The following is a 72,089-nucleotide window of genomic DNA, read 5'->3' on the forward strand; positions in this document are numbered from 1 at the left end:
GGTTTGGGTTGGAAGGGGCCTTAAAGATCATCTGGTTCCAACCCCCCTGCCATGGGCTGGACACCTTCCACCAGACCAGGTTGCTCAAAGCCCCATCCAGCCTGGCCTGGAACACTCCCAGGGATGGGGCATCCACAGCTTCTCTGGGCAGCCTGTTCCAGTGCCTCACCACCCTCACAATAAAGAATTTCTTCCTTGTGTCTAAATCTACCCACCCTCTTTTAATTTAAAGCCACTACCCCTTGTCCTATCAGTACAGACCTACTACAAAGTCTGTCCCCATTTTTCCTATAAGCCCCCTTTAAGCACTGAAGCTGCCTTAAGGTCTCCCCAGAGCCTTCTCTTCTCCAGGCTGAACAATGCCAATCCTTTCAGCCTGTCTTCATAGGACATTACATAGGTTACCTGGTTATTTACACATTGTAATTAAGTGGGACTGTTTTGATGCTCTGAAATTGTTATTTGTTAGCACTTACACCCACTTACAAAGGTATAAACATCTATAAAATATGTGTTAAGAATTAAATTTACTGAGGTCAAACTAACGTTTTGTTGAAAGTTTTCAATTTCCTGTCTCTAATCCAAAGGGGGTTTATATACACTAAATGCAAAATGGGTTTGTATTTAAAAGGCTGACAAAAACCAGCTTACCAGATTTTCTGTATATATTAGTCCTAACATTTCTCAGGCTTAGTGCATAATCACAATGACAGCAGCGAAAAAGGCTTGTGCTATCTCCCAGTCTCAAATTCAAACTACGCCAAATAAAGGGAAAGGGATCTCTACACAAGCACTACCTTTTGCTGCTATTTTAATCACGTACCACCTTATCTGCCCTGCTAAGTGGTGCGGCATTTCTCAAGGAGGCTGATGCTCACCTCTTGTGGAGCGAGAAACCTTCCCATGAATGGTCCTGCAGCAGACTAAGCGCTGTAGCCAGCTGCAAGCTCACGGTACACTACAGCGTCATAAGGGGGTTTTTAAGTGGCTCTGCTAATACTATAGTCTGTATCACCCTCTTCAGAAGGTATTTTCTTTTTAAATGTAACTGACTTACCTCAGCTGATCAGACGCACTTGGTTCTTTAAGACGTATTAGGATTAATTGGGCGTGGAGGAGGTTGCAGCTTTGCCTTTAACGGAATTTTGTCAAGTGTCATCAAAGCAAAAATGCCCATGGGTTGAAACACAAATCATGGAAAAGCTTATAATCCACCAGTAATAAGCGTTAAGTAGTGAAGGAGAAGAAAATGTACTTCCCAGCTGAAATCCTGGAAGGGACAACAGTTGCAAAAGTTACTTTAAGGTGTGGCTGTATCAAGTTTAAAGACAGTGCCCCAGAAAATGGATGAGGTTGAAGCAGGATGAAATTACCGAAGCCTGCTCTTGCAGTGTGGCTGTGGGATATTTCCGCTGCTAAACCACTGCCGTCTGCCCAGGTGGTGGATTAACAGCAGTTAACAAAGATTAACTGGAAGTCAGAAATCTCAGGAGAGAGAATACATTAAAAACCTGTGAGAGATGAATTTTTGTCTGGTATTTCTCACCCATACACACACAAATACTAAACACTAAACTAAACATAATGAACTGAAGCGTAACACTATGTTTTCATACTTAGTAGACTGATTATGTATAGGCCGGCAAGCTGAGCCTCTCACAGCAGGCAGGATTTGGTGTTACTATGGTGTCTGTACGTTTATGTCACATGCTGATCTAGGGGGACAGGCTGTTACACAAGCAGCCGTAAGGTTTAGCTGTACATCACATTACAGGCCACAGCGGCCGTTCAAACAACTCATTTCATCTGCTGCCTAAGCAATATTCGTATTTACAAGGTTTCTTACCCATTTCAAATGACAGGTAGAATCATCAGTGCTGCCTACAAATAGGGTTGCCTCATGTTTTCAGTAACTTAAAACTGCAGACACTAACTGTTCATACTGAAATTTTCCAAGCCTGAAGCAGATTAATTTGAAAAAAGTCCAAGTAATATGGTCTAGCTGTTTCTGAGAATACGATTTCATGAATATGTTATTTTGCATGTATTAAACCAAAATTCTAGTAACTATTTTATAGAGAATGTCCAAGATTGTCAGATTCTAAACTAGGGCTTGGAAATTTGGCTGAGACTGCATCAAGCGGTGCCTCTTTTGTCATTCTCGTAACTTTACCTAAATCAGACCAAGTTACAGTATTTCAAAAGCAGCATCAGTTTGCTGGTGCCCAGTGGAGACGTGCCGGTAGGTGAATTCAGGCAGCCCCCTCTGCACTGGCTGGTCTCTATCAGCAAGTGTCTCACAAGGACTTACTCCACAGCTGACTCTTGGGTTTGTAGCACCAGCGCCAGACCTAAGAATAGTTAAACAGCATCAAGGAAGGAGACTGAGCTGGTAAGGGAGACTGGAGCAAGGAGCTGAGGTGGGAAAAGAGGTGCATGGAGACAGGAGAGCAGGCAGAGAGGCTCGTGCGGGCTATAGATGATGTCCTTGCAGTACCTGGTCTTGATTCCATGTTTTCAGCCTCGCTGCTCTTCTGCAAGCTCTGTTGCAAAGTGCGTCCCTCCTTCCATCCTGATGGCTGGAGAAGAACCGAGGCTGCGTGCTGTTGCTCACAGGTCTGGCAGCTCAAGGACTAGGGGTGTTTCCCACACACCTAAAAGCTCAAATACTGCTTGGCCCATTTGACAACATTTTGTTCTTCATTATGCTTTCTTGACTTAGAAACTGACACGTTCAAAATTGATCCTACATTAAAGGAACACGAACATTGCAAGATCTAGCTCTTGCAAGCAAGAACAACAGAATATTGTCCACATACATGTAATTAATCTTCTGTGCGCCTAGATGCAATGGTATAAAATAATTTTTTTCCAGTTGACTCAAAGTCCTCAGAACTAAAACTGATTGCAATGACAGTGAGATTTGATTATAAACATGTACACCAATGCTTCTGGCCCTATTTCATATTTCCCATGCAAGATCGGTATATTTTTTAATCTTAAATAAGCCTTTCCCCCTCCCCACGCCAAGTAGGAATTACACTCTACTACCATGTCTGGAAAGTGATGAATAGATACAGAAAAGCTGATGAGAAATTTTCGTATTTACAGTTTAACAGTGTCAAGGCACAGGGCTACGCACTGAATCACAAGGAGGAAACAACTGACTACAGCCTCGCTAGGTACAAGAATGATCTAAATTGTGTCATGAACTCTTATTTCCAAACTTTTCCCTTCTTGAATTTGCTGTTATTGCTGATTTTTAACAGTTATTAGTTACAATTTTTACATGATCTCACATAGGTTACCCAGTTTCTTGGCCATGTATGCATTAATACACCAGTGATGCAATTCAGTTTCTAAGAGAGTGAGAACAAGGGTTATGTAGTGTTACCTAATATTAAAAGATGAAAATATGAAACTCCTTAACATATTGAACTCCTTTATAGAATGACATGGGAGGAAAAATCTCAGGACAAAGCAAAAACACCTGATTGTAAACTTTCCAGAGATGAGGAAGATCACCTGGAGAAAGTCACAATTGCACCCGAGAACAATGATTCCAAGCATATTTCGCTTTTTTTGCTCTGCATGTCAACAAACAATATATCCATACCACTTACTTTATCACAAAAAACCCCAAACCACAAAGCCCCTGGCTTTGCTGGGCTTCGATAGCCCACAAAGACTGACAATGAAGCACTTTTGGCTCAGAGACAGAAACTAATTTCAAAGTTGACCAAGACTCCTGAATATTCCGAGACACACGGGTAGATTATTCAAATGAATTCCTTATGGATAATCGCACTCCTACATCATATCATCATTTTGCTAATACTAACAGTCCTAGTATGTACAAGTAAATAATTCTTTAATAAAAGCATTACCAATTTCCAAGATAAAAATTCCACGTGGCAAGGAGACATGGAAGACATTTATTGTGCATGACAACTACGGAAATAGGTCAGATCTGTGCTTTCTGCGGTTAGTTGATGGCTCTCATGGTGTGACAACTGCAGGAACAGTTGCAGTAGAGCTTCTCCTTCTATTTCTTGGCCAGCTACTCAAATGGATTCCTCCTACAAAAACAGTAAGGATGAACAGGAAATTCTAGATTCTTTTGCCACAGTAATCTAGGCAGATTACAGCAAAAAAGAGAAGATTTTCTCAGATAAACCAGGCAATGATGAGACTAACAAGACTGATACTTACGAATGGATTCACAAAGCATATTCCAAGCCCTTCCGGAGAAAGAATAGACTTTTATGACTGGGAAGCAATAAAGTTTCTGAAGTTCACTGGAGTGATTGTTCAGCAGTTACCTGTTTGGTGGAAAGAATCCCCAGCAAAATGACAGATGGCACTGAGGAAGAAGAGAGAAAACATTCTGAAAACACCACACACAGTCCATCAGCCTGGACAGCCAAAAGTGCTGCTGCTTTACTGCACATTGCTAATATAGGTATGTATGTTCCACACCAGGATTTTCTTGTATTTTTTTCCCTCTAGCCAATGAAGAGAAAGAATAAGCTAATCTAGAGATTTGTTGGCAGTAGGCGTCTGGAGATAATAAGAAGCAATTGCTTTAACTTGACAACATGAAGGAGACATGATAAATTCCCTTGCAACCGATACTGGTATCAGACAATAGCATTACATTTACTAGATAAGTAGCCTCGGTACGGTATTTGAATTAAAGCAGTAAAGTCAATATACCAATGTGAAAGACACAGTTAGGAACCATTCCATAATACACAAGTGACCTCTGTAAGAGTAGTAAGCCCCCACCCCCCTTTTTTTTCCTTTTTTAAATCAAGAGGTTTAAGGTGTCATCATTTTAGGGCAGGCAATTGCAAATCTTCTGATTTTAGATCTGGTAAATCCCTTGTGTCAATGAAACGCACACCTAAGAGATTTTTATTCATTTGTTTCATTGGGACTAAGTGCCACCACATTTAGCTACCAGCAAACTGAAAACGTGATCGATGAAGATCATCTAAATTATTTATCTCCGAAATCAGAATTGGTTGCTGTTTACTGTTGTTCCGGAAGATCAATTCAGACCCGTTTACTTATGAAGTAGATCCCAGCATACCCAACACTACAATACTTCTCTATCACTTTCCCTAGCATTAGTAAGGAGTTTGCTAACACTGCAGCTTTCCATCAACGTGGGTACTCCGCCCTCCTCAGATGAGTGTATTCAAAAAACCTGTAAGACTCCTTCATTCATATTTCTTCATATGAAATTTGACTGAAATTAATCAAGAGGGTCAAACATCAGTAGGGGAAGGAAAAACCATTTGAGAGGCTTCATTTTTGTCAGGAGGCAAGAAAAAAAACTACCATATTCCACATTTGAAAAACCTGATCAGATTAAAAACAATAATGTACTAACAGTGAATAAGTAACTGCGGTCTGTCCACTACTCCCCCTCCTCTCCTCTGTTTTCTCAATGCTTGTTGCTATAGCCATACTTTCTCTAACAAGCATTTTTGCAGTTAACTTTACTGTTACAGGTATCAAAACTGGTAGTTTAGTGCTAGCTCAGCTGTCCTTTCAGGAGATGCAGTCCACCTTTAATGGAACACAGTATTAACTCACATAAAGGTTGTAATATTTTCAGACGTATTTGTTTTCACCTTATTGCTGAAGAAACCCATTTTTATGACAATGAGCTTGAGGTAAGATGAAACTAAGAAAATTTGGTAGAGAATTCACCCAACCTAAGTTTTCTGGTTCTAGTTACCTGCCTCCATCCTTTCCTCCCAGGTGAGATTTTATGCTGTCTGCAATTAAAGGTACTGTAAACTCAAGCTCTGCTAATGAGTTAAGGCCTGAAGCTGATCAGAGATACTGTAAGCCTTTTATGATTAAAGTCCACATTTTTGAACCGCTGCTAAATACATTTATTTAATCTAATACACTTAATTTTCCACCAAACGTATCACAAAAAAAAATATTTGCACAACATCAAGCTTCATTTTCCCCCCAGGAATGTGTTCTCATAGAAGCAGACATGTTCCTTCAGCACCAGGTAAGCAACTGAAGAGGATGGTCAGGTAAGCGGAGCAGGAGATGGTGGCGCTGGCCAGCTCTGTCTTCTTCATTTAGTCCCACATTGATAGGTCAGCTAGTTTTTGTTGATTGTTTTGCCCTGTCCCTGGTTTGCAGACAACAGACTTGCATCCAGAAGTGACTGGATTTTACTATTTCTTGCAGTCAAATTGTTCCACATGAATTATATTATGCCCTTTGTTAGGTTTACAGCTGGTGGTCTTACTCCGATGGTTCAAAGGAAATTTTAGACAATCTTCTAGCTCTCCACGGAAATCAGAGGAAGGAGGAGGGAGCAAGCACAAGGAAGCATTCACACAGCATAACTTAAGGCATCTACATTCCATAATCAATTTTTAAAAAAGTGTGTCCTTGTTTGATATTCTGAATCACATTCTAGAGAGATCTGCCTTCACACAGACTACACTTCGCTGTCTCCTACGCCAGACAATGCCAATACTTCCCAAGAAATACAACTACCGTATAAGCAGTGCCTACTCATAAACACTTTTCAGAGATCTGTGCCCTAGTCTAGCCAGATGATATTAAAAATACTATAAATGAACATACTGCAGCCAGCTTACTGTCTGGAAAGCTACCATCCCGCCTAAGTTCCTTCTGTAAGAATGCCAACACATGGGAGCAGACCAATAACCTCCTCTAACACAAAAAAACTGGTCTTCTCCCAGCATAGCCACAGAGGATCTCAAACAACCCATCCCTGTTTCAGAGCTGCTTTCCTTTAGGCTCTGCATTAAAGTCTGACAAAACTAGTCACCTGCAGTGTTGCAATTTCTAACACTTTTCATTCTCACCCTGCAGATTTCAGATGTGTTGAGGGAAAGGTAAAGTACCTATTCCTACCAAAGGAAAGAAGTTAGTCCTTGACTTCTCATGAGGACTGTGAGAACTCTTGCTCCCTTGGGTCCCTTAACAGCGGAAGAGATTTAAGGCATCATGTTAGTAAACTGTAAATCCTACACGATGTTCAAATTACTTTCAGGTACTAGAAATTTGATACTGCTAAAAACAGTCTGAACCTAAAACTTCTTTATGAGTTCATTCAGCCATAGTATTTTGAAAGCACACCTTTTTTCCCTAGGAGAATGTGTCTCGGGAAAACTACACACTCTTGCTTAAAAACCAGTCAAGGTGCAACGTTTCTATCAGACTGCACCTTAAGCTGAATGAAATGTCACTTAAGACTCCTCATAAGAGTCTAGTTGCAGTCAGAATAATATAGTTCTGAAAGTCTTCTGAATAATGGGAGGGAAAAAAAACACAGAAAACTTTGCTGTAAAATAGAACCAGATTCACTGATGCACATATTATTGCCTGTGACAGTAGACAATTGAGCTACGACCCCAGTTTTTGCCCCAGTCCTTAGCAAGAGGCCATTAATGCAACAGCAGTATCTTAAAAAAAATCAGTATGCTGTAATTCAAAATATTACCTTCTTCTAATTTTAGTAATGCACATGCAGTCTTAAGTAAAAACAGAAACAGTCATGGCTTCTCAAAAGAGCACAGCACTTCTAATGTAAGCAAGAGAAAAATCAGACTTCAGAATGCTGGAGACATCAGCACTAGTAAACCAGACTGGTTAGTAGAGGGGCACCCTGAGAACTGCAAGGGATCTTGGACATCGGAGATCCACTGCTGAAAAGATCCGTTACACCTGTACCTCATACTGTACCTGTTCCCATCAATGACACTTGCCAGTTTCTTTTTTAGCTTCTCATGGGCTTTGGGAGGTTTTGGATTACAATGAAGTACTTGCATTAACTCTAACAACAATCACTCGTTATTTTAGAATGTATGAATGTGCCCAACAAAACAGGACTTCTCCGTCTAAGTGTCAGTATTTGACGCCCCTCACTGAAGACAACTTAAATGACCCAAAGGCTATTAATGATCGGCAAGATAGAATAGAGACACTGTATTCCAGTAAAGACATTTTTCTGGCTGACTTGAAAGGCAACCTGAAACAAAATAAGCCAAAATGTTCTAGGAGGAACTATTTGCAAAGTGAAGATGGAGTTCCTAAGGAAACCGATGGCCACAAAAATCAAGCTGATCCATAACTGTCTCTTTTCAGTAACAACGAAGTAAACAGAGAGAGAAACACAGTCCAATTCTAGCAGACAAGGTGGCTCTGAAGAAGTGAAACAGCTTGAGGACAGAAAAGTATCTATGCAACAATTTTCAGCCATGGTCACAGACTGCAGAGCAAGAAGAAAGAGACACTGACACTTTCTGTGTGAGGTCCAAGTCGCACCCATAAACAGCTGTAAGAGAATGTACTGGCAATAGGGTCTGAACACATGAGACAGCCCCAAAGGATCCCGGAGCACGCCTTTCCGATTAGGACTCACGTCAGTAACTGGCAGAAAAAATGGACTCCAAGATATTTTGTGACAAACCTGCAAGTTACACTGGTCAAGAACTGCTAAAGATTGGATCCCCAGTGAATTCTAAACCACCACTACAGGTCGAGGAGGACACAAAAATGTACCCGGCCAACTGCGAATCACGAACTGCAGGAGAGGCAGGGTCACTCCGGGGCCCTCTACAACAACAGCGCAAGCTACATTAGTGAACACCTGGAAAAGACTGCATTACCTGCAGGTTCAAGAGACAATATTACTATTTGGTTATACTCCTGAACAGATGCAGTAAGAAACCCTATTACCTCAACATTTAAAAGTTTATCATAGGATAACCGGAGTGACATAGCATATATAGTACAAGCTTATTTTTAGCTGTATCATGAATTTACTTGTAATCACCTTAAATGCTGACCCATACAGTAAATCAGACATCTTGTCTGGGACTCTGCAAATGCAATAAAACCTTTTGGAACTCTCAATAAGAAACAGTAATCAAAAAATCTTCTTTTTCTTTTTTTTAAACCACTTTATTCAAACCTGAGCACCTCAATATAAAACTAAACACTGGTGAACTGTCATTTCCCTTGCTAAACCCAGATTACTGCAAATTTAAAATCTGCACAAGTTTCTGCTATCAGTTCAACATTTAAATAGACTAATTCATCTCTTCTGACACACCTGGTAGATTTCATATAATGAAAATAACTAAAAGAATTAGTGCAATATACTGGACAGATCAAAGTAAAACGTACTTTGGAAAACAAAGTTGCAAAGTTCATTACTGACAGACAGCAGTACTTATGTTACAGATACAGGAGCATCATTTATTACTGTTCTAACCATTAAGGAAGAACTTAGAACCCCCTTTGATTAGAGAGGAAAAAAGTTAGCTTTAAGTAACTGTACATTCTGTATACCTTTAAGCAACTCTTAAATATTACAGAAAGTATTAAACAAATGTAGACTACAATGCAGAGTACCTATTTACAGTACATTAATATCCAAATTTAAAATCAAGTTGGATGTACATAATCGTTAGTGCACTATTTTTTTCCTTAGGGGAAAAACAAACTGTAATGGCCAGCAATGATCAAAAACAAGAAGTCACAGACATTGAGTTTGATGTAGTTTTACTTGAAGAGCTCTTACAGTTTGTAGAGAAAAAACCAAAACCATCCTAAGTCATAAAGTTAAGTTTACTGGTCTGTACCCTCTGACCAGATAGAAATAAAAGTTAAATTTGATTTATCACTAATTCCCTTAGATAACTAACTTGGTTGATATAATTTACATACAGTGTACCAACTAAAACTCCACTTTTCTGCAAGCACAAGGTTTTAAAATTGTTAATGCAAGTATTGTTTTTAATCAAATTATTAAACTATGGAATGTATAACTAAACAGTGGATACCTGCAGAAACAACTGGTTGCGTCAATACTGTGAATAAGTTTAAGTATTTTTTAGATCCTGTTTCTAGAAAGGTTTTAAAGCACAATTGAGGATTATGAGAAGTCCCAATTCTATTTATTGTAACAGTGATCAGTATTGAGGCTACAGGAACTGGCCAATTAGGTCCACGGAAAGCAGTTCTTCTACACCCCTAGTAGTAAGTGATTTTTAGAACCTTTCAACTGAAGGAAGTTTATTCCGCTTCCATTTCTCCTCTACTGCTGAAACATTACAGCCAGCGGCAGATACATGCATGTTAAAATTTTAGGTCAAGAGAAAACTCGGTATCATGAAATTGATAATTATCGTAAAGTCTCTTCGTTGTTTGGAAGCTGTACTGGGCCAGGTTAAGCACTCCGATTCCATGGTTATTAACAGTTAGGAAGCAGAAGAATATTCAGAACAGTTTAAAGCAACTGATGTTTTAGTTACTACAGCATTGACTCTTGGGTGGTTGTGTGGGTTCAGTAAGGTCTACTCCTCTTCCTCTGGCAGAGTTGGCTCCTGCATTCTGCGGTTCATTCTTGGGCAATTTTTTTGCTATAAAATCAACAAAAAGAGTTAAAACTGAGATTGTATTGTGATTAAATCACCTGAGTGCAAAACCAGTCAACACTATTACTCCATAAGCTTATCAATATAATCACTATAAAATCCGATTTGATTCAGTGCGTTGGTAATAAAAGAAGTTAAGACACTTCTTCATGATTAACTACCTTATTTATGATTTTCAAGACTGAAATGCATTAGTAATTTCAACAGTAAAATATATCTGCAAAGGTGTGCTATGCTGGTAAACGTTGGCTCTTGTAGAAATCCACTTACACAGAACAGGCTTTTTTGTGCTAAAAATATGCAGAAAAAAATTAAAAGGCACAAAACACAGACATAAATGGGTCAAACTACTCCTGGCTATCTAGCCAGAATAAGCATTTGCATACAACATGTAAAATGACCCTCAGCACTAGATCCAGACTCTCATCTCTCTTTTTTTAAGCTGTCTCTTCTCTCCAGCTCTTTTAAGTCAACTGACTACGATAATTTCTTTGTTGTCCTTATAGCTCCAGGGTACATTTCTTTGGTCTTGACATGAAAAATAAGGGTGACAAATGTTACCCTTCTGAGCAGTAGCTCATCCTGTTAATTTTCTGAAGGAGAGAAAGCAGAGTTCTGGGGCTCTCTTGCCCATGCTACCAGGACCCAACAACCCTCCCTGTTCTACAGTTTGGCTGCATGCTTTGACTGCAAAGTAATTACTTTGCCCAGGTTTTTAAAGAACTTTTCCTAAAAGGAATGAAATGCAAGTGTAACAGCCAGAAAAACAGCAGAGTACACATTAACAAGATGTTCGGTGGTGCTAAATAATCTCATCTAAGATCCCTTTCCACAAAAGGCTAGACCAGGTGATCTTTTGAGGTCCCTTCCAGCTTGGGCTGTTCTACAATTCTGTGTCAGAAGCCAGGAGTTCACATGGTACTAAACTGCTGAGACAGTACAAAGGGACAAACCACCAGTAAAAAAAAATGCCTTCCGAGCATTGTTGTTCTGGTTTCTACATCCATTCTAGAACTGTAAATTAACATGTCTGTTTTCTTTAACTGGAATTTCTGAATTAGTTCTAAAGCATTCTGCAAGCAGCTGTAGCCGCATCCCTCAAATCTGTCCACGTTTTTGTGTTTCATTTTCTTTCATTTCTGAAGATCATATTTACATATGGTCCCGAGAATTGCATCCAAGTTGTGCAAAAAGCCATTCGAAGTTTCATGCAATATTTATATCCCTGCCAAGATTTCCTTTCAGGGTCCATTGCTGTACAGATTTTGTTCTGTTCTGATGCGCTGACAAAGCTGAATTTCACCCATCAATGTGAAAGAATACTCACATGGACAACCAACCTTGCAGACAAAATACCCAAGTACTAATCGGGCATTGTTTTCTCAAATTTACTTTTGTATATTTCATTATCATACAGAGAGGTAAGAATTATTGTGGATATAACAGATTTTAAAAAATTATCAGATTTAGGGGATTTTTTTCTAAACAAACTGCAAACTGCACCTTTAAGCAAATTCATTTTAAAATTTCACCAGAACAGTGTAACTGAGCATTTCTGTATCATTAAACACAGGCCTATCTTGAGCATTTATGAGAAAAATACGCTTTCCACTCATACAGTTATGTGTTCCCCCACCCCCAAGTATTTATAGTTAATATGAAGCAAGTACTTTAGTTATAAAGTGTTGCTATAGTGATCATTTCATTTTCATCTGATAGAAGTTTGAACCACACCACAAATTACCTTCTGCTTTACTGACTTGGAAAGCAGAAGAGCTCTTTAGAAACATTTAATTTCAATAGCAATCCTGTTTTTCACAAAAAGCAGTGGGATAGAGAGGTCACTGTAGTGCAAAATACAAAACATATTTAATAAGGTTAATTGACACTACACATTACTATTCCCCAGTAGCAGAGCCACTACTGTGATTAAGGTTACTATTAAATAAGTTAGCCACCAGCCTAAAAGCTCATGCTTTCTTTTTCCTCCACTTACAAAATTTTATTACCAATTACATACAATTTTGTGTCTATCAATGCAATTTCTTAGTCATTTATACTTACCACTACATGTTAGTATCGTTACAGAAATCCCTAAGATTACGTTAGGGCTAAAAATATATTAGTAAATATACTTTTTACAATCAGTGCCCTTTACTTGTACTCGGACACTGAATTTAAGCACACATCACCATCTTTGGCACAACTTTTGGATATCTGATAGCTGCATTTAGAATTCAAATAAAATTTTAAACACAGAAATGTATTTAGCAAGTGTTTTGTTTACCCTAAATTGAATATTTGACTTTTTTTAAGCAAGTTATCATTCTCTCATTCTGAAGTGTTTCCAGCTTCAATTACCGCTGTCTCATAAAAAGTACATTATTCCAGGTTCTGCACTTATCCAAGGCAGCGTAGAATCTGCTGCAAACAACATACCAAAGGGCACACATTCATACACTTTCACTTACATTCTTACACTAAGTTGATAAACAAAAGCCAAGTAAATCTTGCAACTAAGAAAAGCTGTGTAAAACTCTTAAATTACCTATACCAGGGGAAAGGTGGGTGGCTTTTTTTTATATAACAACTAAAGCTTAATTTTGCTTGAGCTTGATGCAGTACAATATTTCAGCATGGAATCAAGACAGGTACACAAAACTTGCTGATAGAATTCAAAAGTAACCTCTAGCTTAGCTATTTTAAATCCAAATGTTTTGGTGCTTGACAGAAACTTGAAGCACAGTTGCACAGGTGTTATCTGACCTCTGAACATCAAAACCAGTATGAAAACTCTTAAGGAAGCTTCAGTGCCAGAATCAATTTTTGTGAAATCCAAAGATCTTTGGTTAGAAAGATTGTGATGGTATGAACCTCACAAAAAGGATTCCCTTAAATTTTCAGTTTGTTTGTAGACTCACCAATTGCCATGAATATTTCATTTACGTTCATAGATGTTTTGGCAGATGTCTCCATGAACAATAAGCTGTTATCATCTGCATAAGCCTGTGCTTCCTGAAAGTTAAAGTAAGAATCATTACTTCATTAAAAATAAATAAATATCACACAATCATTACACATAATTTTATTGCTACTAAGGGACAATTTTTATACCATTTGGAAAGAAATAATGTTTGTTGAAACACGTGTGACAATGTGTTAATCAGCTATGAAGTTACAGTTCTATCAAGCAGATAAACATCTAGAAAAGCAAACTTAAAAATCCCTACTCATCTTAAAAAGATCCAGATGGAAAAATCTCAGACAAGACTAAATAATAAATAAAAATACTTATTAAAAAGACAACCCTGATCCAGAACACTAGCTGTAACAGCAAAACCTAATAAGCTCCAGAAAGTGCCAAAGCCGATTATTACCCTGGAAAGAAGGCAGTTTGTGAACAATCCTGAAACTTTCAACCATCAAGGCAGATGGATCAGAAAAGTTTCATTATCCTGACAAATTCACAATTATAAAGTAAACGTGCAGTATTAAATATCTCACCACATTATCTCCCTTTTCAGTCTGAATTTTGATCTGAAATACACTGTTTATAAAAAGTTCCCTATTTTTGCCATTTCTCCTTAGCCAATTCAGCTGGGAATCCCCAGCTTCTTAGAATTACGTAACTGTCTTTGCATTCAATAGGAAATCTGCAAAAAGCCAAACCACAGAATACCTATGATGAAAAAAATAATCTACAGTACTCTATATTCATTAGGTTAATATCTGCTAAGCTATGTGTAACTATATCTGAAATCACACGCTAGCAAATACTCAGAAATCTAAAACGTGCTTTGCAATGAGGAAGGATTGTCAAGTCTGCAAGGAACCCATAAATCCACATTAACAAAGACCCAAACATCTCAAAAACAGTAAGATTGTGATTGTACAAAAAATAGTAGTTTGGTAATAATCTCATTAAGTTTTTCACTGCACACACGTATGAAATTTTTGTTAAATATCACAATTTTTCACAAAACACATATCTTTATATTACAATTAACATGGAAGTATATGGAAGTAGAACATTAGAAAACAGTTGTTGAATTCTTGCAGACAAATACCTAAACCACTGCTAACCTTCATAGTTCAGCTCCTATAGTTACAAAAGGATTCATTACTATACACAGCAGTATCTTACACAGTGACATCAAACACAGATTAAAACAGTAAAAGAATTAATGACTAATAGATGTTATCTCAATTAAAATTCAATCAATCATGAATGGACCAGAACCACTAAGTTTTATTTGCTTTGGAAGCTCTTTTCCGATGACTTGGTTAAACTTCCTAGAAGATAAAATATAGCAGTGAGAGCACAGATACATCCGCTAAATCAGAAAGAATGCCATGAAACGCACAATTAAAACTTGAACACTGCTTCAACAGTATAGCCTAACCAAGTTAAGCCCATCAATCAGCTTTGTATCATACCATAATCAAAATCTCCTGCTGACAAGTCAGAGAGAATGGTTTGCACAGTTACTGCTACCTCACCCATTGAAACTAGTTACTGGTAATTTGGGGCAGAAGACCGGAAGAAGTTACATCAAAGAACAGAAATTCAATTAGCCGTAAAGATATGCAAATGAATTAGTTATTACTCAAAGTCTAACTTAATTATTCAAAAAAGGCTATTGCTACATATCACTTGTACAAAGATTTTTTTCAGTAACATGTATAATTCAGTATCAATTGGCATATATATTTAACTGCGTGACCTCTATAACAACTAGAGAAGTTCCTCCTAGGTTTATTTACTTTCTATTCCAACAAAAATGCTATTTCTATACACAGAAGTTATGTACATACCTGAAAATCCACAGCTCTCTTGTTAGCTAGATCAGCTTTGTTTCCTGCTAAAGCTATTACAATGTTAGGACTTGCTTGTCGCTGAAGTTCTTTGACCCAGTTTTTCGCTCTGGCAAAGGACTCCTGTTAATGATTGCAAAATGATGCAACTGAGTTTTATTATCCTTTTGTACTCACCTATTATCCTAATCTCTGTTACCTACACTTCAAGCAAAAAGCCAATGCAATGCTGTCGTCTTTGTCCAAAGGCACACTTTTAACTTGCCAACTGAGCTTTTAAAATTAAACATTCCTACCTTAGTTCTCAAATGTGCTTAGTTGGGATAATGCTGAAAAAGTAAGTAAAGATAGGAAGATCTTTATGTAGACAGAGTAAGGAAAGAGAAATGGTAAAGAGAGAAAATGGGAATTTTATAGGAGAAATCAAGTTATGAACAGCTATACTGAGACTGTCTCAAAACACTTCCTAATTACTGAGCACTGTGTATTATGGTACAGGGTTTCTCAGTTTTTTAAGGGTTCAGATTTTTAAGTCTTACTTCACCAAACACAAGTGAAGTTTATCTGAGCTAAGTTCAAATAAAAAGAAAAAAAAATAACCTTAGGTTTTGGTCTCAATAGCTTGTGCTACTTTTCTAATCCCTACCCTTTTAACTTGCAATAATACGATATTAAAATAATCACAGAATGGGTTGGGTTGGAAGGGACCTCAAAGATCATCTAGCTCCCACCCCCCTGCCATAGGCAGGGATGCCTCCCACTACACCAGGTTGCTCAAAGCCCCACCCAGCGGGCCTTGAACACTTAAGAGATGGGGCATCCACAGCTTCTCTGGGCAACCTGTTCCAGTGTCTCACCACCCTCACAATAAATAATTTCTTCTTTATATCTAATCCAAATCTACCCTCATTCAGTTTAAAGCCATCCCCCATTGTCCTATCACTACATGCCTTTATAAAAAGTCCCTCTCCAGCTTTCTTGCATGCCCCGTTTAGGTACTGGCAGCTGCTATAAGGTCTCCCTGGAGCCTTCTCTTCTCCAGGCTGAACAACCCCAACTCTCTCAGTCTGTCTCCATAGGTGACGTGCTCCAGCCCTCCCTCTGAGCATCTTTGTGGCCCTTATCTGGACTTGCTCCAACAGGTCCATGTCCTTCTAATGTTGGGGGCCCCTGAGCTGAACACTACCAAAAATAAACTATCACCAGGAACGTGGTGAGAGTAACAGCTCAATTCTGGTGAACTGATTTAGAGGTATGTTTGAAACACTTCTGCAATGCAATTTGCTTGGTTGCTTGCTTTCTCTCTTTTTTTAAATACAATAAACCCCCCTAGAAATGGTCTTTTAGCAAAAAAGGTGTACAGACACAATTTAACATTACATAGTCCAATATGAAATGAGCAACCTGAGTGAAATATGTCCCTGTCCATGGCAAAGGCGTTGGATTAGATGACATTTAAAAGGTCCCTTCCAACCCAAATGATTCCAAAATGAAGAACTGATTCATTCAAGTCAGTGAGAAAGATTAAGGAGAGATTGATTCAAGACTGCTATCTTCCAAATCCCCCTTGTGCCTCCCTAATACAGTACTTACCTCATTTGTAATGTCGTATACCACTATAGCTGCTTGTGCTCCTCTGTAGTACATGGGTGCTAAACTGTGGTACCGCTCTTGCCCAGCTGTATCCCAAATTTCAAATTTTACTGTTGTATCGTCAAGACACACAGTCTGGGTTAGAAAAGCAGCTACAAAAAAGACAGAGGAGCTGAAACCAGAAGTCTGCTTATATCTCTATGTTCATATAAATTATATTCACGGAGACGCAAGTATGATTTCCTTAAAAAACTCAAGGCTATTAAAATACAGCAGGTTTGAAGCAATCATTAGCTGATAGACTGTAACTCTGATCAACACAGAACAATTACTTAAACAACCAGTCTTCCCTCAAATTGAAGACATAAGAAAAAATTGGGAAGAATTCTCATTTTTCTTTTTGTAATAGTGAATCTGAGCAACCACAAGCCTTCTCTAGTCTTTTAAGTACATTTCACTCTGCTTCACCAGATTATACAGAGTACCTGTAACAGCACCCCATCCAACAGTTCAGTTATTTAAATTCTACACATTTACATTACTTGAATAGTATCTAAAAGCCTTGATTTTCAGCTCCTGAAAAGTCCACCTTAGCTAACAGGTATGGAAGAAAGAATCACTTCTCAAAAGTTCTTGTTCTTAAAGCAGCCATATTGTCAATTCTGCAAGTGATCTCAAGAATTAATATCAGCATAATTTTGATAGCCTGCAGTTTCAGGGAAACTTGCATCCATTGGCACTATAGCTGAATGCATTACCATAAATAATGGTCTTCTAATTACAGAAAACAGTAACTTATTCCAAGTCTTCAAACAGTTAGTCCCAGCAAAGATTTTCCATTCAGATCAAGATACACAATAGAAACATGGAGGTGAGTACCCACAGAATATAGAAAATTATAAAAATCAAGCTAAAATCTCAAGAATTTATTGGGGAAAAAAATTCTGGAAAGCAGGATTTCCTTCTACTGAGTTCTCTTAGCCCTTTGAGTTTTAACTCAGCTTGTTCTACCTTAGTTTTTGAAGTTTACAAATAAAGCATGCAACTATTACAGTGGTCTGACAGGCTGTCTTGATTACCTGCTTTACTGTCACATTGTTTGCCCAGTTATAGTACATACACAGCAGAAAATGCAACAATTTCAAGAAATTACATGAAAGTCTGAGCAATCCAGCATAAATGTTTGTAGTTCTTCTTCCAGTCCTGACAGCCATTTAGTGAAAGACTGGACTGGTCTGCCCTTGCTCTTTTCACAAAGAAACAACCAGAAAAATTTAAGACCTTCTGCTTGCTGAAACATTAAGGGAAGCCCCCTACTTGGCTGAACTGCGAGGAGGCTCTCATCCCTAAGCATACTGACAGACTGTGGCCAATTTAAATCTAATGTCTGAAGAGGCACTGACCCATAACCCTTGCATACCTGGGATGTTACCTTGTCCCACATACTCCAAGACATCACAGCCTATGAATCATTCCAAAACTGCTGCAACTTTCAAGTCATTACAGTAAACCAAAAGCAAGTCAATCTTGCTTTGTAATCAAATCCCCCAGCTGCATTACATTGTAACTAACATACAGAAGCCGACTAGTTAAGTGGTCAGGTGTTCCTGCTTCAGGGGTATTAGCATCCGTCACTGATGAGCAGGGATGTTGGAGAAGGTAAAGGCTTTGATGTTCCAATGTTAAATCACCGTGAATCTCTAAATGGTAAATATCCAAGCACTGGTAAAACAGGCTCCTCTTGGTAGCTCCCTAAGCAGCCCAGAACTAAAATAAAGAGGAAATAAACATGCATCCTGCATCAGACTAAAGGGCATCCTCCTCAGAACAAACTCAACATTGTATTTCTCCAAAGCAACAGTAAGGTGTTAAACAAGCAGAATCTGAAGTTCTTACAGACATTATTCTCTTCAACAGGAGAATGTACCTACACACCATAAATGAAGGGGTGTACTTGGGATGAGAATTTAAAAAAGGGGTTTATTCTATGACATCCTTTTGTTTTTGTTGAAAGGAACATTTCAACCCCCATAAAATGCCAGTTGATTTCTGAAAACAAGGTACCTTTCTTCTATCTGGCAAGGCCATAGCAAATTAAAAATCAGCTATGTTAATTATCTGAAAGCCTATCACCCATGACAGCCATAATTTTTTGTCTTAAGCAACTAACAAGTATTGCTACACTATCTGAAGTGGCAAAAACACACCACTACTATCCAGTATGTCTGTCTGTAACTGCACTCTTTCAGATGTTTTTATTTAGATTCACAATGCACATAAGCCTCTCTTTGTTAAAAGGCCCTTATGTATACAAAGAAAATTACGCCTTAGGCAACTACAAGCTACAGAGTCAGACAGTTTTCTCTACAGAACACTTTTTCTGAATCCCAACATTGCTGCATTTAATATCTCTCAGCTGCATTACATGGCATTTCCTTGTTTCTATTTCATATGGAAGAGGCACAACTTCATACAGAGATTACACTAACTGTATGTCTGAAATTGAACGTAAGGTCTTATTTAATCTTTGTATAGATTTTAAATAGTGTAACAGGGTTTGGGTTATCCCTAGTTCTACCCAGACACTAAACCAAGAAGAAACAAAAAGGAGGTTAGAAGAACTGGACACACTGAAATTGAACAATGAATTTAACTTGATTTTTTTTAAAATTAAAATTCACGTTGATATTGGGAAGTTAATTCACTATAGATCTTTGAGAATGCTCTCCATATTACCACATAGCTGTGTAAGATTAATACAGGAACCTTCCACACTGACACCCACCCTAAAGCCATTATACAACACACAAAGCCAAAAGTGTGCGTTAGTAAGACTGCTAAATGAGAGAAAAAAGTGGCTGCCCATTTATGCTGACAGATACACAAAACAAATACATGTAACAGCTGGAAATAGGGTAAAAAACATGATGCAATGAAATTCAGCTAGTATTTATTTTTGTGATCTTTGTAGATTTTTTTACATTTCCACAACTGTTCATGTGTAAAGACACATACGGACCACTGATATGGCTTCATATAAATATTACAATGAAACAGACTGATTCATGCAAGCAGCAACAACTAGACAATATTTATCAATCCATAAAATCCGTATTTTGCTTAAGTCTGTATGATTAAAGTTAAAATTTATCCAAGGAGGAATAGAGCTCAAAGCACAAACTTAATGTAACCGAAGAAATCTACTGGAGGGTTTGGGGGTGGGGCGTAAAATCTGTTCACAGTTAAACAGACTTTTTTTTTTTTTCTAGTAGCCAGCACCTGTTTTGTTCAGTCACAAAATGTAAAACCAGCACATTAAATTCTGTGGTTACTAACAGAGAAAGGTATATTCAGCAATGTAGCACGTTCTCCTGAATCAAAAGTAAAGCCAGGATGCATACATGACAATACAACCTTTTTGGAAGATGCAGCATTTCCCCCCCCCTATAGAAACCAAGTTCTTAATTCTTGCTAAGCAGTTAGTTCATGCATTAGGCATACAACACAATTAAAATAGCCACACATCCACCCACAAACAAAACGTAACATCAAGCCCAGTTCTCAGAACTATGCAGTTCAAGCACGCATTTGCTTTCTCCACCTTGTGCCAACTACAACTTTAATCTTAGCAAGTTACAGTTCTCAATTAGAGACATAGGACTCAGTTTTGATTCTTGCTGTCAATGACCCATTCTAGAAGTGCCATTACATTCCAGGTTGTCAAGGACAAGGACAATATAAACTCAATGTGAAAAAAATTAACAGGATAGTTTTCTCACCTCCAATCGTACTTTCTTGAAACTCATGAAATTGTCCTTTTACAAAACGAAGCACCAAACTTGATTTGCCAACTGCAGACTCTCCTAATAGTACTAGCTTGAACTGGCAAATTTTATTTCCAGCATTTGGCCCATTGGGTCTTGTTGCTCCTCGATTAGCCATGCCCAAATTAGAAAGAAGTCCTTTGTTTCAAGCTCTTGAAAGCAAGTTCCAGGGTTCAGATTTCAGTGGTGCTTCTGCCAGTAACAACCTGTTTATGAAAAGACAGTGGGTGATATTAGAATTACAAACCAAGTAAGAAAAAAAATCTAATTCATTAATGCTTACAAGTAACTTGTCCTAACATTTACCAAAGTCAATAGTCCAGAGCACAGTTACCATCGCTATTAAGATGTCAACTATAGAGAACATCTGTGACAAATGAACCAGTTATCTTCTTCAATACTTAGTCTTCCAATTAAAGCTTCAAATTAGGACATTAAAATCCAATTATGTTTCTTCTTGTAAACCTTCAGTCTCTTACTTCTTAACACATCAAGATGAAAGTATAACAATAGATTCAGGCTTTCACATTATTGATAAAATATCAAATGACAAGAAATACTAATTCCTTCCATAATTTTGCTATTGCTGAGCAATATTCTGAAGTCAGCACCGCTATGGGATGCTAAAAAATTGAGCAAATTGGGAAAACTCAATCGCCAGTTATTTGCAAGTATTCTTCTCAATTCACTTCTAACAGTCTATCAAATGCAATTTCCTTAAAAATACAATGATCTTGATATACAAATCAATACCTTCTCTAGTTAAGAATTGTACTTTGAAAAACAAAAAACCAAAGCCTTCTATATGTAGAAAAATGGATTGACTTGACCAGCTAGAATTCCAGATCACTTTGTGAAAGCCACCACAGAACTATATGACGATTAATTGTTGTTTCCAGTACCAACATGTCCTAGCAGATCAATATTCGCAAGAGATCTTTGTTAAGAACAAGTATGAACACAATGTATTCCCTTGTCTACCTACTCTTCTTTTAAACTCCTTAAAAAACCCAAAAGAAGTCACATTTATTCATATGGACAGAGAAGCCTTTAGACTCTGCCGGTATCACTTCTGAGCCTAAGATTTATGCTTTTTACACACTTAACAGATTCAATCTTTTTGCAGGTAGGCATTGCTGTACAAATGACTGGCATAATCACCTTCAGTATTCTCTTTCCTCCCAGTTGCCAAAACAAAATTCTAAGTGAGCCCACAGGAAACATACCTAAATGTTGTTCACTCAGCTCTCAGTGATAGAAACATCTGCTTCTAAATTTCTGCTAAATAAAAACCCCTAAAACACCAAACAAAAAATCACCCTATAGATTTATCCTACTCCAGTTGATTATTTACTTGAATTGTACACATTTTGTGGTAATACACCTTTTCTAGCATCTAGGATGCAAGCAAGTTAAAGTACATTAAAATGGATTTAATACTTATCTTGCAAAAAGGTAAGTAAAGCCAGTATTTTCAAGTGACTTCTTGTTCTCTCTTCAGTATAGTAAAGCAACTACATTTTTAACCAAGTGGCTGTCTTTAACCATCTCCTCATTTCAAACCACTAAGCACATGTGTCAGGCACTTGAGCATTCCAGTTTATGGCACACCTAGCTCAGACACTAAGCCTTCTTTCTCCTTCCTCACTCTCTTTGGTAAACACAACACGAGTCCTCAAGAATCTTCTTTTCTGGAGAGTGCTTCCAGCATTCCAGCAGAACTCCATTCTCCACTGGGATATGCCCTTACAAATTCATTTCCATGCAATAAGCAATGAATAAAATATTAGCATATTTATTCACTAACATAACAGTTGAAAAATGGTATTTTATGTCTCACTATAAACAGAACTTGAATACAGGTCTTAGGAAAAAAAATTTTTCAACATCTTAAAGACACTCCTATTTACTCATATTGCTCCTTTTCCCATACCTCAAAATAAGTTAGCTACTTCTAGGTAGGATATTCCAGTCCTGTAGTCATCCCTGTCTGTCCTGAGTTTATGTCCTGATTGGTATTATGATAACCTTAAATCAACAAATTCTTTTTTTTATTTTATTTGCACAGCATAATCTAATAAATATCAGGCTTTAGATGTATGTTCTTACAAACATGTGAAGGTGTACCACAGTTAAAGATTGTTTCTATGAAGCAAAAAAGCCCCTGCATATCCCATATTATTAAGTACCATAATAATGTATAATGTATAATAATACATACCAAAATTCTTACTCAATAAATTAATTTTTGTTTAGTATTCTAGAATACAAGAATGGAGCCAGTTATTTTTAAAAGTACCAGACCTTTCATGCTTACAGTACGAACAATTTATACACAGCTGGTATGTTGGTTCCCAGGCAAGACTCTTCCCCACCTCCACCCTACCCCCCATGCTGCTCAAATATACTCTGCAAGTTGTGGAGCAATTTGGATAAAGATGGATCCGTGACAACAGTTAATCCCTCCCTAGCTATATTACAAGACAGAAAGCAGCAAGGCATAGCCAAAATATAGGTAGCTCAGAATACTACTGGCCATCTGTTTTTCCTTTGGAGAAGTAATGAAGATAATTAAGTTATTTCTGTTTTGAAAATGAAATACATCTGTGTTTGCTGTGGCATTCTAGTGGTTTGGATAACCATGAAATAATTACACCCCTTTAATCTTAATTCATCCCATGCTTTTCTAGACTCTGCAGCATTAATAGAGACATAAAGACTACATCCAATAACCATGTGAGTTAGTACTCTTTGGAGCAAGTGACTTCTACATGACAGAGCAAGGAAATCAATCCACTACACCAGTTATTCACTATGACCACTTTTTACTCGCTGTTTCCCATATTGAGAGCAAAAGGAGGTCTGACTGAAAAACAGGCAAGACTGATTTAACTCGCCTAGTATCTATTGGTTTCAACTGGTTATTTACAGCTTCTAGTTATGCAGATTTTTATCACTTAGAAAACTGTAATTACTACCCCTTAAAAAACTCCTTCAGAACCCAAAGCTGAAACAGGTTGTCAAGAAAAATACCTAATTCAATTTTTATAGATGTCCAAGCTACAGAAGCTGTAGTTGTTAGAGAGCTTCAAAGTTTACATTCTTCCTTCCTCATCAGAAATCATTCCAGACGCTCATATACCACGTAAAAAAACCAACCGGCTGTCAAGCTGATCAAGATCACACTACCTGAGAGGAAGACCATGAAGTCCCAGAAACATAATGCAAACATCATTCATTCAATAGTCACATTGATATAGCTAATAATGATAAAACCTACTACAGTCATACCACCCACTTTTTAACAGCTCAGGATTACAAAAAAATAAACCCCACGAGACTGAAAACCTGATAGAGCACATCCAGATGATTTTGTTACATTAAAAAAAGTCACTAGCACCTTCTGTAAGTATATAGAAATCATCATCTTTTAAAGTTTCAGATGATACTGAAAATCTTCAGTAAGTTCACAACATGGCAACACACAAACATGAAAACCAAAAAATTATTTCCTTAATCTGAAGAAAAGCAGCACTGCAGTTTGACATAGCCGTTACAGAAGGGTTTTGATCTGTTCTTTTTGCATTTGTGTGATGAACATAGTGCCTCACAAGGATTTAGCAGTAGATTTCAATGCTACAGACCCCATGCATGCTCCAAGCCTCAGGTCACATTCATTCTCCAGTTCCTTAAGTCATCTGTAAAATACTAGCCTTGGGAACCGTAACAACACCATGCAAGAGAGGAATACTACATTCAGCACCCGGCGCACACTCCAAATTCAAGTCTTTTTTTGAGAAGTCACTCCCAAGATAACTCTGAACACTTACTTCAATGGCTTTCCAGCAATATCTATTTTTTACCCTTAGCTTTGGTGAAAATTTCCAGGAAAAGACCTACCAACATTTCACCCCCATTTTTGTATACTAAGTAAACTTTGAACCACGTGAAGAAAAAGAAACCTTGATGAGACATTTCCATTCATCTACACAAAAGCAAGTACACAACTGTTTGATTTGAACCAAGATCTTAAACTAACACGTATGGATGTAAGGAAATTATATAAAAGTGTGCTAAGGAAAATACTATGAAATCTCTTAGATGGATGGCTTCATATGGATAGAAACGAGGGAGATTTTCTTTTATGGAGTTTAAGGTGAGAACTCAGTACTTTATTAAAAGACAAGGCTCATTTTACAGTGTTGGGTACTGCCAATACATAGGTCCTTCTGGCAAGTAGCAACTTTCACTCTTCTCATGGATATCCCCCAAAGGCACAGCAGCTCCATGCTGAAATGCCAAAACAAAGTTTGGAGCATATTATTAGCAAAGTACTCCAGTTAATTTACCAAATGCTGGGTGTTCTCATCACTCTAAATGAGAAATTTACATACTGCTAGATAGTCTTTTTGTTAGTGAGTTTTATTTACGAAAGACTCATAAGTATTTTAATAGATAACCACACAAATTTTATTGTGCCTGAGTGTGTACAAAAAACTAACAGCCCCAGCCAATACCTACAAATAATTTAATGGCATAATTCAGTCATTTCAGTGTTCAGATGAGTGCCTATTTTAAACTACAAGAAAGCTATTACAGAAGTATCAAAATAACACCAGTGACAAAAGCCAGCCTACTGAAGAGATTAAGAGAGTTAACACTGTTCCTACAGTGAATGTGATTAAGTGCATTATCAAATGCAAAGAACACAACAACATTCATGTTAATTTTAAAACCAGACCATTCCACCATTTTTATATTTCAGAGCAAGTGACAAGAGTTTCTTACTGTGAACACACATACAACTGTAGTAATTTCTAATAAACTCTTTCATGCTTCTTGAACAGAGACAGATCACACAATGCTGATGTTGCAACCATTATCTACTTTAAATTTGTTTATACTGGACTATCTTCAAGGTTTTAAAAAGCAGCATCTCAAAAGCCTTGCTCATTAGGCACTCCTACTAACAAAGTTTTCTCTTATTCCCATCCATGTTTGGCAGAATTAGCATGACATTTTGCAGTGTTCAAGACAGTGATACATGTAACTATCAAAATGCTTGTCACATATAAGCCAGTTTATATTGAAACATGAGACAGTAAGTTAACACGTGAATCAATAGTCACTGCAAAAAAACACTGCCTTCCAATTAAACATAATAACCATCTCATGAGCTCATACGAACAATGTATAGTACCATTTGCTTTCAGATAAACTGGTTTATCATACAGGAAATGTAAGTAACGATGACTGTACTATCATTGTCTCCAGCCACCTCACTTCAACCAACATCTACCTTTTTCCTGACATTTCCTATTACAGAATAACAATACACACATGCAATCTAGCCTGCCTTCAACTCTGAAAATTCTCTACCAGATTGGAAAAAACAAAGATGCCATGCTTTTTACTTGTTCTGAACATTACGTGGAAGAAGCTGATTAATTTCAGCTGCTTAGTTAACTGTTCAGCCACTCTCTTCCACCTCCAGGCTCTGAAAGAGGTATAAAGTAAGACAAAAAAAAAACATTCCAAATGCCGAGAGACTAGCCTTCCATAGCCCTGTTTTTTGGAACGTTTTGATTGCTGTTAAAAGAATTCAGCTCTCCTCTAAGACGTACGAGGGCACAGGTTTGCTCCTCCACCATAGCTTTACGCCTAGTTCCCACGAGGTCTCACGTAGAGCCTACCCAATATACTAGACCGGTCGCGACCCCCCAGACGGCGACGTGCGGTCCGAGTACTCGACTTCCCACCGCACTCCCCGTTCCTCCTCCAGCCGCAAGTGAAAGGGAAGGCGAGGGACCCACCGCCCAGCCCCCCCTGCGTCCCCCACACGCCGCTCGCAAGGAGCCACCCTGCCCTTGCGGCCGGACCCAGCAGCGGGAGCTCGCGGCAGAAGGGCCCGCACGCAGCGCAGGATCCCAGCGCTCCCCTCAGCGCCGCGGTGCCTCCAGCCTCCGCCGCCACCTCCCCTCCCCCGCGGCTCCCTTCCAGGCACAGGAATAAGGGGAAGTGGGAGAATCGGGGGCGCCATTTTGAGACGGGAAAGGAGAGACCAGCCCCCCCTCCCCGCACGCAGGGCTGCCCACCTCGGCAGCCCACATCACGGCCCTGCCTTCCCGCTCGGGGAGGCGGCCGCCAGCAGGAGCCCGAACAACAGACGCCCGCCCGCCCGCTCGGCGCAGGGGCCCCCCCGCCCCGTGAGCGCGGCCCCCCGCCCCGCCAGCCCCGCCGCCTCACCTGGCCGGGCCGCGGCGGCCGCGCGCGGGGGAGGGGGAGCAGGGGCAGCCGGGCGGCGGCGCAGCGACGTCTGTCTGTCTGTCTGTCTGTCCGGCCGGCCGGGCAGGCGGCGGTGCTGGTGGGCGAGCCGGGGCAGGGTGGGCGGGTGGAGGAGGGGGAAAAGGGGAGGCGGCTCCGCGGCGGGGCGCGGGCGAGGGGCGGGGGCGCAGCCGTGCCTCACCCAGCCCGCCGCCGACTTCCGCCGCCGCCTCTGCCCCGACCAAAACACACCACACACACACACACGTACTTCCGCCGCCGCCACGTCACGGCCCGCACGCGGCATGCGCTTCCGGTTCGCTGGCACGTCACGTGACTCTCTTTCCCACCTTTTCCCTTCCTCCTTTTGTTTCCTCTTCCCCTCCTCCCTCTGCCCGGCCGTCACCATGGCAACACGGAGGGCCGGAACCCCTTTCGTAGCCGCCGCCGCTTCCCCCCCCACCCCCCCCCACCCGGTCGCCACGTGCGCGGAGGCCTATGGGAGAGGCGCGAGGCGGGCTGCCCCCCTCACCCCCGGGCCCCGCGGCGCCACCGCCGCCACCTGAGGGAGCCCAGGGGCGACGCGGAGCCTGCGGGTGCGGCGTTCCCTTCCCCGCCCGGCCTCGCTGCCTGTGTCTTGCAGCCGGGTAAATCCCGAGGAGCGGCTCGGCGCTGCAGAGGTGGCCTTCAGCAAGGCCGGGGCCCTTTGGCCGTAGGGTGTTCCGTGCCTCCGCCTCAGCGCCGAGGACATGAGTCTCTGGGAGAGACCAAGCGCTGCGGGTGCGGTGCAGCCTGAGGAGGCCACTGAGGTGCCAGAGACAGGAGCTGTGTATGACACAGAAGAGTCGTGGTTTAATGCTTTAAAAGAACCACTTTCCAAAGCTATTAGTCAAATGAGTTGAAAGAAGGAACTACACAGGAAAATCTGAATTAAGATTGGGAGTTTACCTAACTTCAGATTGAACAACCACTGATAAAGCTGTAGAGATGGGTTCCTTATTGGGAGAGTGCTAAAACTTAAAAGAGGACGGGTTGATAACAGAACAAGTCTTGATTGCTTTGTACATGGATATAAACAGTCTGACTTAATACATGCAAATATAAATAACCCACCTTGCTCTAAAGACTGGTGGGTGTACATCATTGGTTTTTGGCATTACTGGTGTATTTTGTGGAGCCTTTGTAATCCTTTGTATCTTTATGTCAATAACTGAGGGAGGATGCTGACAAAACTGAGGATAATTCAGGGATGGCCTTTAGGAATGGTTAACAGTCTGGAAATCTTGCCTCACAGTGGAAGACGTGAAGACCTGCTGACCTTGTAAGAGAGAAGGATAAGGATTGCATGGTAGCAAGGTCTAATAGTTGGTATTTGAAGGAATGAAAAACGGAACTTGTAAGGCATTTAGTAAGTTTATCAATAATGGTGTTTAATGATTGGTACAATTTAATGAAAATTGTTTAGATACTCTGTCACTGGAAATACTGAATCAAGATTTGATGCTGCTGTACTTTTAAAATATGCTTTAGTTTTTTTAGTAAAAACCACTTGTATTTAATTGATGCAAAAGTTAAGTTAGGGAAAGCCTATGGCCAGTGTTACACCAGAGGTGAGGCTCCCTTATGGCATTCATTCATAAAATATGCGACTTCAGTGTTAGTTGTCCAGTCAGTCCTCTTGCCAATGCAGGCTTATCTTCACTTGTTGTTGCTACTTTAGAGACATGCTGAGAACAGAAAGAAAGGTTACATCAGTCGTGTTGCAGCCTTTTTAAAAAAAATCATCTCCAGTCTTTGGTGTCGCTTCAGAAATATCTCCCTACTTGTAAAATATTATAGCCAATGGCCTTGTAGAATGAGAGGGAAATCGACAAATCTCATATCTGTCTGCTGTTGTGTCTTCTGCGGGTCTTTTTTTTTTTTTCCTCTCCTTCCCTAGTATGGACATATCAATACTTTAAAAGGTACTGAAGTGGATGGAATAAAATCAGTCTGTTCTTTTCTCTTTATCATCTTCAATTCTTTTCCATGTACCATTGTTAGCAGATTGGTCTCTAATAATTTCCCCATTCTGCTTTTACTCAGTCAAAGTTAATCACTTACATATTTGCCTTACAAAAAGCATTTCTGTAACAAAAAAGTGAAAAAGACTTTGAGTTCACCAGTGATGCAGAATGCCAGACTAGCTCCAGAGAAACACGTTTGAAAGTATGCAAGTTTTCCGAGCTCTGAGTTTGCTGAAGCTTACAGTGAAGACCAACTTTTAGAATATTTGTAAGAATAACCTTTAAATGAGGTAATCCTGCCCTAATGCACTGCTTATTTGCCATAACCCTCTGACTGGTTTCAGTGTGTTCAGCTGGACTGCAGGATTTGCTGAGCAACACACCAGAATCCTGATAAACAGATGGTTTTTAATATATATTATGAACATACATCCAAGCACCAGCCAGCATCCAAACAACCTGGCAGCTGCTTGCTCACGCACTCACCTCTCTGCAGCAGGGCAGAGAATAGAATAGGAAGAACAAAAGCAAGACTACTTGTGGGTCAAGAGAAAGGCAAAGGATAGGTAAAGGGGAGAGGGAGAAGGCAGTATGAAGGAAAACACCTATCGCCTCCCACAAAGAGACCAATGTCCAACCAGTCTCTGAGCAGTAGTTGTCTTGGAAGCCAGCTCCTTCTTCCTCTACCTCCAATTTTTATTGCCGAGCATGATGCTATGTGATATGGAATATACCTTTGATTAATTCAGGTCAGTTGTCCCAGCTGCATTCCCCTCCCAAGTTTCTTGCCCACCCTCAGTATACCCCCCTGGGCAGGGACAACGACAAAGTGGAGAAAGAGAAAGCCTTGACCCTGTGCAAGTACTCTTCAGATGTAGCTGAAGTACTGCTGTGTTATCAATACTGTTTTAGTCTCAAATCCAAAACACAGCACCATACAGGCTGCTAAGAAGAAAATTAACTCTGTCCCAGCCAGACCCAGTACATACATGAACAGTTTTGGATGAAAAAAATTAAAATATTACACTGAGTATTTAGAATGATTTGAATTTAAATTCAGTTTAGAGATTAAATGCTCACGTCATACATGGCATTTCATGTTTCACTTAATCTACTCGAATGAAGAGCACTAATGGAAGATACGATCCTAGTCTATTTCTGTTTCCAGCTGCCAGCTCAGACCTCTTGAGTAAGTTGTGATACCCTACAGCTGCAGAGTAAGTTGGATCAACCACTGATGTAATGCAAAAAATTATTCACCAGAAGACAGTTTTGTAGTGGCTCAGCTCACTGAACCAACTCATCTGTAGCTGCAGGCTGAGTAGATGTGGTGCAGATTGGGAGTAGAGGAGTATGAGTTCAGAGAAGAAGAGCCAAGAACCACCTGTTTGGCAGTAAGCTTTGGTTAGGTGTAATGTGAAACCACACACTCAGTTTACACAGGAAGAATGAGAGAAAATACAAAATGTAATGCAGTGATGTTCAGAAAAGAAGAACCGTTACATTCCGCATGTAGGGATCAGATATTCTAGCCTTCTCATATAAGTAAATAAACAAAATACTTTCTCAAATTGGAATAATTTTTCAGATTAGCAAATATACCTGAAATTGAAGGCTGCATGGAATTTTTGATGCGCGAATTCATGTCGTATAGTTGCACTAATGAAAAGGGGGCAAAAGTGATACAGAATGATTAATTTCACATGAGAGATTACAGAATTTTTCTTTTCAGAATCTTTTGAGCAGACTTAAGATACATTGCAGTAGGCCATTATACTGAAACTGCTAGCATGAATGCAAAGCTCACATGCTTTTTGTCTGTTAAGTATATAGGCACTCAATAGTTTTGGCAATGGGGTGAATGCACTCCGAGACTCAGAGCCTACAACAGCAGGTCTAGGGTGCTGGTGTGCTGCTAAAAAGCGTGTCATATGCATGAGGTTATCGCTAACTCCCTCCCTGACCCCTACACAGAGCTGTAGGGTGTCTCTTTCGCTTTGTGAAACTTGCAAATTGTTCATAGCTGGTTGATGCTGGCTTACGGGGTCAGCAAACAGCAAAGAGTCACAGTGATTGTGTGAAACAGACGCAGTACTCAAGTGACTGAGTCCCAGTTACTGTATTTTGGGATCGACAGGTCTCTGTGAATGTTAGTGGTGAAGATGTTTCTTCTGTTGTAGTCTGGACAAACAGCTGTTTAAGAAATGCTCTGAAATCAGAGCTGGATAGCCTTACCAGTGAACATGGTTTTGTATTTTATGCCATCTTGGGTGATATGTCAGATAGCAAAAGTGAAACTGTGTTGGATGATCTTAACAAAAATGTTAGTCAGCCATGATTTCACCAGACTGATTTCTATCTATTTCAGCATTTCTCTGCAGAATTTAATCATATGCTCCGTTCAGCCTTTTTGTGTTTAAATCTGACTCTAGATGTGTAATACTGAATGGAAATTTGCTTTAGAGGATGTGCAGAGTCTCTTTGTTTCAAGTTGCCAATGTTTTTTTTCCATGTGTCCATCTGCTGTAATATCTTTTTTTCTGTCTTCTATCTCTGCTTGTCTACATTGTTTCTGTACATCCATTGGTTTGGTTGTATCTTAACTTATAGAATGTATGCAGCACATAGCAGTAATTTTGTATCTGTAAATGAGTTGAATTAAAAACCATGAAAGTAACGAGCCAATAACAACGGAGATTTTCACAGTTTGCAGCATTTTACATGGAGTTCTCTGGCCTTCAGAGGCTGAGTTCGTCACAAACTTAGTGCTTTGACGGCCATCTCTGCTAGCACTGTAGTCAGGATGAGAACTGTGTTGCAGAACATGGGATCTTTGTGCTTCATAAAGGAAGCAAAGTGCAGGCATCTAGGCAGCTTCCTTTCCTCATCTTTCTTCCTGAACAAGACAGAAAAAGGCAATATATTGTGGGAATTGGATGCCAGTAAATACAGGTAACTTTTAAATAACAAGTACTGTTGTAGCAGGCAATATTTTGTTCAATTTTTTTCCAAAACCGCCTTCTCTAGAGATCTGATTTTTTCAACACAGGAGGTGACAAACTCATGCTGAAGTCAAGAAAGTTTCAGTCTTTTTTCTAAAATGGAGTTAATTTTTTTTGTTTGGTAATTCATCAGCTTATCTTTAACATTTACAGATCCTTCCTACCCTACAAATACTCTTCCTGCACACCAACTAGCTTTCAATCTAAGAAGGAATGAATATGACACTGATTCCTAAAATGAGCAGAACTGTAGTGAGAAGGGGCAGCTCTTTCGTTGGATACATCTGCGTGGAACTGTGAGTTCACATTTTATCTGCCCTGTGGACTTAAGAAAACACCTAGAAAACAGAGGTAAGAAACTTCTAGCTTTTACTACCCTTTCTTATTTTGTGTGTCCACCTGTAATGTGCTGAGAATGCTCTTAGCTTGGCTTTTACCAGGCTTCATCCTAACTACTTGTAATACAGTGTATATGAAGGGAAAATCTTTCCAAATTCATCCACTACTAGTTTAGTTTCATTTCTGTGACTTCAAGATTCTCATTTTGAAGATTTTTTTTTTTTCCTGATAGGGGGTGAAAATACAGATGCAGTTTTTCAGCTTAGTAATACACGGTATTTTTCGTCTAGGAGGTGAAAGAGATGTATTCTTCCATATCTTTTTACTAGCCGGTTTTCTACAGTATCTACCCTGCTATAGTAATTTGTAACAGAAGCAGCTCCTGCAGGTAAAAACGTTTTTCTGTTTTGTGGCACCTGGATGCATCTCTTGCAGAGAGTAGCCAGTGAGGCATCTCTCTCTTCCACAAAGAAGCTAGCAACTAAGAGCATTTTTAAGAGCAGATTTTTGGTCTGAAAGGGTTTAGGATCTGCTTCCAAGATCTTGACTTCTAAGGGATATCTAAGAGAAGCATATATATTGGTAGTAGGTTTCAAATTAATTTATGGAGACCTGCACTTCTGCTGAAAAAAAAACAGAGGGGCAAAACAGAGTAGGCTGAGGACTTCTGCTCTACTTGTTTCTGCAATAGACATTCTTTTTACATGGCCAGGTCCTGTTTTTCTACCTTTGACACAACCTGCACTGTGTCTAAGTGTATTCTTTCAATTAGCAAGCGTGGCCACCTACTGGGGAAAAAAGCAACGTAAAAATAAATCGGAAATAACAGAATGTACAAAAATGGTAATACCTTGAGCACAGGTGGATAGCCAGCTAGAAGTACAACGAACACAAGAATAAAAATTCAAGTCCCATTTTCCCATGCCCTGCTATTACCATATAATTTTTGTGATACTTTACTTGACTATTCCTCTCTATAAATAGTTCCCTCTTCTTCTGAGAGCTTTATCCTTACCCAGTTACAATCAGATCAAATTAATCCCTTATTTCTAACACCTGCAGTTTTAGCCTTTACTAGATAGAAATTGCACCTGACATGGACAGATCATGAGGCAAGATGTAATTGATCATTTTATTTCATTTATTGAACTACCAACAATTATTGCTTTATTTAGCAGGAGTGCTCTGGACTTTAAGTAAAAACAAATATGACTGAAATATGAAATAAACTGAACACATTAAGAATTTGCAAGAGCTTTAGTTTCCAAGTGGTTGTGGATGTTCTGTATGAACTATGTGGAACAAGCCACATCTGACAACAGAAAAACACACCTACTTTTGAAAAGGGCACCGGAAAGGCCACAGCTAGGTAACAGCTGATGATAACATATGTTACCTGGAGAAGATTAAGTATGTTCATGCCTGCTAGAAGCTATCTGATCATAGTACTGACATGTGCTGTTGAAGCTCCCGACGCTGGAGCAGGTAGGTAGTCAGGTACCCTGACTGCCCAGTGGCCTGGTCATCGGTGAGCAATCGCTGCCCAAGACTCATCTTCCATTTGTAGTAAAGGGTCCTGAAAATTCAGTTTTAATTTAGCTTCCTTAATTTTAATTCCTTATCAAACAAAACTTAGGGCTGAGAATAAAATGGCAACAGCTGGTAGTGTTTGTTAATTAATTGCGGTTAAGGTCTGTATGTTTATCTAAAATTGGCTTTGCCATCATAGGACTGTAGAGAATGGAGCGGGATGTGATTAAATGTAGGTGTTTTGCTGGGAAGGAGAGAGTTTACTAAATGTCACCTGAGAGTAAAAGTCTTTGTAAGAGCAGAGGGGCTTCTAAACAGCAATGAAACTTGTTCAGTCTTACACATGCTGCTTTTCTGAAGTAAGCCACATCTGTTTCTAAAAGGCGAATACAGTGGTTTAGATACACGATGTGTTAAGACAGAGCATTCACGTGGTGCCTGGGCAATGCTGCCAGGCCCCTCTCACCCACCTCTGTGCCATGGTATCGATGGGAATTGCGGTTTGCTCTGGAGGAGCAGTCTCAGTATAAAATATTACATTAATGTTTTTATACACGTGACAACATTTGTGAAAGGGGCTGTACTTTTTAATAGAATAATTAATAAAGATTGAACGTTTCATTGGACTTCTCACTTTGTAAGACTTCCTTTCAACCCAGAGAAGACTCAGCCCGCCTGTCTGAAAGCTGGTGAATTTCCAAGGGCTGTAATAACGGGTCTGAGGAAGGTGCTACCTCCGCATTTGGGTCTGAATGATTTCCTTGGGTCACAGCGGTTACAAAACAGCCCTGAGTGGGTTTTGTTTCCTGGCTTTCTCCAGGGGGTGCGCGGGAGGCGGCCGGAGCGGTGTGGCGGGGGCGGGGCCGGCCGGAGCGGTGTGAGGGGGCGGGGCCGGCCGGAGCGGTGTGGCGGGGGCGGGGCCGGCCGGAGCGGTGTGAGGGGGCGGGGCCGGCCGGAGCGGTGTGAGGGGGCGGGGCCGGCCGGAGCGGCGTGGCGGGGGCGGGGCCGGCCGGAGCGGTGTGAGGGGGCGGGGCCGGCCGGAGCGGTGTGGCGGGGGCGGGGCCGGCGAGCGCTGGGAGCGCGGCGGGCGGCAACCCCAGACGGCCGCTCCCGCTGATGTCTCCGAGGGAACGGGCCGCGCCGCCCGCCGCCGTTGTCAGGCGAGCGGTATAAACGGCCGCTGCGGCCCCGGTGTCGCCATGGCGGGGCCGCTGCGGGCCGTCTACGAGGGGAAGTTCACTGACAGGTTTCCCGAGCTGCTCGCTGTGAGTGCCTTGGCCGAAGGGGTCGCACCGCAGCGCCGAGCCGCCCGCCCGCTCTCCGAGCCTTCCCGGGCCGGGGTCTCGCTGCGGGCTGAGGGAAGAGGCTAGAGGAGGGGCAGCGTGCGGGGCAGGCAGGCGCATCTTGCTGCGGGCCCCCCTCTCTCCCCTCCAGAATGCGTGTGGGTCCTTTTTTCCCTCTTATCAAAACGGGGACAAGTAGACAACAACTCGTGCAAGGTGTCAGAGCCCAATTTGACTGGCTGTGCTTATTAGTCCCGTGGGTTTGGTTATGCCTTGCTTCTTGATTGTATCGTTTAGGCTGGAAAGTCACTTCCCACTGGCGGAACGGCTGCGAGTTGCTTCACTGAGGTTTTACCCAGGGTGAGTTGGTTTTTCAGGTGCTCCTTGTGAAACTTGTGCCATGATTTCCCATCAGGGACTGTGCTTTGAGACAGGCCCTAAAAAAACCTGCCACCCCCCAACCCCCCAAAACAAATCAGTGAAACCTTGGTCATTTTTTCTACATGCCGCTTTTTTAGAAATTACTTTTTTATTTTATGTTAGTTTTTTAGTTTTTTGTCACATGGGATCATATAGAATAGCTGGTAGGGTTGTAAAACACTTCTGGTAGTTCTTTTTCATTCTGCATGTTTTACAAAATTCACCATGCCTGCTTAGATGGGACTAAATAGAGTTGTTTTTCTCTGGTAATACACTTAGTGATTATTATTAGGAATTATTACTTCTGATGGAGGTCCTTCTTCTTTGCAAGGATGCTTCTCAGAATTGTGCTTTCCGCTGGCCCTTCCACATACCCCTAAAGGGTCAGAGGTTACTAAGACACAGATGGATCCCTTAAATAGCACTAGCTCTTCCTTTAAATGGATAATTAAAAAAATAACAAGTTGGTTAAAATAATTTCTGAAATTCTTCCATTGATGGTGGAATTGTTGAGAATCCAGTTAAAGGTTTCTAAAGTTGATAATTGTAACATCTACTTTTCATGGAGTATATAGGAAGAACCATTTATCCACCTTAGAGATGGAACCAGGTAGTTGGAACTTAGCAACTGTCATTACTTCTGTTCCTGGTTTGATAAAATTTAGGCTGGTCTATGTTGACCTTATGCTCAGAATATCAGCATCTACAGAAGCGTATGCACGTGTTAAATCCCTAAGATATCTTCATTTTTTGTTTTTCTCTCTGTGGAATCACACTGAAATGGCTGCAGTATGTTTTCTTCTAATTAATATTTTGTGGATATCTGGTGTAAAATTGTTTTTGCTTTGCCTTAATGCACAGCCCATTACTCCAACTACTGTGAGAAAGTTTCGAAATACGACAAATCCGGCTCCTGGCGTTGAAAGAATATTCTACGGCAGAGCAGATGATCCTGACATTGCAGCTCACTTGACACATGGCATTGCGTCATGTTCTTCACTCAGTGTAAGAGTATGACTGGTTTATTTTTGTTTAAGAATGGACCGCTTAAGAATGTCCTTAATAAGAGCAACTGCTTTCTTTGCAGTCAGGGTTAAAGGTACATAGCTGAGTGACGCTATTTTTTGCATTTCACCACTGTTGTGGATTATCTGAGTTCTGAGGTCAATTCATAGGATTTAATTAGCATGATTGAAATAGGAAAACATTTGAAGTTCAGTGACTTTTATCTCTCATCAGTGACTTAATTCAGTAGTCATTGGAGAAGTTATTAATTTCATTTCAATGTTTATGTTATGTTCCAAAGATGTTATAATAATTTTGACACTTAAATTTGGTCATAGTATAAATTAGGCTGGATTTTCTAATATACGTTAAGAAAAGAAAATCTGCAGTCTTGAAGTTTTATAAATTAACAAGTGGAAAAACTTGCATAAAAAGAAAAAGTTCTGTCTCACAATGTGTATTTTATGCAGTTTTATGTATAAATACAGTTTATTTTTGCGACTTGGTAGATGAAATTATGTGAGTGTAATAATATAAGATTTCATTAGAACACTTATGATCAAACTTTTGTTCATGTGTGTGTGAGGGAGTAGCCGTAGTGAAGTGTGAATGGTTAAATTTTGGTTTTCTTGCCTCTTGTGTTGTGTGTGATGTCTTTAGGCAGCTTCATTGATAAATCCACTTCCTAAAACTAATTTTCAACAAAAAATACAAGACAAAAAAGAAGCAATCTACTTCAGTAATCGTGAAGCATCCTTGGGCAGATCACATGATCAATCTTCTATGTTACCTGAGGGCTTGGATATAATTAATACTACATTTGGAAAAAAAGTCATTCAAGGTAGGAAAAACTAGTGTTAAAATATGTTTCTTCTAAATACAAGATAATCTGCAATTTAGTGTCTAGCATATTGTATGCTCCCAAAAATCTCCGCTTAATAGAAAAGATATTATTACAGCAGTTATTGAAAGGCATAAAAATTACAGATTTTTTTCAGTTACAATGAAGAAACAAGGAACTGAGAACTTTCGTAACTAGTAGAGCTTTTGGCTCTGTTCCAGGAGAACTGTTTAGGTAGCTGACAACTTAACCTTCTTTTTCCCAACTATTCTAATAGGTCTAATAAAAGATACTACCTTGACCTGTAAATCTTTCCTCCATAGATGGGAGCAAATCACTTGCATGTTGACCATGTAACTCTTGCAACAGTTATGTTCATCCCAATTTTTGTGATTTATTTTTTTTCCTCCTAGTCTCATGTCATTATGCTGTAAGATTCCTATAGATTGATTAGAAATGTGCTGAGAAGTATCATTCTTCCACAGCATTAGCATCTTATCTAAGAAAATACCGTTTAAGAACCAACCAAACACCCATCCCTCTTACCTCCCCCAACCATGTATTTATTCCTTGCTTTCCAGATGTGTCAGCTGGAGAACTTATAAATCCACCAAAAACTTTTGAGGAAGTGGATAAAGAAGCCAGAGAAGGACATGACCTGTACATTGTGTCACACAATGATTATTATGTGGGTAAGTTCAAAGGCTGATGAGAAACTGCATAAAAAGTTCTAATATAAATGAAGGTAATGGTTCCTCTTTGTGTCTTCAAGATGTAATTGTATGCTATTTTTTTGAGATATAAACTATTAATTTTTACTACTGCATTAATATAAATTGTTTTTAAAAGTAATAATGTGAAAAAAACTCCTTCTGTGCAACTGAGAGAGCATGACATGTTTCTAGAATTGTAGATCACTTCGTGGTGATCTTACACTGTAAGAACGTAATGAGGGAGCTGGAAGCCTCATTTCTTTTGGGTGCTAATTGAAAAGCAAAGTATTTCCAGGAAATTAGAAACTCATAGATGCCCTGGTTGCTAGCAGAGTTTGGCATTGTCTGTGCCACTGAGAGCAATCTCAGGCTTAAAACCACAGACTGTGTGCCTAATCCATTCCAGTACTTTTACCTCTGGTTCCTCTTTTTTATCAGGATCCAGACAGATTTTCAGGGCAGTTAAAGACTTTCTGATGGGGAGCTTGGCATCAGGCTCTGGTTGCAAGGAATTTCAGGCTGCTGACTCTGAAATGCAGGTTCCTCAGCCTACAGCATCCTGCTTGTGAGTCTGTCCCACAGCCTCTTGCCCTGTCCTTCCAGCGGGCTGTGCCTCTACTGTTTCAGCCTCTGGGGGCTGTACTTAGGTGAAGTGGCCTGCTCAGAGATGGTTACCCTTTATCTCATAGGTCTGCCCATGAGCAGAGTAACAAATAGCGCTCAGAAACACAGTACATGTATTTGCAGCTGCTTCTGTTTTTCCCAGTTCCATCATTTCCACTTAGGTTGCTGCCCTGTAAAATTATTATTATAAAAAATTTACCCACTGTACTAGTACTAAGAGTGTTGTAACTGTAGGCCAAATATTTAAGAAACTGCAATACAGGTATTTCAGTTGTAATAATGTAAATTTTATATGGGGGCAGTCACATAGAAGTTAATTTATAGCGCTGTGTTCGTTCACTGAGAAATTCTACTGCAAGTATTACTGGTATAAATTGGCCAAACCTGTAATTTTTGTCTCCCTTCTTCCCCACCTTTCTTAGATATTTCAGTGGCATTATTCGTTATCCATTTCTGTCTCCTTTGTAACTTCCGTGCACAAGATCATGGAGCGACCAAGCAAAACCAGGCAGACAGTACAAAAAAAAAGTAAACTATGTGCCCCAGTTTTGAACAAGAACATAAAAATTCCATGCTGCCATGTAGCCATAGGAAGCCCTTATTAGAAAGCATGCAGTAAATAATATTTTTTTGAAAGCTCTAATTGCCATTCTTTTCCAAAGGTGATTGAAAAGAGCTTTTCAGTTTTCAATTGAAAAGAGCAGTTCAAGAAAGAATGACTTTTTTCCTGTGGCAAGGAACATGTGCTTGCAGCTCACTTACAAGAATATCACATAATACTGTATGTATGTGGAACTTCATTTTATAGGCAAGTTCAGGAACAAGTAGGGTAATACCTTGTTTATGGTGAAGTCAGTTGCAAAATTTCCGCTGAAGTCAACATAGCAAGAATATATCTGAAAGTACAGCACCTCAAAAACATTTTTTCCTTTTGGCATTTTTTTTTAACCAATAGTAAATTAAATGATGCTCAGGTATGGGCTTTATAAAGTGATTTGTTTGTGTGACCCTCACTACTTAAGCTACCTAGAATTTTTTCATTAATTCTGTTGGGCTTGTCTTTAATCAGACATAAAAGGACATCCAGCTGTTTTACAACTGAAGCAGGTTTTTGCTTTTTATTTTGCCATTCATCTTCAGTTTTGACAATGAGATTATTCCTAACTACTTAATAAACACAGGGAATGCAAATTAGTTCTATTTAGTTGAACAAATTGTTCGCTTTTGCTTTTTCATTTCATTGTTTTTTCTTAAGAATGAAGATACTTAGTATATTTTTTTTCCTGAGGTGTTTTATACAGTTTAAATGCTTACTTTTTCCACAGGAGAAGCAATAAATAGGAAATATGACTCACCAAACTTCAGCAAGTCTTTTGTTTATGGAATAGAAACCCCCCACTTCAAAGATGGGCGAAGTGTTTCAAAATCATTAAAATGGCTCAATGATCTACAATCGTAAGTTGCAATGAGTTAACTAGTTAATTAGTGGAGTTCTCGGGAAGAGTGAGTCTTCAAATATGAATATAGTTTTACATCTCACAATTTTATCCCTAGCTATATTGAACTGAACAGAAAATAGAAGGAGTAATTTTTAGAATAGTTTATTCAAATCAGTTCTACCAAAGTATGACAGCACTTGGCATGTCTTTAGCATTACATAAAGACACATTTGATTTTAAATAGCAAGCAAGATTTTTCAATTACTGTATTTGTGTTTGTCTCACAGAGGAGTTGATGTTTCCTTCCAATGTATAATATTTTTTAATATTATTGAAAAATTGTTGAATATTGTTAATCAGATACTTGTGAGAGTTATTTTCATAATTTGTAGGAAGACAGAAGCAAAAATTGTATCAAAACAAAGTGATGGTTTCAAGGGAAAATTTCAGCCTCAGCTTGGAAAAGGCCTTGATCCGTAAGTACCAAAGGTACCTTCCAAGAACAAAGTTCACTCATGTTTGCCAAACCTCCAGTATCTTTGTCTGCCTTGAGTAAAAATTATAACTGTGTGCTCAGTGCTTCCACTTCAGCATTCAAGTTACAGAAAGGGACTTTCTACTTGCCCTAATTAGGCTGATAAGTATGCAAGTTACTAATAAGGGCTCTATTGTGTCTATGTGGTGAAGTTAAGTCAGTGGTCTGTATCTGAATAGACCAGATTTGCACCAAGCAAATTACAAGCACACTTCATTATTTTTTTCCCTGTCATTTGCAGTTATTTCGTAACTGAAATGTCTCACCTGTTGTTTGGGGATTTGACCATTTTGCTTACTCTGACACTGGTTTTGGTCATCTTTATTACATCACCAGTATTCTCAATTTACTACTTCCTTGGAAAAGGACATGGAACTAAATTGTGTTAATTGTCTAGCAGCATGTATCAGTCTCAATTGAATCATTACAATGCTTTATATACCTCAGGTGATCTGGAACAGCTTTTTAATTTTACCAAACTGCTTATGAAGGGCTACAGTAGTCCTAAGTACGCTGTGGTCAGGATCCAGCTGTGCTACAGATACTGGGTTCCTGAATGTGTACAAAGGCTGCCTTTGCAGATGCTCTAGATTCCTTCAAAAGGGTATCTGAAGACTCACAAACAACATTACTGACTTTGGTAGCAAAATTTAATTTTAAGCTCAAGATCACAGGCTTAAGTGACTGGAGAACTATGCCCATAGTACCTGTAAGGAGTGAACACGAATGTGAACCAGTTTCTCTTCTCCCCTTTTCTGTGTCCTAGCTTACTGTGAAGTAGCCCTGGAGCGTGAGCAACGTGAAGCAGTATGATCAGTCAGGGAATATGGGTTGCAGTGCAAGCTCAAACCCAGCACTAACATTACAAGACAGATAGAAGCTAACCAAATTACATTTAGTGAATTTTATACCATCCACGTCCTATGTGTAATATGGCGAGGATAAAAAACCCCTACACGTGATAGTTTTTAGACGATGGTGCTTCCATCTCTGGGGGTGTGTTTTGTTTATTTGTTTTGTATTTTAGAGCAAAGTACTGATTCTCATTTCAATTTTGATGGATATTTCTGATTCATGAAAGAGTTTTAATTGTTAAACATAGAGATAAAATAAACATTGCATCTTTTTCAGATGAAGAAACAAACAGCTCTTTAATGTCACCAAAGGCATCTTAATTTTCTGGCAAATAAAACTGAGCCAAGTTTCCTAGATGGACATTGGCTCGGCTGCTGGTTTTGATAAACACAAAATTGCATGTGAAAAAGCAGAGATGTGATTCACTTTTTCCACTTCAGCCCAGAGTAGTTTATTTGGAGATGTTATTTGAGTTGGAGATCGATTTGTCCTAAACACTCCTATTGTTTGACTAGTATGTTTTAAGGACTTTTCTCACTTATTTCTGTCATTGTCTTAGAAAAAAAAAAAATAGCATAGAATGTTTTTCCATTTGGTTGTGTTATATTACAAACAGCAAATATTCTAAACAGGTATATAAAGGGATGCTTTTCTGGAATGGCAACTTTGAAGCAAAGTACTGATAAACGTTTCAGGTGAACTATGTGTGTCACCCCTAATTATATAACAGTTGATAACTTTTTTTTTAATAATAGCACAGGGTTTATTTTGACTATTAATAAACTATTTGCCAGTTAACAAAGAAATGTGCTTATTGACAGTATAGCAGAAACTATGAAAGTTCCCCCAGGCCGTACATTTGGAATGTTACTTCGTCCAGATGAATATGGTAAGTTCAGGGGCAGAATAAAATCTTATTTTGTTGATGAAAGTAGAAGTAGTTACTGTTGGCTGTGTAGTGTGTCATTTTCCTAAAATCTTAGAGGCAGAGTACAAAAATTTAACAATGACAGTAACTTTTTGAAGGAAAATTTGAGAAGAACTGAAGTTGCTCGTGAGGGAAAAAAAAAAAAAGTCAGAAATAAAGAAACGAGGTTTTGGATGATCATGTTGGGGTTGGGTTTTTTTGTTGTTTGTTTTTTAAAGCTTCTGTATCTGTATGTAAACAAAATCAAGGACAGCAGAAAAGTCATACTGACATCTAAGTGACAAAGTTAAAATGGCTGTTCAAATCCATTATGCCTCGTTTTTTCCAGTGCTTCTATAAAAAGAATAAACATAAGCAATAAATATGAATAATAAGGTTTGGAAGGTAGCAGGGAGACAGAAAACAGAACAAAAAGAAAAAGTTACTGGTTTTCATTACGAAAAAGTTTTGAAAGCTAGTCAACTCAAATAGTCAATGTTGGGATTAATGGTGTTTTAACCTTATGTTAATAACTAAGGAATACAGCAAATAGTTAGGCTGTAAAAAAATGTAAGTGGCTCAAAGCTGCTTAACTAGTCAAAACTAGAGAAAGCTTGTTCAAATTCTGCATGAGCTTTTATATATGCTTTATTCTGTAGTGTAATAAAGTTAAATATTTAAAATGGGTAAATATGCCTTACCTTTAAGGAACAGCAGAAGGAACTGAATAAAAAATTTCATTATTAACAAGTAGAAAATAATGCATGTACATTGCTGTTAGAAGGGGATTAGGTGAGCTACCTCTGTTTGTTATTGAACTCTGAATGGACTTCTTGCATTTAGAACGTGACCTTGGTGTCTTGGGGACTTGGATGAGAACTGTAGCTCAGTGTTTAAAAATACTAGTGAAGTTAGGATATGTAGAAAATGGGAAGAATAACACAAAAATAGTACATTATCTTCCTAGAAATCAATGGTATAAAATTATCTGAAATATTACATTGACTTTCCCATTGGTTCCTGTAAGTATTGTGAAATGTGACAGACTGGAAGTGATAGATTAATAATACATGTTCTTTTGTTCTCAACTATCTAGACATCAATTTACTGCATTTGGAAGCTTCTGGAAGCAGTAGATGGATTTGTGAAGCTATAATATGATGATTCAAAATTATTGATATCAATTGATATTAATTATAATTATTTTTATATTAATTGCATATGAGTAGAGAAACTATTGTGTGGACCATTTGATCGGTCAATGAAATGGCCATATGAGATGTTCAGGAGTGCTGAAAATCAGCATCTCAAAACTGAAATTCTCCTTTTCCTTAAGACTGTAAGCCATTTTTTTTAAAATGTCCATTTTCTCTATATGGGCAACTAATTGAGGAAGTGTTTATTTTTAGGAGTTGGTGATCTTCTTCACTACTGGGTTCCACATGAGTTCCTCTGTGGTAAAGACCAAGAGAAAGCTGTCTTGACTGCAGTTCGGCAAAGTTTGAAGAAAGACAACTATGAGAATTTTGACATGTTACTGGAAGCATTCAGGCATTATGATAAGGTTAGTGCTTTGAAAAAAGTGTAAATTTAAAGCAATGTGTGACATTAGCACTCCTGTGCTGTGGAGGTACAAACATGAAGAAACATGAGTGTAGCAATATAAATATAGATAAAGTCTATAAATTGATAGTTACCATGTGTTTAGTCTACTGTGATAGGTTGTGGAATGAAGCACAACAGTATTTGGAACCATTCACAACAGTATTTGGAACATCCAAGTTAACAGTGAGCAAGAAATGCATGATCAGGAATAATCTTAGCATTTTTTGTGCTTCAAAATTTGGTATTTCTTCTCAAAAGAAAAACAGTTCAAAGGATTATGTTTATATTTTCTTCCAAGCTGTACTTTCTGACTAAGCCACCAAGCATCAGAATTTCGGATCTTTTATTTTTTTCTCTCTGAAAAAAAAATTGTAATTGAAATTTCATATATAACATTAATTGTAATGTATACAGAATGATTGATGCCTTACTTTCAAAAGAAATCTTGGCTTTGCCTCAACGTTTATGATTAGATTGTTATCTTGTCACAATACCCTGTCACACTCTTTTACTCTCAAATCACTGTATTATTTAAGGTGAAAATTATTTTTTGATGCTTTTATATTCAGATTTTTAATTTCTAAATTACTCGGGGTTTCTTCGTACTCAGTAACGTAACTTGTCTGAAATGGTATGCCTGGCCCTATATATATGTATATATTTATATATACATGCGTGTGGGTGTATACATGTATAAAACCCCATATATTTCTGTATTCCTTTTGATGATGCCTTTTTATGATGGCTATTATAACAGCTGTTTTGTTTTATTTGTAATAGAACGCTGATGGAATGATAGACAAGGGTGACCTACGGAAGTCCTTTTTTCAGCTTAATCTTAATCTAGATGATGAGCTCCTGGATTCCTTATTTGACTATTGTGATTTGGATAAAGATGGTCTGATTAATTATCTGGAGTTTGCAAACTTTCTGAACTGGAAAGACAAAATGGCTATTAAAGAGTTTGAAGAAAAAATAATTACAAAAGGTAGATGATGATACTGGGAAATTGCAGAGATTATCTTGTTCTTGCAGCAGCTATTGAAAGGACATTGCTGTTGTAGACTAGGTGCTCCTTTAGAAGGGTGGGATTTAGCAAGTGCATTGCCTACCACCAGCAGAGCCTCAGGTACCAATGTATTTCAGAACCCTGGAGTTCAGTGTGGCATGTTGAGAACAGCCCATAAATCAGGATAAAGTAAAAAAATCTCTTAGGATCATTATCAGAAATGCAGATGGGTTTTCTTACCTACTTTATATTTTTTTCAAGGATTCAAGCAACGGTTTTTACTCTTGGTCTATAACATGCTGATAATAAATTCTGGCTGACCATTAACTTTTGTTTATAGGGAAAAAATTAGATGCTCCTGTTCTGCCTCAAGACACAAAGATAAATGATGAGCCACTGCTGAAACAGGAAGATCTTTTGTTAAAAGAACCAGGAAGCTCAGAAAAGACACCAAAAAAGCTTAAAAGATCAACAGATCATGTATTTGCAAACTATCAAGCAACTTCTTCGCAGTATAATGCTGTAGTAGGTGGTCTCCCAACAACCTGTAAGTACAGTGGACTGTACTCACTTCTGAGCATTATTTAAAACAAAATCAGGAACAAGTTTAAAACTTATTTGCTACAGGTTCTACTAATGTACAATAGTGAATTAATGTATCTAAACTAAGTTTATTTAGGATTGTGACTTGGAAGTTGGCATGGCTTGGATGTTTGACATGGTTAATACATTCAAAATGTGAAAGTTAATGTAGGTCTTTGGGAAATTATGCTAGTATATTTGGGAGAACAGTATCTTCTTGGAATCACCTAAAAATGTTTTCAGCTGGAAGTACTGGATAAGTCCTAGACTATTACTGCAAGATTACCTGTTGTCATGCTTCACGATGTAGCTGAAGCTAGGAATTCTAAAAATACAAAAAACGAGATGAGGAAGAAAATTATATAATTTGTTATTGAACCTAAGTGAGATGAAGTATCAAATTTGTTCTTATTTCATACAAAATTTTTTATCCTCCCTGGCACTGTCTTTGCATAAAGGCTTTATCATGCTACCTTTGATTTCCACAGGCTATCCAGTGTGTGGTGTTCCAACTGTTCGTTCAGATATTCCTGCTCCTCAAATTCGCCGCATCAGTGACAGAACTAATTATGGTGATCAGGGCAATGCTTATGCATTATTGTTCCCTTCTGTCTTCAATCAAAAGGGAGTGTATGAAAGCGATCTTTTAAAAACAAGACCAAAAGCAGAGGTATAGTGCATTTCTTCAGAATACTCTTCCAAGATAAATGTACCTCTAGCCATGCGGGAGTGAAAACTCATATTATCAAATAGGTTGTAAAATTAATTGTTTCAGCATTACAGTCTTTGCATCCATTCAACTATCTGAAAAATATGTGCTCTTCACATTCAAAGTTATTCATAAAGGTGGTAGATATTAATTTTATTGAGCTCCAACTTCAATAAGTAATGTAAGAAAGTACGTCAGGTTGTTGCTACTCACATGCTCAAATGCTGTGTCAAACAAGGTTTAGTAATTAATCTAGAGCTTCAGAGTCTATGATTTATAATTTCTGCAATGTGAGAAGAGCAAAGCAGCTGTGAGATTTTCATCCTTGCACATATTTGCATTTCTGTGCAAGGTCTAAAGCAACATGATTTAATGGTAAATCTAGCCTTACTTTGATTATGTGGTTGGATGGATGATCTCCAGAGATCTCTTCCAACCAAAGTTATTCTGTGAGAGTATGTCTTTAAAAGCTGCACAAGAAGATTTTTACAGGTGTGTAAAATAGTTTCTATCACAGAGGGATGTTCAGTAGAAAATTATACCCAATGTGTCCCTCTTCAAACAAACTTGCAGGTTTTGCTAACGGCAAATTTAGCAAACTGCTTGAATATACCTTTTAAGTGCTCTGCTGAACCACCAACGTAGGCTGAGATCTACAAAGGACTTACGCAGTGATCGAGGATATAGGGAGTCGCACACCAGTACTGTGCCATCTCATAGTTCTGAAGAGAACGATAGTGTGTGAGACTGCAGGGACATGCTTGAGGACTAAGATTTTTCTATCTGGTATTTCTGGGGGCTGCTACCAGTCTGTTACCTCACAGGCCAGAGCTTCTCCCACATAAATACTTCACTGCTGCTTCACTATTGTTTACTTTTTTGCTTCTACATTTGTATGCATTTTCTAGTGAAAAAATATTAAGAGATAACTTCATTACCTGAAATACAGTTTATGAGACAATTGTAACAAAATGTAAAATTCCAATCTAAAAAGAAAAAAGACTTGACAACCTCTCCTTCTCTACTAGTCATTATATTAACTATTCAGTCGCATTTGAATGTGGATCTGGAACTTGAGTATGTGTTTTACAGAAAAGAATGTTGCTAGTTAATGGCTAGGGATGTAAAAGTGTGGTGTCATGTTCTATACATACCCATAAAACAGCTTGTCAGAATGTTGTGTACATGGGCACTTACCATTTTATAATCTGGCTCTGAAGCAGGAAATCCATGCGTGCAGAATATAGCTAACAGCAAATAGAATTCATGCTTCGTTGAGAAGCCCATTATACCTGTCAAGCACTAGATAGAAATCTCTGAAGTTACAATGTGGCCTGAGATGTCATACTCCATTGTAGACTACACAGACTATACGGAGTTCAGTACCTAACCACCTCTGAGTGTGTTAAATCACCCTATACTCAGGAAATGGACTATTTCAGTATTTTAGTGATGGTCTTTGATTTATTTTGCTATGGAGCATTAATCTTTTCAAACATGTAATAGCTAATGAAATTATTATATGAAAGCCCAGAGTCATTTAATGCTACCAGGTTTTTAGAGGCTTGTAGAAATGAATGTGAATTCTGACTATAAAGCAGTTTCATGAGGTGAGTTTTCATGTTACAAAAGAACAAAACAGTTCTAGGACCTGCTGGTTTCTTCACTGGAATTTGTCCCAGTCTATTGAAGAGAATAGAAGTTATGTAACTGAGTAATAGCGTGTAATTTATATTCAACATGATCATGTTAATAATCGGTAAGGGTCAGTTTAACCCTGTCTGCACGCTTGATAGTCTGTGGTTTAGTCAGTGATTATTTTATGACTGTTGATGAGCCAGGACAGAGTTGTATTTTGATATGGTGAAGCCACATTATGAGAGCGTGTAGTCCTTTACTGTCCCTGCAGTGGTATCCTGTAGTGGAGTATTGCTTTTAGTTCTAACTTTTAAATTTCACTAGCTTATTGAAGACATTAGACCAAATCTGGTTTGTTTTCTTCATGAGTAATATTATTAATTTAACTGAAACAACACCTGTGCTTAAAGAAACAAAATTTAATCCGTGTTTTCGTCATGTGATTTCAGCTGGCATAAACTGTCATAATTTATTGGTACATATAATAATTTTTATATATAATATATATATAATTTGCTGTACTGTGGTTTCGGCCTATATCAATACAAAAGACAGTTTTCGAGAAAGATGACAAGGTTGATTTGATAATGTTACGCATTTTACTTCATCAAAGCATGCATAAAATCTCCAGAGCATAAATATAACACACATGCACACACACATGATACAATTGAAGAAGCCAAATGTTTGCTAATGTTAACAGTAGTACAAGTCATGTCAATATTCTTCTAAAGCCCCATTCGTTGGAGTCAACAGATCAGTGTAATGAGGCATGGAGCAGGAAGCATCCAAGTGAGAAAATACAGAAAAACCCAACTTCTGTTGTATTACTTTGGTGTAAAACTATAGCAAGACCCGAAGTATATGTGAACCATTTTGTTTTAGTCACTTCACCCACTTAGCTATACTGATTGAAGATCTTGCCTATGGTATTGTTGCTGTGAAATGCAGACGATGGTATAATCTCATTTGTGTTGGTAACTGCAAACAGTAAAAATACAATGGATAAACACAACTTGACTTACAGCTTTTAAAAAATGTTTACTTTTCCCTGACTCTTCTGTGTTTTAATGCTGAAGTTGCATCACCATTACTTTAAAAACTAAAGGCAATTTTGTACACTGCAGCTTTCACCCCAATAAGATTCAGATTTACTTAAATAGGATCTCCTTTGGTTAAGGATGCAGGATGCGGTATGTAGTTTTTATTTAAAACTGGGAACATATTCGTTGGTAAAGAGAGATTGATAGTGTATGTAAAAGCTGGAGTCTATATAGCTTAAAGAAAAAGCTGACCGGAATTACATGAATTGTATTATTTTGTAGATTGCACAAATTCTCCACAATATTGGTGTGAACATTTCAGATGAAAGGTTTGAAGAGCTATGGAAGCAAGCCTGTATGAAACACCAGAAAGAAGAGGTTTGTGTAGAAAGCATCATGAATGTACTGGATGAGATACATGGATCACACACAAAAAATACTTGCTAATTTTAGGGTTTGGGAATTGCATTTATTTAAAGTGATGTCAGTCATAATTCTGATGCTGAATACAATGAATATTTTCAACAACGTGTATTTACAGAAATGGAGTTCACTGGTTTTTCTTTCTTAGTAGTGGGTTCACCACATATATATGAATCTTGCTGCTATCATTGCAGTTAGTAGGAACTGATATCAATAGGAATAAAAGAGGATACGAAATGTTTGTAAACAGAACGCAAACATTTATATTGTATTTTTTATTTCAGCTTTCTTACAGTGTTTCTAAGACTAATAATACTTTGGACATATTTTGCATTTTTAGGGTTTTTTTTTCTTTTATAAATGGAAGGACACTTTTGAAAATACTTAAGATAAATGCTTTAGATATGCAGGACCTCTTAAAGATTATGATCATAGAATGGCACCTTGCCTTGCTTATAATATTGTGTGATTTCTTGTCAACAAAATGGTAGCTAACAGAGATCAGGTTGCGGTAAGTTTTTAAAAGTTTATGTGAGAAAGTAGTTTACAGTAAGATACTAAGGAAGCTACATAGTCATGGGATCTAAAGTGTTGTCATAAAATAGATTCTGTGAGAACCAATGGATTAAGAAGTGCAAAAATAAATACCCAATTGTGTGGCAGAAGGCTCATATTCTTTATGCAAGCTTATGGCTATTTGGTAGTAGTATTCAACTTCACCCAGAAAAAGAACGCATATTTAGAAGTGTATGTGCACATTACATAAAAAACACAGGCTAGGTAGTCAGAAAAGTTTAGGAGGGCTTTCAAAGGGCTAACTGTTCACCTGTGGTCAATGCAGTTTCTTGGGAAGAGGGATCTTGAGGATCATTATGGAAATCTCAGTGAATATATATGAAGTATAAACAATGGAAAGCAAGTAATACTAAAATTGGCAACTGTGAATCGGAATGTTCACTCCACCTACAGTACTGAGCTTGGTATAAAACAAATGGAAATTGTTTGCTATTGATAGTGAGAATGATTACTTTTAAAGTTTTCCACAGTAATTGAACAATGAAATCTTAATATTCAGGATTTCAGGAAGGATATAACTTTGACACCTGTTGGTGCTTTAAATACCTTAGTAAGATTTGAAGGATGTTGCCAGTCAAAAGTTGTACTGAATTCTACAATCTAAGTAAAGATGCAATATATTTTAAATACTAGGAACGCATGTGTAATATCAGCTTAAAAGTTTCATTGTAATGCTTTACTCACCTCATTGTTAAGATTCTTTTGCCAGTGTTCTAGGAACTTGTAATTTACTAGCTTGTTACATGAGATCCACAAATCAGTTTATGTTCTTTACTTGCAGTGTGGGCTTTCCTTTGCCCCAGCGTGTGGAAGGGCCCTAGCAGTACGGACATTGTTTGCCAAAATGGCAATATCCAGATGAGCTAGTCTCTTACTGTTTGGTGTGTTCAGGTCCAGTTCCTCCAGTGGTTATTGATAAAAATTCTTCTTTATCAATACACACTGTATTAATGGTACAATATTATTGTAGCTTTAATAGTAGCTGTCTTACATGAAGTAGAAAGCAAATTCTTTCTGGTATCTCCAAGGGAGCAGGTGGTGGAAAAGCTGCTTGGTTAAGGCAGCTTCTTTCCTGCTGTGAATGAAAATTGTTCTGCGCAGTTGTTGCCTTCCCTTCCCTTCCTTCTGGAACTCTGGGCATGCACTGGGAAGCATGCAGGAAGTAGACTGCGACTGTTGTGGTTTAAACCCCGGCTGGTAACCAAGCACCACGCAGCCACTCACTCACTCCCCCCTCACCCAGAGGGATGGGGGCGAGAATCAGAAAGGAATGTAAAACTCAAGGGTTGAGATAAGAACAATTTAATAGGTAAAGCAAAAGCCGCACACACAAGCAAAGCAAACAAGGAATTCATTCACCGCTTCCCATGGGCAGGCAGGTGTTCGGCCATCCCTCTAGGAAAGCCGGGCTCCAGCACACCTAATGGTTACAAACACCATAATGCCAAATGTCCCCCTTCCTCCTTCTTCCACCAGCTTATGTACTCAGCATGACATCGTATGGTATGGAATACCTCTTTGACTAGCTTGGGTCAGCTGTCCTGGCTGTGTCCCCTCCCAATTTCCCATTCCCCTCCAGCCCTCTCTCTGGCAGAGCTGGAGAAACTGACAAGTCCTTGACTTGGTGTAAACATCACCCAGCAACAACTGAACCCATCAGTGTGCTGTCAGCGCTGCTATCACACCAAATCCAAAACACAGCACTGCACCAGCTACTAAGAACATTAACTCAATCCCAGCTGAAACCAGGACACTGTTCGAACTGAAATCATGACAGAAAGATGAATGTGCTGCTAATTCCAATTGAATTTATGTCAGGATTTCACTGCCTTCAGTGAAATTCTCTAAAGCTCCTCTTCTGTTTATATAAGGTGTGAAGGAAGTATCCTTTACCTTTGTTGTGGTACGCTTCCAAATGCATCAGACAGAATTGCTTTTTTTTTTTTTTTTTTTTTTTAAAAGTGTTCTTCAACAGAAAATTTTAGATGAAAGATTTAAGCTCATTCAGGGAAAAACAAAAAAAAATAAAATTCCAGATCTGTGTGTGTTCACATATGTGTATATATGAGATCTGTTGTGTTTGTTTAGCAGCTGGAAATTCCTTCCTACTATAAAGATACTTTCATTCCTCTGCTTTCAGTAGAATCTTTTCCTTTGACGGTGAAATGAAATTAACGGTGTTCTTGGGTAGTTGGCTAAGTAAGTCCAGCATAAAGAAGACTGATAAATTGTGGTTTAGTTTTTTGCCAGTATGTTTCTAACCGCAGACTAATGGTTTCCTTTTGAGCTTGGGATTTGAAATGAGCTAGAAGTGGTGTGCCCCTTAAGGTACCTCTTCTGAAACTTTAAAGGTGTAATCACTGAACAGAGCTGTAAACTCTATTTGTAGGTACCTTTTTTTCATCACAATGTACATAGGAGGCCCCTGAAAGATTTAATCACTCTGACATAGACAGTTACTTCAGTGGAGTTTCACAGTCTTTTTGTTCCCTTTTCTTAAATGCTTTATGCACTCAGAGCCTTGGTGTGGATTTCTGTATTTCATTTCTGTTTGACTTCCCAACATGTTTTGAATTCAATGACGTCTTTAAAGGCTTTACAGTTGCCAGTTGCATTCTGTGATTTTTATGGTTACCTTAATATATTCCAATTGACAGAAAATAAAAAGTTTGCTTTCTTCTATATTGTAGCATAATTGCCTTTATCTAGGTGTGGAGTTGATTTAACCAGGAAAGCACGCTACCTTTCATTAATCTGTGGGCTGTATCCAAGGCAAAGTTTTACAGAAAGGGTTAGCAAAACAACGTTCACTATGACTCAAAAGCTATGTGTTCCAAGAGCAAACATAAATTCAGCGCTTGAGGAAATTTATTCTGTTAACAGTTATATTACAAAATCACAGAGATTGTAAATATGTTGACTAAGACTTTGTGGACAAAAGCAGGAAACAGCAAATCCTGACAAAGGTAAATATTTTGGTAAAAATCAGTGAGTTCTAGACATTCAGGGCAACATTTTCTCTGAAGATATTTCATAAAAATAGACATTGGATAAAAGACAGTAAGTACATTCAGATATTTGTGCACTATTTCTCCATTAATCTCTGCAATGATTATTCCAAAGCATAGCATATTTAGTAATTATACATTTTTAATTGTTTCTGTCAAATGAATTAACTCTTCAAGTTTCGCTGAGAGCACGTGTATTGGTTTCCAGGGACAGAGAGGGGAAGTCTTCCTCTCTACAGGGGAAGAGGCCAGTGTTTCTTCTCCCCAAAAGCCATGCCAGGGGTGGTGACTTTCAGTACCTGAAAACACTTACATGTAAAAGACACGGGTGAAGATTTGAATGTGCAAAGTTATTTGTTATTCATTCTCTATTTCTGGTTCTTAATCTTTGGAATGTGCATATTAGCACAGATAAGCATACAGCTAATGTGACTTACTTGGAAGTGACTTGTGCAATTTAAAGCAGATGTTGGACTCGATTATTCTTTTTACTGTTGTCTAATGGAAAAATTTGTCTGTGCAATGACTTGTGTTTGAGGTGCTGGAAGATCCAGCTTACTATCTTCCATAGAAATATATGTACAAATAAATGTAGAACTTGCCTTGATATTACTATATAACTTTAATATATAGCTTAAAAAGATTCAATATTGTGTATTTTTCACTAAATTAAGAATTTCTGGTTTTCAGTGATTTACCTGACTCAAATAACCTGGTACCAGAACTCATTCTTAGAAGCAAATGGCCAGTTTTGTTTGTTTGGTTGGTTGGATTTTAAACAACTGTATGTAATTATTTGGGTACTAAATGGAATGCTAATAACCCTTTTTGCTAAGAATACTTCAAATGGATGTCTAAGCAGAAAAGGAAGTACTGGGGTAAAATGCCCAGAAATAGGATTCAAGTCTTCATCTTGCCAATAGATAGGAATTAGTAGGATGGTTTTGGAATGGGTAATACAGCCTGATCAGTTGGTGTTTGCTATTAGGAGGTATTTCTTTGAAAACTAGTTATTTACATTTGACATTCTGTCATTGTGCACCATCTGCCTGCATGGTTTCACCTTACTGAATGGCCAGAATGCTTTTCTAGCAGATGGGAATGAGTTTAGGCATGCCAAAGGAACACTAAATGCTTCATGGCTGAGTGGCTGGGATAAGATCTCTATTTCTTTATTCCTCTTTAAAACTGTATTAATTTTGAAAACATGTAGGGAAGATTTTGGCATCTTGGATCAGGATTAATCTGCAAATGAAAAGCATTTAAAACAGTATTCACTGGGTTCTGATTCGCTAAGATAGCTGCTTGTTGATTTCTGCCAAATGTGCATGACCTCTCTGAGCAGACTGGAGTAGATGGAAAACTTGTGCATCCTGGGTCCATATTCCTGACTTCCATGTGTCATATAACTATGGAAAATTTATATTCCCCAGGACACAAGTGTATGCAGCTGTGTTCTGAAAACCGTGCACTCTAGGGGATTAAGTGGTAAATTCTGTAATACCTAAATATTAAATCTTTGGGGTATTCTGCATGTTTTCAAAGCTCACTCCTCATTCCAGGGCCTAGATGTAAATGAAAATGGCAAAATCAAGACCTAGTCTGAAAAAAAAGAGAAGGGCCTGAATATCACTAACAGATATTATTCACGTGGCTTTTGTGAAGTATCTCTTCCTCGAGTAATAATCATACCTTCTGCATCTTAAAAAAAAAAAATAATCTGTTTGTGGTGTATAGATAAGGTTCTACCACACAAAGCAAAAGCAGAGTAGCTTAAGAACACACACTTGTAGAAATAACTTTTCTATAAGCCTTGAAATTTTCTGCAGATTCTAGAAAATGTCAAATATTTCTTTAACTTTGAGGTGGAACAAAGGGCTGAAATAAGAGCTGAAGGGTTTTCAAATGGTACCAGTTAATCATGAGGTGATGTTTTCCCAGCAGCTTTGAACAGGTTGTAGACATATGTAACCCCATATGAATGCTTTACTAAAAGTGTGTCCCCCCACTAAGCGACAAGGCTGAATGCATAACAAAATCTAGGGCTATTTTTTGCTAGTGAGCAGTGAATATAACGTAAAAATGTAGAGTAGCTGTACAGGGCAGCTCAACGGTTCTGTCTAGCCCCGTGTCCCATCTGACTGGTCAAAAATGTGATTCGGGAAAAGTGGAAGATCAGGGCAAACATTGTAATGTTTCTTCTCCCAGTACTCCAGCTGCTTCAATTTGAAGTGTTTGAAAGGAAGGAAGGACCTTTCTGAAAAGCATATATTTTCCTTATATTCAGTGTTCTTAAACACATTCCTCTTCATCGACTTACCCAGTCTGCCCTTGAAACTTTGTGGTGCTCTAGCCTCTGCGGCATCTTTTGGCAGGAGTTCTATAGCTTTAGCAATCAACTGAACAGAAAAATGAGCTCCTGTGCTTGTTTTAAACCTTCTTTCTGATGGCTTAATATGATGTGAGATAATTATTTGAACAAACAACAACCAAATCAATTTCTAGACTATGTCTGTCAGCGATACAGATATTTATAGACTTTTGTCACATCCCTCCTAGGTCCTGGGCAGGGACTGCTTGCCAAGCTATTGCCTGTAGAAATTATTCCAAAGTGTTCTTTTTGCATGATACTTTTCTCCAAAGTTTTTCTGATTCTGCAGCACAGTAAGAGACAGTGAACATGGATTAAAAAGTCACAGGTGGGAGTTTTCTGTGTGTTGTCAGTTTATTTCCCCTAATAACAGCATTAAGAATGATTACTGTATCTCAAACATGGGGGAAGGGGTAGTTTCAATGTTTTGTGCAATTACAGTGCAGCTAGTGCAGACTGAGTAAGGCACGGCTGCGTGCAGCACAGCAACCTTGTGATTCACTGCTGTATGCTTAATGCAAACATAGTCCCCCATGACCTGCTTTGCTGTTAGAAATACACTGAATCAAGTACATTTGATTCCAGTTTGCATGTTGTGAGAACAGAATTTAGTTCAGTTTACACACCTGGACAGTCTATGTGTTTTGTTTTGTTTGTTAGGTTGTTTTGTTTTTTTTTTTTTTATAAACTGCTTTGGGGATGTTGGATGGAAAATGAAGCCTAAGATTAAACTGGTTTTGCTTCAATGAATACTATATTCCAATGCCACCGTGCTATGTATAGCAAGGTAAATTGTTAAGCTGCTGGTGAAAGATGTTTATTATACTGCGATATAATTCCTCCTCTGCATAAATTCAGCAAAGGGGTCTAGCTACCTCTTATATCTGTAACAAGCCTAGATTAGTGCACAAGCTCATGCTAACCCCGTGAAAATAAAGATGAGATTCAGTCTGTTAGCTTGCTTAAATGCTAGGTCTCTTGATTTAGGGCCAAAGCTAATGCTATCTGCCAGTGTTCTTTTTGTTGCTCAGTCGCAGTGGGAGTGTAGAATAAAGCTAGCTCTGTGCTTACTGGTGGTCTTATTCCAGTGGATTTATATGGGTAACAAAACAGCACTCGTACAGTGATTCACTCGAAGTACAGTACCGCTGAAAGCCGAACGTGAATGGCTTCCAGACTTCTCATCTCTCAAGAAGCATCTCTTTTGGAGTCCTTATTTCTGCTCTCTTTAGAATGGAAAGGAGTACAAAGAATTTCTGAGGAAAAAACAAATTGGTGATTAATTACCTCATGTGAACTGGACTTAAATTACAGTTAAAATAGTAACATGATGCGCAGGGCCTTTTTTTTTTTTTTAAGTCTGCTTTTGACCTTATTCTACAGGCAGGGAAAAAAAAGATGTATATTGCCATTTTTTAGGACAAGTGTTAAATGCATTTGTAGCAGTGCAGCCATCTACTGAAGACAGAAGGTAACTGTCCCTGCATATATGCAGGCATATAATTGTCTGTCACAAAGTTTTTTTTTCCTAATTTAATCACACAGGTGGTTAAGTAAACCAGTGTAACGCTTGTTAAACTGTCAATTAACGCTTGTTAAACCATCATCAATGTTTAATTGATTCTTGTTTAAAATAGTACACAGTTCACCTCTAAAGTTGCTTCGACATGAAACGCAATACCAGTAACAGAGAGGTAAGATTGGGACCAAAAGCTTAGATGTCATAACAGGTGTTTCTCACTTGAACAATAGTTATTGTTTCTTAAAAACTGATTGATCATGGAGTTTTTTGTTTTTTGTTTTTTGTTTTTTTTTTAATTGCTGGAAACAATCACAGTAGCTCAAGTATTTTGTCACAGGAAGTACTAGTATTTCCTTACTGACTGATTTTTTTGCTTCAAGCCATTTCCCATCATGTATTGTGTTTGTCAGCTTTTCTGTTCAGATGGTTTACTTAAGGGTAGTAGGAACACACAGCCTAATGGCGTTTGCAGGTGGTCAGAGATGCGGTAACAATGCTCCAGTGTAATGATTATTGGTCTTACTATTTAAGAACAAGAAGAACTGAGAGATCAGTGAATAAAATGCTGCATGAAAAACATCTGTTCATAAAACTAGGCATGGTTCAGAGGAGTGATGGTTGTTTCCCTTTCTACTGCTTCTTCACTGGAGAATTAGGCAAGCAGAGTGCTATCCTGAAAAGAGCTTTGCATGAGTGGAAGAGCTTTGGGCCCTGGGGCTTGAAGGATGTCAAATGTCATGTCAAATTCTCCCCCTGCTTAATCAGTAAACAGAACTGGTGGGGGAAAAAGACCGTTGTTTGGAATGAAAGCAAATAAACTAGTGTTTTGTGTGCTGTTAGGCAGTTTCTGCGTATGATTCCCTTCTTAAGGGGGGGGGGGGGGGAGGGAGGAAGTAGGGAAACATTCTTTTTCTTTACTCCACTGAAGAAAGTAGAACAAACACAGTAAGAAGAAAATAGGTGAAACTGGAGAAAATAGAAATGAGTGATGCATGAAAAGACACAATTTTTCTTTTCAAAGAGCAGAAAAACTTGCAGCAAAATGGCTTTGTTTTTCTGTGATAAGAAGAACAAAAGTCTGAAGGGGCTTTTCAGTTGGCTCCATGCATTTTTTCCAAAGAGCCTACAATGAAGATAGCTGTGATTCTCTAAAAGGAAATGCCTGAGAGTCCATTGACCCTTCTTTGAAATACAGCAGAGGGTTTGTGAGAAAGGTGTATTGTACCTGCCTATAGAGTAGCAGTCATTCTTCAATGTTAAAAGATGATTTGAAATGTTGGGAGAAATGTTGTGTTTTGGATTGTATACTAGCAGTGTGCCAGTACAATGTGTGCCTGGCTCCCCTGCATGTGCAATGTGCAGCAGCCTTTATGGAAAGGCTTTTTTACAGGATGGTTAAACCATGTATCATATTTGTCTCATATCTAGCTATTCTTCATAGGACTGTAAGTCCACTTGTAAATTCCTGTAGTGAAACAGCAGAGTTTAGAAGTATCTAGAGGCTAGGGATGGGTTATTGCATATATAATAATGAAACAATTTTATGAAATAACTTTAGTTACCCAGCAGCTCTTAAACTGGAAAGCAAGTACTGATTTTCTGCATAGTCCTTTTTCAAATAGAAAATGCTAATTTCTAACACAGAGGACACTCAGTGTTTTATTATCCCAAGAGGTGTGGGAGGTAATATTCCCTGTTAGGCAAATGATTATTCTGTGGAGAAGGGGGAAGGAAATGGGGGAAGAAGCAAAATAAGAAGGGGCAAAGAAATTTCTGCAGAGTGTGTATTTCTTTCCCTCCCTTATTAAATCACATAAGAATTTTCCATAAAGGGGAAAATCTTTCTATTAGGTAGAAAAAGGCAAGTAAAGGCAATAAAATGATGAATTCCATTCTTACTCTTTTTCTTTGAATTTGAAGAAACACTGACAAGACCCATAATATCACTCATTATAAACAATAATTTGTTCTACTGATTCTTCATTTTGAACGACTACAGAAGTATGATCATAAATCATTGTTCTTCCCTAAATTGTCAGCTGTGCAATAGAAATATGGTATTTTATTATTCTCTTTAATTTCCCTGGAAACTGTAGGAATATCAATAATTACCACTTTATTGAGTGACTGCTGGTGGGGTGATGTAGGAAATACACCTGCCTTAAATATTTTGTAGTGTTTCATACAAGTGGGAGGATATGTTGTATTGCTTCAGCTCCATTTTCCTGGCAGAACTGAGAGCTGCAACTGCTCCTTGGATTTCTGACAAGCAACCCATTTGTTTGGATTGCTACGTGTCATTCACATCCTTATTTCCAGGATTCCAGGTTGGTGATGCTATTCTGGAATTGTGAGTCATCCAAAACGTTTTCATCCTGCATTCAAGAATATATTCATTTTAACTATAAATATGATGATTGAGGGGTGTATTTATGGGAGAGGATTTTTGGTGCCAGGCAAAATCTCTGTGCCTGTCTGCAAACAGTTTATTAAAGTACCGGCATGCCTAAAGGTTCCTTTATAATAAACAGAAGAAAAAGACGTGCACTTGTATGGCAGTTCAGCTTTTCAGGCATTTTTCTCACTATTCAAAGAGTAAGGGGAGGTTTAGAACCACTTTGATGCATCAGTGAAGCACGTGAGCTGGGTGGGATGTTTCCAGACTCAGCACTTGAGTCCCTGCCCTTCATTTGTGCCTTCCACGTATGTGTACGTTGAGGTACCGTGTGGGAGGGAGTAGTTTACCTCGAGGTTTAATTTGCTTGTGAGTTTGATTTACTACAGTTTCTTTTAAAGCATAGGCCTTGTGTTGTAGCACGGTGTTGGCTCAGAATTTGCTCTGAAGGATTTATGGGATTTAAGGCTATTTATTTTTGCTAGGTGGCAGTAAAAAGACTGGGAAGAAACCCTTGTCGGTGAGAGAAAATTTGGAAGTTTAAACTCGGCCGGGAAAAAGCAAAGCAAGCTGTGTGGTGTGGGTGGCGGCGTTGGGGCGGCAGGGGGCGCTCTGGCACCTCCGCACCGGGGAGCGCCGCGGCCGCGGGCCGGGCTGCAGCGCGGGGTGAGGGGCCCGTACCCGGCCCCTGGGGCCGCTCGGCGCTGCGCCCCCCGCAGAGAGTAACGTCAGGGGATACCGGGCGCTTCTGCTGAAGCCTAGAGGAGATGATGCCCCTTTCCCTGGGTTGGATTTCAAGGGGGGAGGTTAACTTGGGGGGGTGTAGTGGTGTGTGTTCATTCTGGTCCGCATAACCTTGTTCTCTGAGAGAATGGAAATTCAGGTTCCAGCGTGTTGCGATGTGTGGTGGGGCTGTTTAGCCTGGAGGGTTCTCCCCTCCATGGCCAGCGGGTGCAGGGAGCTGATCCTGCCCCTCTGCTCGGGCTGGTGAGGCCCATCGGGAGTGCTGGGCCCAGCGCTGGGCTCCCCAGTCACGGGAGACGGGGAGCTGCTGGGGAGGGCCCAGCGGGGGCTGCGGAGCTGGTGAGGGGCCTGGAGCACCTCCCTGGTGAGGAGAGGCTGGCAGAGCTGGGGCTGTGTAGCTGGAGAAGGCCGAGGGGGGTCTCACCCGTGCGTACCAACACCTTAAGGGTGGGTGGCAGGAGGACGGGGCCGGGCTCCTTCCAGTGGTGCCCAGCGACAGGACCAGGGGCAACGGGCACAAACTGCAACACGGGAAGTTCCAGCTGAATATGAGGAAAAAGCTCTTTACTTGGAGGGTGGCGGAGCCCTGGCACAGGCTGCCCAGGGAGGCTGTGGAGTCTCCTTCTCTGGAGACATTCAAACCCACCTGGGCGCGATGCTGTGCAGCCTGCTCTGGGTGAGCCTGCTTCAGCAGGGGCTTGGGCTAGGTGGTCTCCAGAGGTGCCTTCCAGCCCCGACCAACCTGTGATTCTGTGAATAAATACCTCATCAAACTCTCTCCCCTGTTATGCAGCTGTATTTTTAGTCATGTTTTCTGTAGTGTTTGTGTGGCTTGATTCCAACATACACATTTAAGCAGGTAACAGATTTTCAGTCAAGTTCAATAAGTTTTAAACAAACGTGCAAACAGTTACGCAGATTAACCTGGCAATATTTTGGCCTGTGAGGGTTAGTGTGTTCAGATCTATAGTACCTTTAGTTTGTACTTCAGAGATCTTCAGAAAATGTCACATTTTATTGTTGATGCAAAAAATAATGGAAAGTTCTATAAAAATTCTTATCCCTTTAATGTTAAGTTTGTAGTCTGACATATGTAGGAGCTGTGGCAAATGGCAATTAAAATGGGAAAAAGGAAAAATCCTTAAAAGAGTCTCATTCCCCCCCCCCCCCCAGGATGTTCTGTGGTAGTTTTGCAATAACAACTTAAAATAACCTACCAGTTACAGGAAAAGATTCATTAGTGAGTGCATGTATCAGAGAAACAGTCATGTCATGGGTGTTAATATACATGCTTTCACCAGTCAAAAGGCCAAAAAGTTTGTTGTTTTCTTTTTTTTTTTTAAAAAAAATATATCATCAGTAATATAAAATACTCTTAGATTAACACAGTGGAAAAATTATTTTTAAACGGTTATTCATATTTTACTACTGATACCCCTCATAACAAATATGTTCTGAATTATGCATTTGACTGGGTAATGCTTATGTATGGGGTTTTCAGTAGTGAATTATTTTGTTGCTCGAACATATACTGGTAATTTGTTTTCTTTTGGATTCTCATATCCTCTCGATGCTAAACTTCATGGTAAAATATACTCCAATTCACCCAGTAACAGAGTCACTCTAAATATGTGCCCCCAGGAACTGTTGCAGAGCAGGGGAGCAGAGCTGGGGAGTGTCACATCTCCAGCTCTTGAGTTTGAGCTATATTAAAACCTATCAGTCTTCCTCTGTAGAAGGCAAAATTAAACCAAAACAAATTGAGCTGAAAATCAATGAAATTGTTCCTGTATTAAGCAAAACCTGGGAGTATATAATTATTTTTTTTCTTAAATCATCATCTGAGAAATATCTTTTTCAAATAAAAACCTAGACTGTAAGCCAAAAGACATCTTTCTGTGAGATCAAAGAGATGGGGGAAGGAAATATAAAAACTCCTCTGTGTTTGAAAGGACTTTTTTTTTTTTTTAAAGTACTGAAGAGTTAACCTGCTTTAAATTTCTTTTTCTGGGACCAGTTGAATTAATTTTAAGAGGTCTGGTATTTAAAAGGATAGGCTATTCGCATTTTCTAAATGTAAAGGCCATTAAAGTTGCTCACAGTGTAACTAGAAATGTAGGCATTCAAAGGTGGGAGACAATACAAGCAAAGTAATATGTCTTCGTATTACTTTACCCATAATCTATCCAGTGATTCATATTCTAAATTTGTTACAGGGTTCTTGAATTTAATTTCTGCTTTAAAGGAAGTCAATAGGAAGCAAGTCCAAAATTGGTTATGACGCTCTTGTCTAATGACAAAGAAATTAAGCCAACATCTCAATTCTACACTTGCATATTAGTTTTCCTGATTAATATAGAGGAAAATTAAATCCTAGTCCTGATGTTGTCAGGTTGCCTGACGTTTTAATTTTTTCTTAATACTGTCTTAAACGTTGGTGAAAATTCTAAAATGTCAGCTGAAAGAGCAACTACAGCTGTAAGAGTATTTTGACTCAGTTTGAATCTACCCATAGGGCTGAATGGGAATCATGCTTTGCTTGCAAAAGCATATTTTCTCCAGTACTGTCCGACAGCAAAACATTGTAGCCCTTGCTAAGAAGACTCCATAACAGCGAGAGCTCTTGCTGCTGGCGATGCTGCAGAAAGTGATGATAGTGACATGGAAGTTGCTGACAGGCTGACACTGCATATTAATCTGTGGACAAATGGTTCATGGTCAGGCCACTGTGCGAACAGCCTGAGCCATGTTCTGTAGTTTGTTCAGTGTGTGGCCTTGTATGTGGAAATTAAATTATTTAATGAAGGGCTGTTCACCTACTCACTGTTTTCTTATGGTAGTGAAAAATTATTTCAGATGCTTTCCTAGGTGTAACTGGTTAGGTTAAATAGAAATTATTTTCTTGGAACTAGCAGAATTATGTCTTCTACTAACTTTTGCTATTGACTGCATTCACTGCCAAGGCTTTAGTCTCTGACTGTAATCTTAGAGCTCCAAATTGATGTCAAATTTTAGTTCTTCCCTTTTTCTGCAAACTCTCATTCCTGACATCTGTCCCAAAGTTCCTACTATGGTCTCATGATGAAGGCTTCTCTTTACAAGTCCTCCCTCTCAAACTGCTCTTGTACTTTCACTTTGCTTTCTTTCCTGGAACCACAATCTTACTGTCTTACTAAAGACTTTTCTTCTTTCCTTGATTCCATCTTGCATCAGATTCCTTTATATTGTCCCCCCAAAGTATTCTAAAGTCACTCTTCCCTAACCATTGTAACATAATCTGTATCTTCTACTGTATCATCTCCTTCCCTCTTTGTTCCATTTAAAATGATTCAAATAAAGTCACTGTACAATGATTGTACGCTGAACAATGTCCCACTGTTCTTTTCCATGTCTATCTAAATCCTTTGATCTTTTCCATGAAGTTCAAGTGCATCTTATTGTCAAGGAGGCTAGCCCCAGTCTGGTAGTTTGCCCTCTTTACCTCTCTTGATCCTTGCTTCCCCTTACTCCTTCCTTTTCTTGTGTGAGCCTGTTGTCTAATGCTGTGACTGCTCCCACGACTATTTTTATGCCTTTCCCTATCATACTATTTGACATACAGCTGATAAAGGCAGTTCTGAAAAAGGTTGGCATCTGAACTACACTGTCTTAACATAAAACTACTGTTACAGGGATCAAAACCAATGAGGACAGGCAAATTTTTGAATTGCATACAGTAGAGCTGGTCAGAAGGCTAGAAGCTCATGCCTCTCAGATGTTTACTTCTTTTTTTGAGATTTAACCCCAGATCAGCGTGAATCAAGAGGCTTACTTCGAAAGTGCTGAAAGACTTCCAGTCAGGTAGCATGCTCTGTGGGACATCAAGTCCTAGCTCCCAATAAACAGAAATGCCCCAGTTTAGGGGAAAATGAGACATGCTGCTAACCGCTTCTGCCAGAAGCAATATTTTCCAGCTCTTGTTATCTACCTCTATGATTAATGTTGCATTTGGAAAAGTAAAGTTAAATTAGACTTGTGGCCCTGAAATAGTTGCTGAATTCTGGCACTGTTTGCCTTAGGCAACTTTTGAAGTACAGGACGTTCATGGAAGCAAGGTATTTCTTAAAAAAAAAATAGGAAATATATGTGTATTTCCTACTGTAAAGAAAAAAAAAATAGAAATAATTATCTCATTGCCAGTGTTGACATTAATACTGGTATATACTTTCAGGACAAAGGAACAAAATAGAGTGACTTTTATATGATTTAGTGAAGACGAATAGCAGTTGTAAGTTACAATAATAGTAGAATACTGATCTGAAATTTCCACAGTTCCAGAACGTTTTCTCCTTGCTACTTGGGACAGTGAGGTTTTGTGCGTGTGCGCCTGTGTATGGACTGTTGCTACATGCTGTCACTGCTTCTGTTACCTGCTGCTTCCAGCCACTTCAGCCTTTGAAACGGGAGCGGGATAGTGCGGAAATGATTCTTTTCAATGCCTAGGCTTCCTGATTCTGATAATGCTGAATCAAGCTCTGCCAGTTTGTTAAGTGTCATTTTTGGTAGTTGATTCTATGGGCTGTGACAGTTCTGCCATTGGGCATCAACCTCTAACATCACTTACATAGGTGTGAAGCAGGAAAAAATCCACATAGATACAAAAGTGGGTAACTAATGCGAGGAGAAACAGACCCAACGTGTAGACTGAAGTATTGCTGTAATTAAGTGCAACTGGTATTGGGCTGAAATCTGAGAAAATATAATTTTAAGTGTATATTTTATTAGATGTGGGTCAGGTGGTACTCGACTGCAGATGGTGCTGAAGCTGGCATTTCTCCCTACTTACTGTGGCTTTTGGACTAAACACAATGATGAAGTGTTGAATAAAGTATGTTGGATTTGTGTACTCAAACTGGATATTGAAATAATGAAGTAATTAAGTAACTGAGCCTATGCTTTTGTAGTGACTGCTAGAGTGACTGTTGTTTCTCTGTCTTGAGGGTAGTTAAACTATGGGACATGTGAGGCCCTCATTGATCTTGCTTTGTGAAGAATGTATCTACTTTGTCTAATACTTTAATGTATATTTTATATGTAATTTGACAGACAATAAAAAGTGACTAATCCAGACATCTGTGCCCATGAAAATGAGGGAGAAAATGGTTATTTTTCAAAATAATTTATGGCTAATTTCCCCAACGAAAAAAATAAAGAAACCCCAGAAACCTGGCAAAAGCTGCTGGATTTTTGTTGTTGTTGTTTTCTTCATCTCCATTAAAATACTTTGGGATCTTTGCATGGCTTTTTTTTTTTAGGCTTTAACTACCCAAACACATCAACAGATGCAGTGGACTATGATTAGTATTAATCCACAGGTGTAAATGCTGTTCCTGAGACAACCTTAGGAAACTGTTTCTATTTTAATTTCTTTAATACTAATTTTGTTTTACAAGTAACTGCAATGTTGCTTCTTTACTTGTAGCTTTCCAATCAAACTTTTCTAAGTTTCTTTTAGAAATCCATAGTGAAATAAACTTATGGGCTAGTTGCAATACTTCATGCTGTGTCTAGCCACCTCTGGTTTTGCTATACTCTTGTTTACTTTCACCGTTTTTCAAAGCTACATGCTTTAATTCAAATACAACATGTTTTTTAATTCAAATGCAACGTGTTTTGGTACTTGAATTACTCCTTCACTAAATTGCTAGATAAAGTGAAATTGTCAAGAAATATGTCTGTGTAAGTATGCTTTTTTTGTTCTTAAAGAAAAGATAGATATTATTGTCAAATATCTTTATAATTTTAAATGATAAACAAAGCTATAATTGCTGTATTTACCCCATTGTTCTAAAGGCTGAACAAAAACGTGTTTATTGCTCCATATGTTTGGGGTTGATGTATGTCTAAGAGATGAAAAAAACCTTTACAGTAAACGGAAAAGTTTTAGTGCTTCAAATATACTAATGTATACTGGCTTTATGTTCTAGTTACTCAAATTTGATAAATTCAGGAAATTCAGAACAAAAATCAACAACATAGAGAAATCAGTAAATTTCAGCGTAATCTTGTGTAATAAGACTGATTTTTATTTTTTAGATTTTTATATCAAGATAAACATATCTTTACATTCATAAATACATGAACTCATGAAATTTGTCTAGACTCAAGGGACGATTTGGTAAAGCACTGTCTTTTTTCCCATGAAACTGTGTTTTTCACATTGAAATTTATTTGTAATTTTCACATTACTTATGACTGTGTAACAGAATACAAGGAGAGATTATATTTCATATGAAATGTATTAGTAAAACAGGAAAGAAGGAAAGTATTGATACAGGAGTAGGGAAACTAATTGAGTCCTGCCTTTCATACAGAAATTGTGTGCGCCGTAGCATAGCCAACAGTGAAAGGAGCACAAAATATTTTAGCTGTGTTTGTCTTTCTCATACTTGTTCAGGGAAGTGAAGATGAAGAATGGGCAGTGTTGGGCCAGCTTTGGTGGATGAGAACTCTAAAAGGAAAGTAAAACTGCTTATTTAGTGTATTTTAGCCGTTATTTGTCACTTTCAGAACGTGGCCTAGGCTTTTTGTAAGGCAACTAGCCTGATTCATAGAAACTATTGCATACTTCCGCTGTTTCAGACCAATCTTACTGTATCTTCACTAAACCCCCATATTCCCCTCCAGTCTGTTTTGTTCTTTCTGCCAGGTGCGGGTACTTTAATCGCACCAGGACGCTGGGTCAGGATTTGAATAGTCTGCTCGCAGCCTGAAAGGGAATATGGTAATGTCTTTCACCTGGAAAGAGTCACAGCTGCTCATGTTAACTGCAAATAGCACTCAGACGGGAAGGTGAATACAAGAAAAAAAGCTTTTCTTTCCCCACACCTCCCTCGTTTCTCTGCTACACAGTTAGGTGGGGATCTTATTCAGGTGTTATTGCTAATATCTTGTGGTACTATATTTCTGTGGGGAAAAGGGTAGAGAACTCTTAACCTGCGTGGTATGGCAGAACCAGGTTTCTGCTCTCCTTTGGTCTGTTGAGTTTGTCATTTTGTGGTGGGATCCCAGCTAATGCTGCAATGATTTCGTGTTGAGATGGAATCCAAAGAGGTATGTGATGGCCTTCTTGGTGTTGTTTGTTCTTGTGGTATCTATGTGGTTTGTTTCTTTTGTTTAGGCTGCAGCCCTAGAGATAAATGAAAACTTTTACTTCTGATTTTTTCTCTTTAAACAAAAGCCTTTCTAGTTTTTATGTCTTTGAAGAAACATTTGAAAGGGTTACTAGAATCTACTATATCAATAGAGGGTGGAAGTACTTTTGCTAGGACTAATTAGTGATGTTTTTATAAAATATGCCATGGAGTTTTTCAAATGGGGTAAATAACCCTTGAAACTGGGATTTGCAAGTGAGCTAAAGGCCTGGAACTTCAGGTTCAAGTTTGCATATTTCTTTGTTTCTCCTTTCCCACTGAGACCCAGGCTGCCATAACAAACATAAAATGGACTTCACCAGAACTTATTTCTGCTCTCCTCAGAACTTTTGTTTGTTTACTGTCAATGTTTCTGAAACTCGCCTTTCAATACAACGCGTTCTCTACAACCTCATGTGCTTAGTGGCAGTATAAAATGCTACCAACGGCATTTCGTAGGGTTTTCTAGCTGCTTTACATTTTGGGGGATGTGAATGACTACAATGTTCAGAAGCATGCAGAGAAGGGCCCTTTTTATCCAAAACAGTTACTGCATATGTCTGGCTAAGGTTATGTAGGTTTTCAATATGCTTTAATTCTCTGCGTAGATATTCCTTGTGTGTGTACCTGAAAGGTCGCTGCTTTCTATTGAAATGAAAGTGAAGGAAATGGTGTTTCTTTCCAAGTGGTATTGGGTAGTAGGAGTAACTTGTGTGTGAAGGGCAGTACAGGTGTTGTGGTGTCACTTCAACATCCCTCACACTGGATTTCCTTTCTAGGAAAGACTTATATAGCTGGGTAGAAGACAGAGCCAAAGAACAAATTGAAGTTTTTGGCCCTGTCCTTTCTGATATAAAAAAGCAATGCTGGTAGTAATCTACTGGAGATCTACCTTAAGTGTGTGTTAACTGCTGGGTTATAAATCCTCTGCACTTCAGTGCTTTCCAGGTCAAAAATTCAGTTCTGCTTGCAGTGATGCTGGTTAAACTATCTTAAGCTAAATCATTTAAGAAAATTGTCAAAAAGATGAGAGCAGGGCTAATCCTTAAATCTAGCTAAAACCGAAAGCATGGTACAAATGCTGATTATGACATGATTGGTGCAAAATCAGACAATCCTGCTGTCCTCGGTGATAATCCTGGATGAGGAATTCAGCTGCACAGAATGATGACTGGTTATGATTTTCAGTCTTATTCTTAAGAGATGGATGATGCATGACCACTCATTATTTAATGCCTATGAGCTTTGTGTCTGGTCTCCGTATGTTTAGGAGATTTGAGTACTGGTTATTCAGCTTAAGAAAATGGAGTATAATTCTTGAACTGAATGGCAACAATGGCTTTTTATAAACTGTGGAAAACATTCATTTCAGGAAAACAATGAACCTGTTAAAAATGTATACAGAACAGAAGGTGCTTGGAATTTTTTTTAGCTAGTAATGATGAGAAAACAGTAAACACGTGAATAAAAGGTGATTGCAGAGCATTTTGTAGATGAGGTTGCAGAAATTCAGCTGGAATGTTCCTTAATTATTTTAATTTGGTCCTTTTAATGCCAGACACTTCTCACCAAGAATAAATGTTTTGACTAATGTAACTAACTGCCTTAGGTTTCAAATCCACACGTACTGAATATTTTTCCTTTTTCAGTCTAAACAGGAAAAAGAAGTAATATTACTATTGGCTTCTCTAGGTAAGAAAACTATATTTAATTTTTTGTTCTTTTGTGCCTCCTCCCTGAAAGGGGTGGGGAGGAGGAAAGCATGAAACTGGTTCCCAAATACTAGGTCTGAAGTGTTGTACCTGTTCCTATAACAAGCTTCTTAAAATGAACAACTGTAACTATATATTTTGTATTCTGATTTTTTTTTTCTTTTTATTCACATAGAAGAAAAAGATTAGAAATCCTTTATTGTAATTTCATTTTGTTGAATTCTGTTCTCAACTTTTGGCAATTGCTAGTTTTTATTTGATGCTTCAAAGGCAAAGTGATATAATGCTGCTGCAATAAAATTTGTGATGTGACAGTTCTTCCTTTGTGTCCCATGAGGCAGAAGAGAATGGGATGAAATGGCTTCTTCCTCTTTCATTGCACATAGGTGCATAGGAAAAGACAGGCAGCTGTTGCTTCATGCAAAGAAATCTGCTCCAAGGGCAGGGCTGCCGCACCTTGCCCATCAAGGAATAATCCCCAAATCCTGCCTTTAAGTTCTACAGATGTTAGTTATGCACAATGGCTCCTAAACCTCTGGACTGTGTCTTTATAGGTAGTTCGACGCCTAGGGACTGACCCTTATGTTTCAAAAACACTTCCCGCATGGATGACACAGCGAACACTGTGACTGTATTTTTCCCTAGCACTTAGGCATACTTATCAGAACTAATTTTCTAAAAGACATAAAACTAACCAGAGTTTACTAAATAAAAAGCTGGAAAAAGGCATTGCTCCTTTAAAATGGAGGAGATGGTACAGATGGGAAGCAGTGTTGTCAACTAATGCACTGTTTACACAAGGTTGTGGGGTGCCTTTTTGTAAAAAATATATATTGGATACTTCATTGGTCACTATTAAAGTACTACCTGAACTTCTGGAATTCCTTGAGGTATTTATCCTGTCCTTGTAGCCTGGAGTTAAAGGTGCTGATGTCCATCTCCTAAATCTTCCTAGACTTTCATTCCCCCACTGACTCGTGTACGTTCACATTGAGTAGTGGGCGATAATCTGGGAAGTTCATTCTGGGATCTTCTGCACTACAGCTCGGAGTCCAAGCTGCTGAGCTATTCTTCATTTTGCAGGGAAAGAGGAATACTGACAAGATAAGTATTGAAACAGCCCTAAAAATAAAGCTTGGTGTTTTTACAGTCATACTCAGGAAAGAAAATCTGCCTGATGTTTCAAAGGTGGAAACAGTCCTGGCAATTTTACCAGAACTGTTGCAGCAGTAATTAAAATACTACTGAAAAAATACTGAGAAACATCCATGTTCTATACTGCGTCATGTGGCTGTCTGAAAAGTCTATACTTTGACTAAAATTGTCAACTCTGTGTAGGATTTTCAGAATAATCAGGTGGTAGATCAACAATATGTCAAAGAAGTTTCAGTTCTTGAGTTTCTCTTCTCCATTGTCTTCCTTTCATCTAAAGGCTGGTGCAGTAAAAGAATGAACTGCTCTGGTGCAAATTACGAGCTGGTTTTGTGTTTTGAAGCTGCTAACAAAGAAAAGAGCAACTGCAATGCAGTAATCTATTGCTATTGAGGAAATAAGGGGAAATGGAATGATCCTAGCTTGTCCTCCCTGACAAGTTCAGAAATCAGTGGAATATTACTCTGATCAACACTTATGCTACTAAATTATCCTCGTGATTCATGCACCATGGTGTATGATTCAAACTACCACAATACGTTAGCCAAAACCTGTTTAAATCTTTGATCTTGGGGAAAGGAAAGGAGGTGAAGCAAGTAATTTGATGCAATGTTAAAGAGAATGAGAGTAGTATTTTGCATTTCTTCTAATTTCTGCTTTGCCTTAGCTACAATGATTTCTCAAGACAAATTTAAATGGTTTAAACAGACATTGGAAAGGTGGTCTGCATTTATTTGTATGATCCTCAAAGTGTTTAGGAACTTTACAGGGACCTATTGAAAGAGGGAGCTTCCTTGAGCAGCTTGCAGTGTTTGGAAGGAAGCAAGCGGTGGCCGTGCTCTGCTGGGTGTTCCTTCTTGTCAGTGATGTGGACTGGTACTTGTGTTCTCTCTGAGGACTGGGGAGGTGTTGTAAGGATGAAGGTCAGCAGGTTTACCATTCAGAAGTTATTTTTGATGTGTGGTTTGCTCGGGAGAGATGTAGGCATAGCATTGTTTAGGTTGGAAAAGACTAAGATCGTTGAGTCCAGCTGTAAATGTTGCCAAGTCCACTGATCATCTAAGAGAGTACAGGTGCTGGAAATCACAAAATACTGGAGTGAGACTGTGATGGTCTATCTCTAGTTTATGTTAATTTTTCTCTTTCTTTCATGTAGTGTTACCTGTCACTGAAAAATAAATTTTATAAGCTGGGGAAAAAAATGTAATCTTTGACAGGGCTTTTAGCAGCCTGCCGCAAATCTATTTATTTATATATATATTTACACAAAAGGCAGTTGTAACTCAAGTGTGTGCAAGCAGTAGCATAGTAGCATTGGCTTAGTGACACTCTTCTGAGTCCGAAGAATGATGTTTGGGTTTTCTTTTATACACAGTTCACCTGTTCAGGACAAGGTTAAGTATGGAGTTCTTAACGCAAAATGAGATTCCTGGTAGAACTACACAATCTTTTACTTGTATTAAATGATTTAAGTAAGAAATAGAAGCAAAACTTCTGTCCTTTTAAGTACCTCTTTTCTCCGAGTATATCACCTATAAGTCTTTACAGTGTTGAAGACACTGTATGTTCTTACAAGAGTTCTACATTTTGAATTTCCCATGTTAATTCCTTAAGCCAATACAGGACCAAAAAAAGTTATCCCAGGATTTTTCATAATACTTTCAGGTATACTTCATTAAAGTCAAAACATAAACTAAGTTGTCAGAAAAATTGTTTCACCAACAATATTTCCTGTAAAACATACTTAAAAGAACAAAATATTCAGCTCTGAAAAGATGACAACTTCCAGGAAGCAAAAGGGGGCAAAAAACCTCTTTGACCACATCTAGCAGCTAGTAGTTGCAAAGCACCATTTATCTGCTTAGAACTCTTAAAAATGTCTGGTAAAGTAAGCAACTATAGTAGTTAAGTGTGTTCCTTCAGCAATGTCTGTGCCCCCTCCAGTGAAAGAGGCAGAATTTATGTACTTGTGACTCCGCTGT

General features: G+C 38.7%; 3 protein-coding genes across 4 annotated transcripts; 2 read left to right on the forward strand and 1 right to left on the reverse strand.

Annotated features, from left to right (window-relative positions):
• Positions 1 to 947: 947 nt before the first annotated feature.
• Positions 948 to 8,851, forward strand: PP2D1 (protein phosphatase 2C like domain containing 1). Its single transcript, XM_037383706.1, is given in 19 exon segments — positions 948 to 3,182; positions 3,510 to 3,579; positions 3,581 to 3,680; positions 3,683 to 3,760; positions 3,763 to 3,858; positions 3,861 to 3,890; positions 3,893 to 3,932; positions 3,934 to 4,061; positions 4,064 to 4,466; positions 7,527 to 7,674; positions 7,676 to 7,701; positions 7,703 to 7,782; positions 7,785 to 8,181; positions 8,183 to 8,245; positions 8,247 to 8,318; positions 8,320 to 8,390; positions 8,393 to 8,600; positions 8,602 to 8,702; positions 8,705 to 8,851. Coding segments are annotated over 19 exon segments (2,283 nt in total). The 5' UTR covers positions 948 to 3,066; the 3' UTR covers positions 8,761 to 8,851.
• Positions 8,852 to 8,966: 115 nt separating this feature from the next.
• On the reverse strand, positions 8,967 to 27,217 carry RAB5A (RAB5A, member RAS oncogene family). 2 transcript variants are annotated; one of them, XM_037383705.1, is made up of 6 exons: positions 27,150 to 27,217; positions 20,639 to 20,889; positions 16,860 to 17,011; positions 15,267 to 15,389; positions 13,373 to 13,466; positions 8,967 to 10,436 (listed from the first exon to the last, which is right to left on the reverse strand). In XM_037383705.1, exons 2-6 carry the CDS (start codon positions 20,799 to 20,801, stop codon positions 10,321 to 10,323), a joined length of 648 nt encoding a protein of 215 aa, XP_037239602.1. In that variant the 5' UTR covers positions 20,802 to 20,889; positions 27,150 to 27,217; the 3' UTR covers positions 8,967 to 10,320. The 2 variants fall into 2 exon arrangements, with proteins under 2 accessions (XP_037239602.1, XP_037239601.1); XM_037383704.1 differs by having other exon boundaries at positions 26,930 to 27,212.
• A 7,696-nt stretch (positions 27,218 to 34,913) lies between these two features.
• EFHB (EF-hand domain family member B) lies at positions 34,914 to 50,403 on the forward strand. The gene is made up of 13 exons (XM_037387275.1): positions 34,914 to 35,089; positions 35,405 to 35,467; positions 36,389 to 36,532; positions 37,193 to 37,373; positions 37,955 to 38,065; positions 40,036 to 40,165; positions 40,542 to 40,625; positions 42,361 to 42,428; positions 43,856 to 44,010; positions 44,832 to 45,039; positions 45,401 to 45,607; positions 46,131 to 46,312; positions 49,315 to 50,403. The coding sequence occupies exons 1-13, from the start codon at positions 35,024 to 35,026 to the stop codon at positions 49,477 to 49,479; spliced, it is 1,764 nt and encodes a 587-aa protein (XP_037243172.1). The 5' UTR covers positions 34,914 to 35,023; the 3' UTR covers positions 49,480 to 50,403.
• Positions 50,404 to 72,089: the final 21,686 nt, after the last annotated feature.

Source organism: Falco rusticolus, chromosome 4 (assembly GCF_015220075.1).
Source record: "Falco rusticolus isolate bFalRus1 chromosome 4, bFalRus1.pri, whole genome shotgun sequence".
Classification (NCBI taxonomy): Eukaryota; Metazoa; Chordata; class Aves; order Falconiformes; family Falconidae; genus Falco; species Falco rusticolus.

Bases quoted from the DNA above. Each gene is read 5' to 3' on its own strand.
- RAB5A (XM_037383705.1), bottom strand. From the start codon at position 20,801: ATGGCTAATCGAGGAGCAACAAGACCCAATGGGCCAAATGCTGGAAAT. The intron at 17,012-20,638 runs GTGAGAAAACTA...TCTTTTTTGTAG, and splicing joins TCAAGAAAGTACGATTGGAG to CTGCTTTTCTAACCCAGACT. The intron at 13,467-15,266 runs GTATGTACATAA...TTTAACTTTCAG, and splicing joins AGAGAGCTGTGGATTTTCAG to GAAGCACAGGCTTATGCAGA.
- EFHB (XM_037387275.1), top strand. From the start codon at position 35,024: ATGGCGGGGCCGCTGCGGGCCGTCTACGAGGGGAAGTTCACTGACAGG. The intron at 40,166-40,541 runs GTAAGTTGCAAT...CATAATTTGTAG, and splicing joins TGGCTCAATGATCTACAATC to GAAGACAGAAGCAAAAATTG. The intron at 45,040-45,400 runs GTAGATGATGAT...TTTTGTTTATAG, and splicing joins AGAAAAAATAATTACAAAAG to GGAAAAAATTAGATGCTCCT.